The sequence below is a fragment of the Miscanthus floridulus genome, chromosome 18 (genome assembly GCF_019320115.1).
Source record: "Miscanthus floridulus cultivar M001 chromosome 18, ASM1932011v1, whole genome shotgun sequence".
NCBI classification, from domain to species: Eukaryota; Viridiplantae; Streptophyta; class Magnoliopsida; order Poales; family Poaceae; genus Miscanthus; species Miscanthus floridulus.
The window spans coordinates 65,169,294-65,241,382 of record NC_089597.1 but is presented as its reverse complement, the minus strand read 5'-3'; the positions used below and the strand labels follow the sequence as shown (position 1 = coordinate 65,241,382).

Here is a 72,089-nt window from a genome sequence, read left to right as displayed (position 1 = left end):
TACATGTCACATATTACATAAAGTTCATAGATACATTTCCATCATCAGAGTATGAAACAAAGTTATTACAAACCAAGTTTGATAGATAAAAGTGGAAGCAAATTAAGTTTGAAAGTAGCATTTGCCAACATAGTTTAATATAGTGCCAACATACGATCATAGTCCACAAAAGCATGTAGAGGGATTAATAAAGAAGCCTGCCCAAGGCTTACTCCTCATCCACAGCGGGATAGAAGCAACTCTTGCAATAACCATGATACACAGTGCCATCTGCAACAATGAGAAATAAAACCCTGAGTACGAGAAGGTACTCAGCTAGACTTACCCATCATAAGCCAAAAATAAAATGACTCCAAGGATTATGCAGGGCTGTATAAGTGGAGGTAGCTCGACAACATTTTGCATAAAAAGCGATTAACTTAGTTATACAATTATAATTTTGTTATCAAGTTAATTATGACTATCCATCTCAAAATTAGCAACTATCCTGTGCCAAACATGTGGTATATCATTTTAAGAGCATACAATAGTAACCATAGCAGGTATTGTAATTCCATGTTTATCCGAACCGTCATATTCCATAGTACAATTACTACGATGTTGGGACTAGCCTAGTTTCTCATTATCTGGGAGAGACGGCAATTCGAATCGATTTCAACCAGTTGGGAATTTATTCCTAACACAAACCTGGGTCTACTAGCCACGGTAGCCTTAGGTCACCTTTGGTACAACTCAAGTACACATTTCGCGGGTTTGCCCAGAGCCGCACAATCAGGGACAACCAAATGCCAGGACGTTCAGGCCCAGCCGGCCCTTGGGCTTAGTCTGGCTCCCCGCACATCCTTACTACCATCCAGAGTGCGCACTCTTATAGAGTGGGGCTCGGCTTGAGTTGAGCTACCCAGCTTCGCGGTCAGAACAAGTTATCCGACCAGCTAAGTGATAGGCATGCGTTCAATCTTATCAGAAGGGCCAACAACGGTACGGTCCTTAATCGATACAGACAGAATCACATGAGTCAACCTACACATAGACTCCGTCTGGCCTTGATTTACTTTTGCCCCATGGTTCTTTTCCACGATAGCAAATATAGCCAACCGTGCTTCGGTATCCACCTATATCACGCAGGTGACAGGAAATCACCCGACTTCTACCGGTCTAAGTATGGCTAAGCATATATTCGATCCTGGACCTATACAGGGTTAAAGGTATATTTCTAGACAAGGAATTTATATGCATCAAGTGGTTCCAATCAACTCTTATAACCTAATGCATCAACCATAAAGGACTCAAGTAATATTTAGTAAAATACTGGGAGACTTAGGATGCTCCGGGGCTTGCCTTTTAGAAACGAAGTGGGGCGGTGGTCAGGGCACTCTAGAAGCTCTTCTGGGGTTTGCTCCTCGCCTTCGGGAGCTGCAGCTTGAGGAATCTCCTACTGGTCCCCTTCCTCTCCTTTGTTGAATTCCAGCAACGTTATCTCCTCTGTCGATCCTATATGCATGAATATGGCATAACATATTGCGAATGTTTACATGCTGACAAGTATAGTATGATGATACATGATGAATGGATTCTTGTAAACATTCTTAATAGCATGGTGTTAAAGTAATAACAAGTGCATCACATTTTACTGAGTATGTGCATATCTCTTCTTGATTACTCAATCAACTACTTCAACAATTAATTTACTATACCACAAAACAGCAATGACTTATTTTACTCATAACTAAAGTTCTACTTATCCAACTGCTGTGATCTTGGACTTTCTGGAAAGCTTATAAAATTGTCTACAACTCTTATTTAATCACAAAAAGCTAATTCGCAATCTATCTTAGCCAAAATAGACAAACAATCTAGTACTATCCAGAATTTCCAGAGAGCAAGCATTTCGGAATACTAACTTTAAACAGCTATAACTTCTAAACCCTTTAGCCTATTGTCCTGAAATTTTGACACAAGATATATGAAGAAGTTACCTACAACTTTGTTATGAACCATTTTTACAGCAAACATCATTCTCACTATGCAACATACCAAATCACAGAATCTGTCCGAAAACTCTTCTCACCCGAATTATAAAGCAATGATATTTCTATTGCATATAAACATTCCAAATTTGACCTCACCAATCATACCACAGTACAAGGACATCAAATACACTCAAGAAACATAATGGCCACACCCAAACTATTTATTTAAATGCCTTTATCAATTTACTAAGATACTTAGGTTAAATAATAAACATCTACCAAATGTACATCATAAATTCTTAGAAATTTACAGTGGCTTACTAATGCTACCAATAGACTACTGTAAAAGTTTCATACCATTTGCATATGTATAACATCCTATGCAAAAATGACAAGCTAGCAAGGGTTATTTTAGTGGAAATGAAAAACCCTATAAAAAGGTGTCAAGCAACAGGTTATATTTTTTTCCTAACTAGAGTATGTCAATACAAAACCCACAAAATTGGAATCATATTTTTATCATTTTTCTAGCTCAAGATATCTAATTTACCAAATGGTAAACATACAAAAAGCACTCATTTAACTATATTTAAATCACCATAAAAATACCAGAAAAAGCACATTTCATATTTTCATAAAATACTACACTTCCTAAGGAACACTACAAAATTTGGTTCACAAGATTTGGATCTCTACAACTCTACTTATCATTTTTCAAAGTTTGCATCAAATCTGGAAACAAATGAACTAGCTTTCTCCATCGAGTCACTGACAGCTAGAGCCCTCGGTTCAGTCAATCCCATACGTCAGCGATGGCAAAACAGAGTGCGACATGGGACAACCGAAGTTCGCCGACGGTGACCCTCTCCGGTGACAGCGCCGACCCAACCATGATCCCCATGGCCTTCCGCACCTACTGAGCTGACAAGCTGAACCTATTACCGCAGCTAAGCACGGCGGCAGCGTCAATGGCGGCACGATAGAGCAGGATGACGGCGCTACACCTGTAGTGACTGCGATGACTCGATCTAATGAGTCTATGAGCTGCTACACATGACGACGGTTCTAGAGCACCAACCGCTATGACGAAAGGCGGTTGGAGGCGGTGCGGCCACGACGACTTACCGGGCGCGGTTAGTAAGCAATTATGGGCACGGTGAGACTCTAGGATGACGGTGGAGTGGCTGCGGTGCTCGGCGGAGGTGGCGCGGTGCTCGGCGGAGGTGGCGCAGTGCTCGGCGGAGGTGGCGCAGTGCTCGGCGGAGGTGGCGCGGTGCTGCTGCGATGGTGGTGCGGTGGAGGTGGCACTGTGCTGCTGTGGTAGTGGAGAAGCGATGTGATGCGGCGCAAGGCGAGCGGGGTGGCCGGTAATGGTGACGGCGGTGCTGTCCGCTGCTACGGCTGCTGCGGGTGGGCAAAGGAAGAGGCAGAGAGCGAAATGAGAGCGCTGGGGTGGAGTGGGCGAGTGCTGGGGATGATGAAGGTGCACTATGGCTCAACGTGGCCTGGCTGCTTAGACCAGTGGTGACGCGCGGCTTCACTTCCACCATGCAACGGCCATGCTCTGTTGCCGGTCGGCCACTGGAGACCGAACGAGTTGGCCATCAGAGCCCCAAACCGAGCCTGACGACGCGATCTAACAGCGAGAAAACTCCTAATCCGTAGCTCCATAGTGCAAATAATCTAAACAGAACTCATAGCCCTAAGTACCAGCTACAAAACTCCTTTAGAAATCAAGGTATAATTTGCAATGGACAGAGAGTAAAATCAACTCAAAGTAGTGACCATCAAACTGCAAGTACGCAAGACTTAGAGAAAATTTCCTAAGTGCTGAATTCAATGAAATGCTGATTCTTGTGAGCAATTTTTAAGTATGTTAGGAGCTAAACTAGCCTATGACCCAAAAATAAGAGTTGTTCCTCTCATCAAATACTACAACTTTGCTTTAGTGACCACATACATGCAAAGTCTATATGACATAGTTCAAACTTGGTCAAACCTATTACATTCAAATGATGACTTGTACTTGAACTATGACTTAGTGACCAATTTAGCCCTAGCCATGAATACTAAAGTTGTTCATAATGACACTCTAAACATGTTTAAGCTATTTATAAGGTCACACAATCATTTCATACATTGGTTACACATAAAGCTTCCTAGTTCAACACACATAGCATCGCTTAAGTACTTGATTAGACAAAATGATCTTCATGAACATTGTTCCACTAGTCATCATAAGTGTAGCTAATATGTTTTAGTGACTAACATCAACCATTTATATGTATTCACTCATGATCATATGTATATATACAAGGAAACATAAAATAACAATCATGTTTCATGTGTTTCAATCACATGTTTCAATTGTAAAAGCTTAATATGAATGCTTGATGCTCATGCTCATGCAATGCAAGTCAATTTATGCAAGGCTAACACCTAGGGTGTTACAGCCCCTCCCCCTTATAAAAATCTCATCCCGAGATTTGGAAGACCTACCATTCTTGGAAAAAGGCGGGATAAACCTCTCATAAATAATCCTCTCGTTCCCACATAGCATCTTGTTCACTATGATTGTTCCACACCACCTTATAGAACTTAATGATCTTACTCCATGTTACTCTTTCCATCTCTTCTAACACTCGAATTGGCTTTTCTTCATAGGTCAAATCCGATTGAAGCTTTATGTTGGTGGGTGCAATAGCTTCTTCAGGTATACGAAGACATTTCTTCAACTGAGAAACATGGAAGACATCAAATATTGCACTCATCTCTAGTGGAAGTTGTAACTTATAAGCAACATTCCCTTTCCGTCCCATAATCTTATATGGCCCTACATATCTAGGCGCAAGCTTCTTGTTCATTCCAAATCTCTTCACCCCTTTCATGGGTGATACTTTCAAGTATACATAGTCACCCACTTCAAAAGTCAGTGGTCTTCTTCTTCTATCAGCATAACTCTTTTGTCTTGATTGAGCTGCCTTCATATGCTGTTGGATAATATGCACTTGCTCTTCAAATTCAGTTACAAAGTCAATACCAAAGTATCTCCTTTCACCGGGCTCAATCCAATTCAACGGAGTTCTACATTTTCTGCCGTACAAGGCTTCAAACGGAGCCATCTTGATGCTTGCTTGATAACTGTTGTTGTAGGAGAACTCAGCTAAAGGTAACCATTTCTCCCATGAACCCTTGGAAGATATAACATAAGCTCTCAGCAAATCTTCTAAGATCTGGTTCACTCGCTCAGTCTGTCCTGAAGTTTGTGGATGGTACGCCGAACTTCTGATCAATTTAGTTCCCAAAGCCTGGTGTAAGTGTTCCTAGAAATGAGCTATGAACTGTGGTCCTCTGTCTGAGATTATGGTCCTGGGTACTCCATGTAGCCTCATAATCTAAGAAACATATAGCTCAGCGTATTTCCCAACTATATACCTTGTGTTCACGGGTATAAAATGTGCTGACTTTGTGAGACGATCTACAATGGCCCATATGGAATCATGACCTTGCTGTGTCATTGGAAGGCCTATGATAAAGTCCATACTGATTTCTTCCCATTTCCAACCTGGAATAGACAATGGCTGAAGTAACCCAGTAGATTTCATATGAATAGCTTTTACTCTACTACAGTTATCGCACCTAGCGACATAGGCTGCGATCTCCTTCTTCATCTTAGTCCACCAAAAATGGGTTTTCAAATCTTGATACATCTTACTACTACCTAGATGGATAGACAATTTGGACGAATGAGCTTCCTCTAGAATTTGGTTTATAAGTTCACGGTCTTTCGGTACCACAAGTCGGTCCTCAAAGCATAGCACACCCCTTTCGTCCAATCTGAAATGCTTGGTTTCTTGCCCTTGCATCTTTCTCTTGATGTGACTTATACCTACATCTGTCTGCTGCAGCTCTATGATTTTACTCTCAAGTGAACAACTGATAGTGATATTGTGCAGTACAACAGGATGTAACAAATTGAATCCATCTTCCAATAATGCTTCCATAGTGTTACAATGAGCTTTCCAGCTAAGTGCATTGGCTACAACATTGGCTTTCCCCGGATGGTAGTGCACTTCCAAATTGTAGTCCTTAATTAGCTCTAGCCATCTTCGCTGTCTCATATTCAGCTCTAGTTGGGTAAAGATATACTTGAGACTTTTGTGGTCAGTATATATATGACATATATTGCCCAACAAATAATGTCTCCATATCATTAATGCATGAACAACCGCTGCAAGTTCTAAATCATGTGTGGGGTAGTTGACTTTATGTTTTCTCAACTACCGAGAAGCATATGCAATAACTCTTCCTTCTTGCATGAGCACACACCCCAAACCTATACCTGATGCATCACAAAATACATCGAAAGGCTTCTCAATGTCGGATTGTGCTAAAATAGGAGCTATAGTTAACAGAGTCCTGAGAGTGTGAAAAGCTGCTTCACATTCTGGTGTCCAATTGAACTTTTCATCTTTTTGAAGTAGCCTAGTCATGGGCTTAGCTATCTTTGAGAAATCTAGGATGAAACGACGATAATATCCTGCTAACCCTAGAAAACTCTGAACTTCATGAACCGAAGTCGGGGCCTTCCAATCCATGACCTCTTGTACTTTCAATGGGTCTACAGAGATTCCATCTCTTGATAAAATATGACCTAAGAAAGGTACTTTGCTCAACCAAAATTCACACTTGCTAAATTTTGCATATAGCTTATGCTCCCTCAATCTGGATAGAACAATCCTCAGATGCTCTTCATGATCTGCCTCATTTTCTGAATAAATCAATATATCATCGATAAACACGACCACAAACTTGTCAAGCTCGGGCATGAATACTGAATTCATCAGGTACATGAAGTAGGTAGGAGCATTCGTTAGTCCGAAAGACATAACCAAATACTCATATAAGCCGTACCAAGTGGAGAAAGCAGTTTTAGGTATATCCTCTGGCCTAATCTTTATCTGATGATAGCCTGATCTCAAGTCAATCTTGGAGAATACCTTTGCCTTTGCCAACTGATCGAACAAGATGTCGATGCGAGGCAACGGGTACTTGTTCTTGATGGTCACAACATTGAGTGGTCTGTAATCCACACATATTCTCAAGGACTTGTTCTTCTTATTTACAAACAATACTGGACATCCCCACGGAGATGAACTAGGTTGAATGAGACCCTTGTCCAACAGATCTTGTAACTGAATTTTAAGTTCTGCTAACTCATTTGGTGGCATCCTATAAGGTCTTCTTAAGATAGGTGTCGTACCTGGCACTAACTCAATCTTAAATTCTACATCCCTATCAGGTGGTAAACCTGGTAACTCCTCTAGAAATACATCTGGAAACTCACAAACCACGGGGATATCACAAAGGGTAGTGGTTTGGATAGCACAAGCTAAGTGTTGGAGTTCAAAATTTCGGGAGAGTGATACTAGAAAAGCATTTCCTCCCTTGGGTTCTCTCAACATAATAGTATGAGTGCTAGTGTCAATGAGAACACCATGATCCTTCATCCAATTCATGCCTAAGATTACACTTATGGATAACCCAGGCAATATTATCAAATCCGTTGTATACTCCCTCTCTAATATAGAGATGAGCACGTTTCTGACTATCTTATTTGTAGAAATAGTAGCCCCAGCTAAGCTTATATTATAACCACCCTTGCTTACTTCAATGATTTTTTGATCATGTCTAGATGCAAATGCTTGACTCATAAATGAACGAGAAGCTCCCAAATCAAATAAAATAATAGTGGGATGCTTGTTGACAAGAAACATACTAGCCGTGACAACTTCTCCAGCGGGCACTTCCTCAACAGCGGTATAGTGCACGTACCCCGGACGTGCCCTTGAGTTCGCCTACCTCTGATTGTTCTAATTCTGATTGCCATTCTTTTTAGATTGGGGGCATTCCTTGGTCCCAATGACCCACTTGATTGCAGTTGTAGCAAGGTTGATTACTCCTAGGTCCGGTGGAGTTTCCCTGACCGCCATTTTCTTTAGGTAAGGCAATAGTGAATGCCTTACGGAACACTTTCTGAGGCCTGCCGTTCTGAGCTTTAGGGGGTGGAGGCCTAAACTTAGGTGTAGGTGGGTAGAATGGTGGCCTAGCTGTGATAGGAGCTCTGGACTGTGAAGATCCTAGAGGCACCTACCTCAAATGCCCTCTTACGACCCTTAGCTATCGCATGCATGTTGTTATGGTTTTCTTGAGTTAAAGCATCACTAATAAACTCATTATAGGTGGTGCACTTGGAATTGGCCATGGTCTTCATTAGTTCTGTGCCAAGACCCCGCTTGAAGCTCTCTATCTTCTTCTCCTCGGTATCAACAAATCCTCGGTATCAACAAAACCTGGAGCATACCTGGACAGGTTATTGAACGCATGCATATATTTTGTCAGGGTCTTTGTCCCTTGGGTGAGCCTCATAAATTCAGCCACCTTCATGCGCATTAGGCCTAGGGGAATGTGATGTCCCCAAAAGGCCAATTTGAACTGCTCCCATGTTACTTGCGCATTAGCAGGTAGAGAGGACAAGAAATGTGTCCACCAGATCCCTGCTGGTCCCTACAACTAATGGGACACATACTCCGCCTTTAGGTGCTCGGTGACTCTTAGTAGACAAAACTTCTGCTCAATGGTGTTGAGCCACTCGTCTGCCTATAGCGGTTCCTCTGCCACCTTAAAGATAGGACGCTTTGTATCTAGAAATTCCTTGAAGGTACTGTGCTGATTAGGCTCGGGCCCTTGTTGCTGTGGGTGGCCACGAGCTGTGTTCTAGCGCAATGAGGCATAGAGCTTCCTCCATTGTCCTTTGGCTCCCTAAGAATTGGGCAAAGAACTCCTGAGCAGACGGCGGTGGCGGTGGTGGTAAGTCACCATCGTTGCCATCGTGGTTGCTACTAGCTCCTACATGGGTGCGAGTCATCTGTGAGGTTGCAACAATAAGCGATTATTGGTTGATGTCAAGAGATTGCAGATGAATTTATAATCATGCCAAACTAAAATTACTGGAAACAATCTCAAATTCATACAATAAAAACAGAGGCATAATAATTCATTCTCGCAACATGACACCACCAATTTGATCACTTATCGGACTCATAACACGTTAACGTTCAAATCATGATCACTGATAAATGAACTGGAATTGCATTAGTGTTTAACCAAACGTGCGATAACATGCGAATACCAATATTACATGATAGTCCAATCACCAACGCCAATTTCAAACTACATGTCCATTCCGTAACTAGCGATGATACATCAAGCATTTCTACTAAGTACTAGGCAATCTAATCCTCATCATGATCACTATCGAGGTCAGAGATAGGATCATCTCCTTCCTCAGGATCCACTTCTTCCTCGTCCTCATCTTCATCTTCCTCCATATTAGGACCATCTTCTTCCCCATCAAGGATTGGGTTCAGCTGGTTGTTCAAATAATGCACCTCATGCTGAAGGTCCATTACTCAAAGCTGAGCTTGTGCAAGCTACTGACGTAAGCCCCTTTTAGCATGGTCCTATGCGTTACTCATGTCACTGGTGCCTATCTCATTCAATCCTTACTGTAGCAGCATGATTTTCTGCTGCATCTTGCTGGCGTCTAGCGGTGGACACCTCAGCACGGGCGGCCTCCAACTGCTCCCACTAGTCCTGCAAGCAATGCTTGATCATCAGCTCTTGCTTCTTGGGCTACTGCTCTCTGTTGATCCACTTGCTCCTATTTGGGCATGGAGAGTGCCCAAAGCTGCATAGGCTTGGTCAGATTCCCGTTGGGCTTTACTTGCTGCTTTCTTATGTTGCGCACACACTTCTTGAGCTTATGTTGTGCGGCTTCAGCTCTCATGAGCTTATCCATGCAAGTGGTGTATGATTCCTGCCAGAAATCCCTGGTGTCCTAGGCGTGTACAAAACATCTTCATCACCACAAACATGGCACTCATAGCAGGACTAGAGCTATTTGCCCGCTCATCCCGATCTCGGATCAATGCATTTTGGTTGCAGTTGTTCCCATATTGCTGTGGACGGATCCACCCAAGGAAACATACCCATGACACTACTGGTAAGTGCATCCCCATGCTGCAGACAGATCCGACTCAAAACCTCAAAGGCCACTACTTGGGTAGCCTCCCAAGGAGTTTTCCCTTCCGATTCTGCCTTCCACTCCTGCCAGAAGGGTGCCTGTGTGCGGGCTAGTATAGTTAGCCGCACCTCATACCATGGATGTCCCTCCAAGTACTCTTCATTCCAATGATAAAGGGGCGGTTCATGGTACCCCTGCAAAGTGCAAAACTCTCCATAGTAGAGTAGGCGTTCCGAAAACCATCAGGAAATTCTCACATCCAACTGGTGCTGTCATCTGTACCATCAACATGTACAACTTTTTGTGAGATAAGGCCATAATGGATAAGAGTTACATAACCGAGTAAGAAATTTATAAGGGGAGGAACAATGTACTTATTTGAATGATAATTATCATGATGCATGCTCGTTCCGTATGTCCTCACAAACTTAGGAAAAATTATTCTAACAACATATACAGTGGCATACATACATTCTCTCATATATAGCGTAACTAGTCGAGCTACATGTTTCGTTGTTAGTGTATCTGCATAAGAGTTTCATTTCAGCCCATCTCATGATTAAATATGCAAAATGTAAATCTAAATACTTCCATATATGTATACCCATACATATACTTCCGTATCAAAGCTACCCGACATCAGTTTATACCCACAATTAAATACGCACCACATACACATGCAAGCACACATACATAGTCGTACCAAAGCTAACTTTCCCCGACCGCACGCTCACATCTTGTGGTCATGCCACTCATCAACTTACCTTGGCAGTAGAGGCATTTTGATCCATACATTACCATTCAAATGAATGGCATCCATACTATAGCACGCCATATGGACGACGAAAGTAACAACCCCCATGTTAGTACTTAAATAGCCACCTAATAGTCCTTAATTTAGGCATACGGAAAGTGATCACCGGCACACTTTAGATTTCAAATACCTATTTATATAGCTATTAGTTGCTAGAAAGGGTTTTGGAAAACAAAAACTTTTTGTTTTAAATACACATGTGACAATTAACATTGAACCTTGCTCTGATGCTAGCTGTCGTAGAACCGACCAATTTATAAGAGTACAAGTACAATGGCAGCCCGTAAGCGGTCGCACTGTCATACTTGAACCCATATAAACCTGGTAGTCCGTCGAGTACCACAACGGGTCTCGATAAACGATTCACAACAACCAAGATCGTACATGATTCAACATACATGTCACATATTACATAAAGTTCACAGATACATTTCCATCATCAGAGTATGAAACAAAGTTATTACAAACCAAGTTTGATAGAAAAAGCGGAAGCAAATTAAGTTTGAAAGTAGCATTTGCCAACATAGTTTAATACAGTGCCAACATATGATCACAGTCCACAAAAGCATGTAGAGGGATTAATAAAGAAGCCTTGCCCAAGGCTTACTCCTCATCCACAGTGGGATAGAAGCAACTCTTGCAACAACCATGATACACAGTGCCATCTGCAACAATGGGAAATAAAACCCTAAGTACGAGAAGGTACTTAGCTAGACTTACCCATCATAAACCAAAAATAAAATGACTCCAAGGATTATGCAGGGCTGTATAAGTGGAGGTAGCTCGACAAAATTTTGCATAAAAAGCGATTAACTTAGTTATACAATTATAATTCTGTTATCAAGTTAATTATGACTATCCATCTCTAAATTAGCAACTATCCTGTGCCAAACATGTGGTATATCATTTTAAGAGCATACAATAGTAACCATAGCAGGTATTGTAATTCCATGTTTATCCGAACCGTCATATTCCATAGTACAATTACTACGATGTTGGGAATAGCCTAGTTTCTCACTATCCGGAAGAGACGGTGATTCGAATCGATTTCAACCAGTTGGAAATTTATTCCTAACACAAACCTGGGTCTACCAGCCACTGGTAGCCTTAGGTCACATTTGGTACAACTCAAGTACACATTTCGCGGGTTCGCCCAGCGCCGCACAATCAGGGACAACCAAATGCCAGGACGTTCAGGCCCAGCCTGCCCTTGGGCTTAGTCTGGCTCCCCGCACATCCTTACTACCATCCAGAGTGCGCACTCATACAGAGCAGGGCCTGACTTGAGTTGAGCTACTCGGCATCACGGTCGGAACGAGTTATCCGGCCAGCTAAGTGATAGGCATGCGTTTAATCTTGTCAGAAGCGCCAACAACGGTACTGGTCCTTAATCGATACAGACGGAATCACATGAGTCAACCTACACATAGACTCCATTCGGCCTTGATTTACTTTTACCCCATGGTTCTTTTTCCACGATAGCAAATATAGCCAACCATGCTTAGGTATTCACCTATATCTCGCAGGTGACAGGAAATCACCCGACTTCTACCGGTCTAAGCATGGCTAAGCATATATTCGATCCTGGACCTATACAGGGTTAAAGGTATATTTCTGGACAAGGAATTTATATGCATCAAGTGCTTCCAATCAACTCTTATAACCTAATGCATCAATCATAAAGGACTCAAGTAATATTTAGTAAAATACTGGGAGACTTAGGATGCTCCAGGGCTTGCCTTTCAAAAAGGAAGTGGGGCGGTGGTCAGGGCACTCCGGAAGCTCTTCTAGGGTCTGCTCCTCATCTTCGGGAGCTGCGTCTTGAGGAATCTCCTGCTGGTCCCCTTCCTCTCCTTTGTTGAATTCCAGCAATGTTATCTCCTTTGTCGATCCTATATGCATGAATATGGTATAAGATATTGCGAATGTTTACATGCTGACAAGTATAGTATAATGATACATGATGAATGGATTCTTGTAAGCATTCTTAACAGCGTGGTGTTAAAGTAATAACAAGTGCATCACATTTTACTGAGTATGTGCATATCTCTTCTTGATTATTCAATCAACTACTTCAACAATTCATTTACTATACCACAAAACAGCAGCGACTTGTCTTACTCATAACTGAAGTTATACTTATCCAAATGCTGTGATCTTGGACTTTCTGGAAAGCTTATAAAATTTTCTACAACTCTTATTTAATCACCAAAAGCTAATTCACAATCTATCTTAGCCAAAACAGACAAAGAATCCAGTGCTGTCTAGAATTTCCAGAGAGCAAGCATTTCGGAATACTAACTTTAAACAGCTATAACTTCTAAACCCTTTGTCCTATTGTCCTGAAATTTTGACACAAGATATATGAGGAAGTTTCCTACAACTTTGTTATTAACCATTTTTACAGCAAACATCATTCTCACTATGCAACATACCAAATCACAGAATCTGTCCGAAAACTCTTCTCACCCGAATTATAAAGCAACGATATTTCTATTGCATATAAACATTCTAAATTTGACCTCACCAATCATACCGCAGTACAAGGACATCAAATACACTCAATAAACATAATGGCCACACCCAAACTATTTATTTAAATGCCTTTATCAATTTACTAAGATACTTAGGTTAAATAATAAACATCTACCAAATGTACATCATAAATTCTTAGAAATTTATAGTGGCTTACTAATGTTACCAATAGACTACTATAAAAGTTTCATACCATTTGCACATGTATAACATCCTATGCAAAAATGACAAGCTAGCAAGGGTTATTTTAGTGGAAATGGAAAACCCTATAAAAAGGTGTCAAGCAATAGGTTATATATTTTTCCTAACTAGAGTATGTCAATACAAAACCCACAAAATTGGAATCACATTTTTATCATTTTTCTAGCTCAAGATATCTAATTTACCAAATGGTAAACATACAAAAAGCACTCATTTAACTATATTTAAATCACCATAAAAAATACCAGAAAAAGCACATTTCATATTTTCATAACATACTACACTTCCTAAGGATCACTACAAAATTTGGTTCACAAGATTTGGATCTCTACAACTCTACTTATCATTTTTCAAAGTTTGCATCAAATCTGAAAACAAATGAACTAGCTTTCTCCATCGAGTCACTGACAGCTGGAGCCCTCGGTTCAGTCGATCCCATACGGCAGAGATGGCAATACAGAGCGCGGCGTGGGACAACCAAAGTTCGCCGATGGTGACCCTCTCCGGTGACGGCGCTGACCCAACCATGATCCCCATGACCTTCCGCACCTATTGAGCTGACAAGCTGAACCTATTACCGGAGCTAAGCATGGCGGCGGCGTCAATGGCGGCACGGCAGAGCAGGACGACGGCGCTACACCTACGGTGACCGCGACGACTCGATCTAATGATTCTACGAGCTGTTACACACAACGGTGGTTCTAGAGCACCAACAGCTACGGCGAAAGGCGGTCGAAGGCGATGCAGCCACGATGACTTACCGGGCACGGTTAGTAAGCAATTATGGGCGTGGTGAGACTCTGGGATGACGGTGGAGTGGCTGCGGTGCTCGGCAGAGGTGGCATGGTACTCGGCGGAGGTGGTGCAGTGCTCGACAGAGGTGGCGCGGTGCTCGGCAAAGGTGGCGCGGTGCTCGGCGGAGGTGGCGTGGTGCTGCTGTAGTGGTGGTGCGGTGATGCGGTGGAGGTGGCACTGTGATGCTGTGGTAGTGGAGAAGCGACGTGACGCGGCGCAAGGCGAGCGGGGTGGCCGGCAATGGTGATGGCGGCACTGTCCGCTGCTGCGGCTGCTGCGGGTGGGCGAAGGAAGAGGCAGAGAGCGAAATGAGAGTGCGGGGGTGGAGTGGGTGAGTGCTGGGGATGATGAAGGCGCGCTGTGGCTCAACGTGGCTTGGCTGCTCAGACCAGCGGTGCGCGTGGCTTCACTTCCACCACACGGCGGCCATGCTCTATTGCCGGTCGGCCACTGAAGACCGAACAAGTTGGCCATTAGAGCCCTGAACCAAGCCTAATGACGCGACCTGACAGCGATAAAACTCCTAATACGTAGCTCCATAGTGCAAATAATCTAAATAGAACTCGTAGCCCTAAGTACCAGCTACAAAACTCCTTTAGAAATCAAGGTCTAATTTGCAATGGATAGAGAGTAAAATCAACTCAAAGTAGTGACCATCAAACTGCAAGTACGCAAGACTTAGAGAAAATTTCCTAAGTGCCGAATTCAATGAAATGCCAATTCTTGTGAGCAATTTTTAAGTATGTTAGGAGCTAAACTAGACTATGACCCAAAAATAAGAGTTGTTCCTCTCATCAAATACTACAACTATGTTAGGAGCTAAACTAGCCTATGACCCAAAAATAAGAGTTGTTCCTCTCATCAAATACTACAACTTTGCTTTAGTGACCACATACATGCAAAGTCTCTATGACATAGTTCAAACTTGGTCAAACCTATTACATTCAAATGATGACTTGTACTTGAACTATGACTTAGTGACCAATTTAGCCCTAGCCATGAATACTAAAATTGTTCATAATGACACTCTAAACATGTTTAAGCTATTTATAAGGTCACACAATCATTTCATACATTGGTTACACATAAAGCTTCCTAGTTCAACACACATAGCATCGCTTAAGTGCTTGATTAGACAAAATGATCTTCATGAACATTGTCCACTAGTCATCATAAGTGTAGCTAATATGTTTTAGTGACTAACATCAACCATTTATATGTATTCACTCATGATCATATGCATATATACAAGGAAACATAAAATAACAAGCATGTTTCATGTGTTTCAATCACATGTTTCAATTGTAAAAGCTTAATATGAATGCTTGATGCTCATGCTCATGCATGCAAGTCAATTTATGCAAGGCTAACACCTAGGGTGTTACAGCCGCATCCAAGGTGTCCTTGGAGGATGTGGCATGGCTGGGCGCAGCCATGATGTCATTAGTGGAGATGGTGTAGCCGGGGTCGTCGTCCATGCAGACGGCCGCACCCATGGTGGGGTGGACAGAGAAGGCCACGCTTGGGGCATCCTTGTCGGGCGCGATGGCGGGACAGGCTTCTTCGTCTGTGTCACCTGTCCCCTCTATTGTTGGGGGCCCATCTCGAAGGAGTTGTCACCACGAGAGGGATCGAGGCTTCCTGGGGTCAGCGCTAAGGCGTCCTAGCCTCTGGTCTGGGTCAGTGGTGACCCACATGCCTAGGGAGGACCCCAGATCCGATGGGCTGACCGTTGGAACCCTGAGCGCGATGCTCTTTGCCCTCGACAACACCGCATAGGAGAGGGAGTGGGGGTGCATTGACTCAGGGGTTGGGATCATGGTCAATGCCCTGTCCTCCATGCTAAACTCACTATAGAACGTTGTCACTTTGGTCAGCCAGGTATGTCATGTCCGTGTCTTCGACCTTTGTGTCTCTCCTTTGTGCCTCTTAACTCATGTCCTCTTCGCAATCTCTCATGGACCACATCCAGGACAAGTGGTGGCATGAGGAACTAGAAGCATAGCTCACTACTGCCCTTCAGGAGGTGGCTGAGCTTGCCCCCATCCGCTAGGAGTTGGCTGATCTTCAGATCAAGGAAGCGGAGGCTCGCGTTGATGCCCAAGAGGCTAGGGAGAAGCTTGTGTCCCTGCTTGAGAGGACACATGTGGACAAGGCAGAGGTCGAGCGGCTATGGAAGGGGTGGGATGACCTACTCCAAACCGTAGAGGGGTTCCTCATGGAGCACGACCTAGGCTCGTCAGGAGTGTGTCAACGCCCAGTAATGAATCTACCTCCTGGAGGGCGAGCCCTGATAAGAAAAGGACCTAAATGCTGTGGCAGAAGCAGTGACCTCCAGACTCGCCACGAAGGTCAATCAGTGTCGGGAGCAGATCCAAAACCTAGAGGCCGAGGTGACCCAATGGCATGACAAGGCGCGCAAGCTCTAGGCAAACATGGACGATAATCCTCTGGTTTGCCTTGTTGTCCTTTTCCCTAGAACCTATGGTGAGTCCTTTGACATGGTTGTCATGTGACTTGGACAGGACTTGATGGTAGGCTCACGGTGAAGGTGACGAACAGCCATAGCCTAGAGAAGGAGCTCAGGCAAGGTGAAGGCCACCCTCCTAAAGGAGAGCAGGAGAGCATGATGCCCTGCAAGTCACCGTCTAGCTGGTCTACAGCGACCTTGAGCTGGCCCTGATGCAGGAGACGAACTCACTCACAGTTCACGCCATCCAGATCACCGATCGGGTGCATGACATTGTGAGGGGCGCGCTCTGCTTTGGTGTCAATCGGTCGTTCGCTATCACTCGCTCTCAATATGAGAACATCGATCTAGCGACTGATGAGCTAAGGCTTCACGCTTAGCTACTTCGATGTCAAGCTAGAGGACATCGAGAAGGAGGTGCCCCTCTGGCACATGACTTATCTACCAAGATAGAGGATGAGATCATCGCCCTAAAAAATTAGTTAGTTAGATAAACAAAGTGGTGGTCTTGTAATAAATGAACAAGTTTTAGTTCTTTTGTTTTGGTCAAACAAACTTTTGGGTACCTTTTTCTTTTTGTGTTATAAAAAAGTTATGACATTCTAACCCTTTTCTGTTGTTAAGGATACAAAGCATAAGACACGGGCGAAAGAACCCTGATCATGCTGGTGAGCAAGAACATTGTAGCCGCTGGGGCATAGGTTCCTTGTAGTCCGACCAACTTTACTCAGTGTTCATTTCCATAGCTCTCGCTTTTAGATCTTAATGTGAGAAGGGGTCAGGCACAGTGATTATTTCTGAATAGGTATGCTCTTATTAGCCCCCAAGTGAGGCCAGGCCCTGTGCCATTACTAGGGTCGGGTGTCACTAAGGATCGAGGACGAGATAGCGAAAAAGAAAGCATTTTTGTATTTCAGAAACATTGTTCTTAATTTTCATGGGTACATGCATATGCTAAGCGTAAGAAGGACATAGCTGCTCGATGTTCCATGCGTTGATGAAGACCTTGCTATCGATGGTCTTGAGCTTATCGGTGCTAGGTCGGAGCACTTCTACGATGACGTATGGTCCCTCCCATGGCAGAGATAGCTTGTGATGGTTTTTGTTGCTCTAGATGAGGCAAAGTACCAAGTCCTTGATGTTGAAGGCCTGACCCCGCACCTAATGGCTATGGTACTAGCACAACACCTGCTGGTACTTAGCTAAGCGGAGGAGGGCAATGTCATGCGCCTCATCGAGCTAATCCATGGCATCCTCGAGGGACGCCTCGGCTCCCTGCTCATTGTACACCTTGACACTCGGCGCTCCATAGTCGAGGATGGTCGGGAGGATAGCCTTGGAACCATAGACCATGAAGAAGGGTGTGTAGCTAGTGGCCTAGCTGGGGGTCATCCTAAGGCTCTAGAGCACCGTGGGGGGCTCTGAGACCCATCATCCGCCAAACTTGTTCAACTAGTTGAAGATCCTAGGCTTGAGGCCTTGTAGGACCATGCTGTTCGCATGATCAACTAGGCCTATTTGTGCGGGGGTGCGCCACGACGGCCCAATCGATGTGGATGTGGTATTCATCATAGAATGCGGATGTGGATGCCATTGTCTATGATAATGGATTTTAGGACTCCAAAGCGATGGATGATGTCAAGGAAGAACAACATGGCTTGCTCGGACTTGATCACAGAGATCGACCGAGCCTCTATCCACTTTGTAAACTTGTCTACGACGACAAGCAAGTGCGTATAGCCCTCGAGCTCTCTCTTGAGAGGTCCAACCATATCGAGCCCCCAGACTATGAATGTCCATGTGATGGGGATCATTTGGAGTGCTTGGTCCAGTAGGTGGGTCTACCAAGCATAGTATTGACACCCTTTGTAGGTGCGCACAATCTGTTTAGCGTCAGCTACTATGGTCGGCCAGTAGAAGCCCTGTCGAAACACATTTCTGACCAGGGTCCTAGGTGCGGCATGGTGCCCATAGACCCCACCGTGGATATCTCTCAGCAACTGCTTCCCTTGTTCGATGGGGTTACAGCGCTGTAGGATTCCTAGTGTGGCTTCACTTGTAGAGCTCCTCCTCAATAACAATCAAGGACTTGGTGACGATGCGTGAGCCGTTGAGCCTCCATTTTGTCCATCGATAGCACCACATGGAGGAGGTAATCGAGGTAAGGCATCCTCCAGTTAGCAAGAGGATCAGGCTCTACCACTAGGTCTGCATCAAGCTCCATGACCTTGAGGTCAGGGGAAGCTGAGTGTTGGTCAGCCCCTTAGCTCGGGATCAACAACCTATCACTAGTTTGTTCTAGCTCCTCATAGTGGACCAAGCTCTTGTACTGGTCGCTGGCGAAAATGCCCATTGGCACCAGCTATCGGCCGGATGCCATCTTTGCCAGCGCATCGGCAGCTTTGTTGATCTACCTCAGGATGTGACTGAGCTCGAGACCATCGAACTTGTCCTCCAGCTGGTGGACCTCTTGGCAATACGCAACCATCTTGGCGTTGTGGCAGCTTGACTCCTTCATTACTTGGTCGATGTCTAGCTAGGAGTCACCCCGAATGTTGAGCCATTGGATGCCCAGCTCAACAGCGATGCTAGGACATTAATGAGTTCCTCATATTTGGCCACATTGTTGGAAGCAGAGAAGTGGATGCAGACCATGTACTTCATGCGCACTTCGAGGGGTGAAACAAAGACCAGCCCCATGCCGGCCCCCCTTCTTCATCAACGACCCATCGAAGTACATCGTCTAGTACTCCTGGTTGACGGCCGCTGGTGGTATTTGGATCTCGGTCCATTCTACCATGAAGTCAGACAGGACTTGGGACTTGATGGTCATCCGAGGGGTGTATGAAATACCCTAACCATCAACTCGAGTGCCCACTTCGCAATCCTTCCTGTGGCATCCCTGATTTTGGACAACCTCGTTGAGGGGGAAGGACATCATGACCATCATCGGATGTGACTCGAAGTAATAACGTAACTTCCTCTTAGCGATAAGGACGATGTATAGGAGTTTCTAGATTTGGGGGTAGCGAGTCTTGGAATCGGGCAAGATCTCGCCAATGAAGTACATGGGACACTGTACTTTGAGGGCATGTCCCTCCTCTTACCACTCTACCACCAGGGCAGCACTGACCACTTGTGTGGTGGCCACAATGTAGAGCAGGAGTTGTTCCCTTCAGTTAGGGGGTCTAGGATCAGGAGTTGTTTGACCTTGTCAAGTGCCTCCTGGGTCTCGGGCATCCATTCGAAATGGTCGGCTTTCTTTAGAAGCCAATAGAGGGGGAGACCTCATTCATCGAGGCACGAGATAAAATGGCTGAGTGCAGCGAGGCATCCTATAACTCATTGTACCCTCTTTATGTTCTGAATCAGGCCCATCCTCATGATGATCGAGATCTTCTTCGGGTTGTCTTTGATGCCACACTCGGAGATGATAAAACCTAGCAGCATACCCCTCAAACCACAAAAATGCATTTCTCAGGGTTGAGTTTGATGCCATTTGCTTAGAGTTTCGTGAAGGTCTGCTTTAGGTTGGCTATGAGCTGGTCAGCCCAGTTTGGACTTGACCATGATGTTGTCTATGTAGGCCTCAATGGTTCGCCTGATGAGGTCCCTGAAACACTTGAGCATACAATGCTGATACATAGCCCCTACATTTTTCAGACCGAATGGCATTGTGAAGTAGCAAAATGATCCGAATGGGGTGATGAAAGACGTCATGAGCTGGTCAGACTCTTTCATCGCGATTTGATGGTATCTGGAGTATGCATCAAGGAAGAAAAGGGTTTTGCACCTTGAGGTCAAGTCAACCACTTGATCTATGCATGACAAAGGAAATGGATCCTTTGGACACGCTTTGTTGAGACCCGTGTAATCAACACACATTCTCTATTTCCCACTCTTTTTTCTTGCAAGAATGGGATTGGCTAATTACTCAGGGTAATACACTTCCTTGAATGAATCTAGCCACCAAAAGCTTCGCAATGTCCTCACCAATGGCCCTGCACTTCTCCTCATCAAAGCGACATAGGCGCTGCTTCACTGGCTTGGAGCCTAGCTTGATCTTCAAGGCGTGCTTGGCAACTTCTCTCAGAATGCCTGGCATGTCCGAAGGTCTCCACACAAAGATGTCTCTATTGGCAGTGGAGGAAGTCAACGAGCACGCTTTCCTATTTGGAGGAAAGCATGGTGCCGTTGTGCACCACTTTGCCCTCTAAGCTACTAGGGGCTACTGAGGACCTCCTTGGCACCCTCCATGGGCTCGAAAGGCCTAGCCAACCACTTAGGGTTGGGTGCTTCTTCGATGATCTCTTCCCTAATGGCCACGAGCTCTTTAGAGGCGACAATCGCCATGGCGTGTTCGCAACACTCGACCTCGCACTCATAGGCATGCTAGAAGGAGGTGCCGACGGTGATGACCCCACACGAACCTGGCATCTTCAACTTCAGATAGGTGTAGTTGGGGATGACCATGAACTTCGTGTAGCATAGACGTCCTAGGATATCATGATAGGTCCCATGGAACCCGACCACCTCAAAGGTAAGGGTCTCCATCCTGTAATTGGTTAGATTCCCAAAGGTAATAGGCAGATCAATCTACCCAAGCGGCACAACCTGCTTCTAGGCATGATGCCGTGGAAAGGTGCCTCGATTGGCTAGATGCGCGATCGGTCGATGCCTAAGGCATCGAGCATCTCAACATACATGATGTTGATGCCACTACCTCCATCCATCAGCACCATGGTGAGCCGCTTCATGCCGACGATCGAGTCAACCACGAGCGGGTATCTTCTCGGCTATATGATGCTTTCCGGGTGGTCGATCCAATCAAAGGTGATGGTGGACTTCGACCATCGGAGGAAGGAAGGCATGGCTGGTTCACGACACGCAAGCTTCTAGCGGTGCTTGAAGCCATAGGCCGCCAACCCCCCAAAGATCATGAGGCAGCCATCCAGCATCAAAAAGACATCATCCTTTCCCTCAGCATCATCTACCACTGGCTTGGGCTCCTTCCTATGCTCCCCTTATTGGAGCCACCGGACATGAACTGCTTCATGAGGGCGTAGTCTTTGTATAGGTGCTTGAGGAGGAAGGCATGGTTTGGGCATGGCCCTTTGAGCAGCTTTTCAAAGTGGTCTGGGTACCCTTGGTGGGCTTTTGACCTAGCAGCAGCAATGAGCGAGCCCTCGCGCTGCTGCTTGTTCTTCTTGTTGTGGCGGTTGGAGGCGCCTTCACCAGTGTCCTCGTCCCGCTTTGCCTAGCCTTTGGGACGGTCAAAAATCGCTCTGACTGCCTCCTTGCCCGAGGCATGGCTGGTGGTGATGTCGAGGAGCCCCTTGGTGGTTCTTGGGCCCTTGCGTTCTAGCTTGTGAACCAAAGACTCATAGGTAGTCTTGGACAGGAAGGCTCCTATGACGTCGACATCGGCGATGTCGGGCTACTCATTGTACTACTAGGAGAAGCAGTTGGATGTACTCATGAAGAGTTTCCCTAGACTTCTGTCAGTAGTTTTTGAGATCTCATGGGTTCCTAGGATGCATGAAGGTGCCCTAGAAGTTTCCCATGAAAATCTCCTTTAGGTCCGCCCATCTTTGAATCCAATTGGGCGGAAGGTGCTCCAATCATGTTCACGTCGAATTAGCTAGAAACAATGGGAGGTAGCAGATAATGAAACTATCACTATCTGCTCCACTGGCTTGGCAAGCAAGATGGTAATCCTTGAGCCACAGTCCGGGGTTCATTTCCCAGAAGTATTTTGGGATATTGGTCGATAGTAGGTACCGCGGTGGGAAGGCGGCGTTGAGGATGTGTCGGCCAAAGGCCTAAGGTCTCAGTAGGTTGGGGCTCAGGCTTCGGTCCTCCCTACTATCATAGCATCCACCATGATGAGGGTGGTAGCCACGGCTAGCTTCCACTCTCTCGTCGCTTCGTCCATGCCTACGGGCATCTAGGGTGTTACATGCATCACAGTGGAGGCCGAGATGCTCATGCACTGGGGTCGTGGAGGGGCCCCCACCATCGAACGATGCCTAGTGGATAGACACATCCCTCACATGTCATCCCAAGGGCATGCACTAACTGGCATCGAGCTTGCATCGTTGAGACAGCGAGCTCTCCGCCTAATGCACCACCGTGTTCTCGAGCAACGTGTGGATCTCATGATGAGCCCGATGATCCTTGGGTGTTGTAGGCTCTAGGAGCCCTTGGAGCAAGGCCACCATGGCAGCGATGTTTTGGCTTGCCGGGGCAAAGTGTGGGAGGGATCCATCATCTTTGATGATCCTCTGGTTTACATCGTGGGCCATGGTGTGGACATGCCCACCATTTCCGCGGCTTCGATCTCTCGCTTGAGCTCTACGTGCTCCTACTCGAGTTGGAGTCATGCATCCTCGAGCTCCTAGTGTCGCGTCCTTAGCTGTTCCACCCGCATGCAAGGAAGGGCCCCTGCATCTTCCTCGACCTCATTATCGTGGTCGTTTGGTGGGGTAGTCCCTCCCTCATGGACGCTATCAACATATCCCTTGGGGGTACCTACCATAAAACATTCTCGCGAGGGGTGATGGCTCCCCTTGCTAGAGTCAGAGTCATAGAGCAACTCTAAATCTCTCACGAGAAGGTCGTGGAATGATTCCATGACATATTCAATCATCCACATGAACTCGTCGTTCATAAGGGATGGGTGGATGCGCTGCGCCATGAGTTGGCCAACGGTCCCCATAGCATTGCACAGACCGAACAGGAATGCTGCCGGGGTGCCCTGGGTGAGGTGTTCCAAAGAGAGCAGTTCCCCTCCAGTGAGTTGCATCATGGCTTTGGCGAAGGAGAAAGTAAGGCAGCGCAACTCCTCTTAGGACGGTCGGGGTCCTAGGAAGGCATCGAGTTGGCGCTCTAGCCTCCCATAGTCGAAGTCGTGGAGCCGATCACTCTCGGGGACATGGGCCTCTAGCATGTGTAGCTATAGCTCCTCAAGCGCCTCAACAATTGCATTGAGGAAGCAGAGTGGAGAGGCTGGACGACGGTGGGAGCCTATGCCAACTCTCCCTCCATCATGACGATGAAGTCTAGGCTCCTGAAGTGCACTTATGCTCCCAGGACCCAGTTGACGCCGTGACTAGCCATCCGAGGCCTGATGTGGACGTTGAGACGTGCAAAAACCCCCTACTTGGCGCGCCAATTGTCGGTGTTTTGGATCACCGGCTAGTAAATTTCTAGTTTGCGTGTCTGGCCCAGATGGTGTGCTTAGAGGACACAAGGATTATACTGGTTCGAGCAGAACATCCCTACGTCCAACATGCTACTGCTCATGTTACTTGGCACTATCTATAGTAGGGGTTACAGATGGGTGAGAGAGGGAGCGGATCCCAAGTCTCTAGTGGAAGGATTGAAAAGTGCTGAGAGTTTGTTCAGCTGCTCAGTTGTGTGCTCGTGCCTCATGTTGTGTTGTGTTCCCCCTTTTATAGAAGAAGGAGAAGATGCAGGTTACATCAGAAAAAGAGAAGAGAGAGAGAAAGAGGGAGAAAATCAAGGAGAAGAAGCCCTCTGGGACCACCGTGTCCTTCTCCTTCATACGGGTCCCATCAACACTGTAGATGGTGACAGGTATGGCTCCACGTTGGCTCTTGTTCACCCCTGGTGCTATGCCTCAACGTCATCAGCTGGTCCTAGCATTCTATCCTATCCTAGCGGACGATGTGGTGAATCGATGTGCTTGTTAGCAGTTGTATGGGGATTAGGCAGTAGAGCGCCCATGCACCCATCACTGTTGGTGATGCAAACCCCTGAGCATGGCTTGTCATAGCCATGGGTCATGTCAAGGCATGCCCATGCCCCTTCTGGTGTTAGAGGCTTGACCCAGGCCCATACGCTTGTACCCATAGTGGTTGGGGTTGGTATGGACCTCGTCGGGCGAGGCGGTGCCCATGCCTGAGGGGTCGGGTGAGACAGAGCCTGTGCCCTTAGGGTCGAGCGATACAGCTCCCATACGCTCATGGTCGGGTGACACTGGGGCCTATTCCAAGGGGTCTGGTGAGGCAGGAAACCATCCCTTCAGGGTCGATCAAGACTAAAATATGTTCTTGATTATCTAGGCGAGTTGTCATCCTGTGGTCCTCAGATCCCTTCTTTGGGTATCCCTAATACTGAATATTCAACAATTAGTATCATGGTCACAAGATCCTACACATGGTGTCTAAAGAGCTATACAAGTGGTGTCCCATCAAAAATGAAGATTCAAGCCTCAACCATCTACCCCAATGCAACCCTTTGTATCAAGTGATGCACACCTTTTATGGAAATTGATGACAAAAGGGGAGAGATTGGTACAAAGATATGAAATATGCAAGAGGCATTAGGGACAAGTTGGATATGGACATGGATATGGACAAAGGGGGAGCAACATTGAGGAATGGAGAAGGATCAAAATTCTTGGACAAGAGAAGCACACAAGTAGGGGGAGCAAGCTCATGAACTTTTGATTGATTGCATTTGATTTGTGCATATTTATGTGCTTGCTTGCATTGCATAAGGTTTTAAAATTTTGATATATATGCATGCTTGTGTGGTGTATGCTAGTTATAGAACTTGAATGATGATTTGATAAATAGCATGCATAGGATGGTAGCTAGACTTGTTTTTCTACACGTGGTACTAGAACCTTGCTTATAATGTTGATCTCACGGGGTTTCTAGTATTTTTGTTGTCTAGCTACTCGTGGTGCTAAGGATGGTGTCAACAGTGCAACTCTGATTGGTATCAAGCATCAAAAGTTAATTCTTTACACCTTAGCATCATTGGTAGTAATTACTCTCCCACAGTTCCAATCTATGCATAAGTGTGAGCTTCAAACCAAACACTCTAGCACATATGTAGGGGGAGATAATACTACCAATTTGGGTTTGTGGTACTTGTCCAAAATCATTTACATATGGTAAAATTGCTTGGACAAGCAACATGAATCTATTTGAGCTTAATTTCCATATCTTTGTAGAGTTGTCATCAATTACCAAAAAGGGGGAGATTAAAACGTCCTTGTTTGGTTTTGGTAATTGAGTGACAACTTAGGTGGACTAATACGTGTTTAATGTAAGATACACAGGTGATTAGTCTATAGGTACATGTGTGTGAGCAACATATGCCATGATGGTGAAGATGGCTCAGAGATGTTGCAAAGCTCACACATGTGATGATGAAGGAGCTCATTGCAAATGAGATATGACATTGAGTCATGTGACTAAGGTGGAGAAGATCAAGATGAGGCTTGGCTTGATGGACCGGTTGCAAGAGTGAAGGGCAAGTCTAAGGCTTTGATGTGTTGGACCATGTGGCAGGATGCTTGAGCAAAGACTTGGCATCGATGGACCGATGCAATGGTGAAGAGCAAGTGAGATCAAGATCGATGAACCAATAAGGTCACATGATGGTATGAACCAATAAGTGACTGGACACGCAGGGCCTACGTCCTGCTCAGTGGTGACATACACTAATGTAGCGTGCTGAGTTGATCCTAGAGGGGATCGGACAGTAGAGGCGAGTTTGGTCACTAGGGACCTGGACGTGTCCGATTTCAGAATAGAGGCTTGGGGAGCTCTCTGGAAATGGCCAAACATTGGTTTGTGGTGAGTCAGGTCATTTCTTCAACAGTTTAGGTTGCTAGTTTGGTGGCTGGGCGGCAGCGCTTGAGCGGATACGGGAGGCGCAGCGTCAGGTCGTTCTTCGGCGTGTCTGGTCATCACTTGACCGTTGGCTCACGAAGTAGCCATTGGGATCGCATGGTGGATGTTGGATGCAAGCACCACGTGGATGGCTAGGAGTGACTGGACACAGGGCTTGGCGCGTTCGGTCCTCACAACCGGCGTGTCCGGTCGCTGTGAATTCTACCTAGTGAAGGGGTAACGGCTAGTTTAGCCCGTGGGGCTATAAATAGAAGTGTTGGCCAGCCATTGGTCGGTAGCTGAGCACACTAGAGCCTTGGTGGCTTATGTGGTGGTGCTTGGGAGCCCTTATATCTCACTCTTGCTTGATAGTGCTCATCTGATTGAGTGAGTGAGCAATTGTAGTGCGATTGCATCATGAGGTTGGATCAGTGTGGCACTAGGCGGTCGTCTTGCAAGACAGTGGTGCTTGTTACTCTTGGAGGTTGCCACCTCCTAGATGGTTTGGTGGTGGTCTCCATCAAAGCATGCAAGAAGCTTGTGCGTTGCTCTAGAGAAGAGATTGTGAGGGGTATTGTGCTCACCACGTGGGAGCCGCGAAGACCAACTCTAGTAGAGCGAGACGCGAAGGGCTGACAAGTGGTCCGTCCGGGTCAAGTGCTAGACCTTGTGGTAAGCACTCCACATGGGAGAGTGTGACTTGCGGGTCACCACTAGCAAGAGGACCAGCGACAACCTTGGATCTTGTATCAACGGGGACTAGCTTGGTGGCAACCAAGTGAACCTCGGGATAAAATCATCATGTCATCCTTGTCTACCCATTGGTTTGCATCCCCCTTACACAAGCTTGTATTTACATTCATATACATGTGCTTGTGTAGTTGCTCTTGTAATTAGTTGACTTGTGTAGTTGGCTAGTTACCTTCTTGCTTGTATAGCAGAAAAGTAGCTCCCTTGCGTGACTAATTTGGGTTTAGTAACCTTATTAGTCACAATGCTCAGTTTGTGTAGCTAAGTATTTTGCGCTATATAATTTGGCTCGTGTAGCCTTGTTATTGAGATTTGCTAGTGAGCTTAGGTGGCCTTGTACTTTTGCATCACTAGTTGTGTAGGAGCTTCCCCGGTTGTGTGAAGTACTAGTGCATAGGTTTGTGTGACCTTGCTCTAGAATTGATTAGGTGAGCTCTAGCTAGCCCGGCACCTTAGTTGCTTAATTAGAATCTTTGTAAGGTGCTTGTGAACTTAGATAGAGGGGTATAGTCTTGGCTAGACCGATAGTTTTAATTCTATATTTGTTTTGGTAAGCCGGCGTGATTAATTTTAGAAAGGACTATTCACCTCCCTCTAGTCTGCCATCTCGACCCTACACATACTACTTTGCCTTCTTCCCATTCTCGCTTTTAGGAAAGGCAAAGCAGTGGTTCTACACCAATAAAGATAGAAACACTACATGGGATAACTGCACCACCAGGCTTCCTAGCCAAGTTCTTTCCCATAGGGAAGACCAATGCTCTGTGTGGGAGAATCTCAAGTTTTTAGTAACAACATGATGAATCTATCCCTGAGGCATGGGAACGCTTTTAAGACTATATATCAGAATGTCCTCATCATGGGATGGAGAATTGGCTACTCATGTAGACTTTCTACCATGGGTTGACCAACAATACCCAGTGAGGCTATGGATGCTATTGCTAGAGGTGCATTCCTATCACTCACACTCCTAGCTACAACAGCTCTCGTAGAGAAGATGGCCTCCAACCAAGGTTGGAATGAAGACCATGTTTAGACCCATAAGAGGGGTGGAGGTATGCATCAACTCAAGGAGGTAGACAGTGTTGTCTGCTAAAATAGTCCTGCTAATGAAGAAGCTCAAAGACCGAGCAAATGAGAAGAAAGAAGTCATGCACATTCATGATTCCCGCATGACATGTGAAGTATGCGGCAACACTTGGCATTTAGGGAGCAATTGCCCTAAAACCCAAGAGGATGTGAACTTTGTTAACAACAGCTACTTTCATCCTCAACATAATCAAGGATGGAATTAGCAATAGAGGTCAAACTACCAAGATAATTACCAAGGTAACCCTCAAGGTAATAATTATAATAACTTCAATCAACCACCCTTGAGAAAGTTAATTGCTGGCCAATCTAGACTTATGGAAGGATTATCTAGAAAGGTAGCTACCAATGATAAAATTCTAGAGAATATGAATAACAGAATGGATAGCTTTGCTTATGCCATTAAGAACCAACATAGCTTTAATAAAATGATAGAATCACAAATAGCTCAGCTGGTGGCTATTGTTCCTCTATCAGATAAAGGTAAGATTCTAGGGCAACCAGAAGAGCTAGAAACTACAAATCTTGTCGATATTCACAATGCAGTTTACTACTACACAGAGCCATCGACGGGAAGGTGGATAGACTATACCTTGCTAGAAAAGAAGAGCGGTCTAGGGAGACCTGTCATCCACATCACCATTGGACCACACATATTCAAAGAAGCTGTCTGTGACTTCGGAGCAAGTGTCAACATCAAGCCAAAGGTAATTTATGATAAAATTAATGGAGATACTTTGTTGTACACAAATATGCATTTGTAGCTTGCAAATCAGTCACTCTGCTACCCCAAGGGAGTTCTTGAAGATGCCAGCATTCGAGTGGGACAATCATATGTTCCCATAGACTTTGTGATTTTGGAAACAGGTGGAGATGTAAGGGCACCCATTATCTTGGGCCAACCTTTCCTAAGCATTGCAAAAGCCATCATCTACGTGGATAGTGCCAAGATCTGTTTCACAATCAAGGATAAAAAGGAGAAGTTTTCTTTCAAGAATCGTATCCTGCAATCTCCTAGACATCCGTAGACGCCGTACCTGTCTAAAGAAACAACAGTGACCAAGAAGAAGAACAATAGGAGAAGGAGGAAGAACAAAGCTAGACAACCACAGGAAGAATCAGTCAACATGATCAACACACTTTGATCAGAGTACGACCACCTCCTCCTTCAGCATTCCTTGCTAAGAAGGATGATCCAGGCATAGCAACGATCGAGTGTACCATTGGACAAAGAACCTTCCACAAGACCTTCTGCGACATTGGATCGGGTTTCAATATAATGTCCAAGGTAACATATGAATATTTATTCAGTAACAAACCTTTGTTCCCTATGTACATGCAATTGCAGATGGTGGACCAATCAATCCAATTTCTAGAGGGGATAGCTAAAGATTTCATGGTAAGAATACATGATCAGTTTGCCCCTACCGATTTCATGGTCCTAGACATGGGAGAAGAAAAAGATGATACACCTATCATTCTGGGAAGACCATTCCTCAACACCACCAACGCGATCATCTATGTTGGATCTGGACAAGTCCACTTCCAATTCCCTGGAGAAAAGGTACGTTGTTATTTTAATTGTTATACTACTTATGAACAGCCAAAGAAGAGCTGCTCCAGGAGGAGACATCGATCATCCCAACATCAAAGGCACCAATCCCGATGGAATGAATTGGAAGATGAAGAACCTGAGGCGCCTGTAAAAGATGAACCTACTCCGCCTAAGACAAGTCCACAGTCCAGGCAGGTGTGGAAAGAAAAGGTGACATCATCATCAGAGTAACCATCACAAGATGTGCAGCCATCTGGGTCTCCACCACTGAGACCAGATGATGCACCCAAGGAATGAAGGACTTCTCTCTAGTCAAGTCCTATCTAGAGGACTTAAAAATCCGAACCCTCACTGTGAGGTAACAACGGTAGTTATCCCTATTTACTTTCTAGCATTGCATAATTTTTTTTTCACTTTAGCATATTTACTTTTCTATATTTGCCTTGCACTAATAAAAAATAAAAAAAGTTTCATTACTACATAGAAAATCATAAAGCCCCATGTGAATAAATCTATGGTGTGTAAACACCTACAGAAGTATTCGCTGTGGTGGCATAAAAATAAAAATACTGAGCATGCATATTTTTTATTCTGCATTGTAAAAAAATATTAAATGTATGCCATACAAGTAAAAGAGTTTCACAAACAATTCACATAATTGCTAATCGATACAGGTTGTCTTTAATGGAAATTCAATGAACTCATAATATATCATGGATACAAGGTAATATAATCATCTCTATGATTATCTCTAGGGCATACTCCCAACAATCTCCCACTTGCACTAGAGTTAATCTCGAAGATATCTAATACCCATAGCTCTCATGTATGCCTCATGCTTATGCTGTGGAAGAGCCTTTGTCAAAGGATCTACAACATTCAAATCCATGTGTATCTTGCACATCTTGATCTCATCTCGTCTAACAAACCAGTACATGTTTGTTCTTTTGGTGATTGCTTGGCTCCTTAGCCTGCAGAATTACCCCATTGTTGTCACAATGTAGATTCAATGGGCTGGACGCATTCGGAAACACACCAAGTTCAATGAGGAACCTCCTCATCCAAACACCTTCCTTTGTAGCTCCAGAAGCTACAATGTACTGGGCCTCTGCTGTAGAATCGGTCACCGTCTCCTGCTTGGAACTTTTCCAACTTACAGCACTACCATTTATTGTGAACACAAAACCTAATTGAGAATGTGAATCATCCATGTCAGTTTGGAAGCTAGCATCGGTGTAACCATTTACAATGAGCTCCTCCTCACCTCCATAGATTAGGAACACATCTCTAGTCCTTCTCAAGTACTTAAGAATGTTTTTAACAAGTGTCCAGTGACTCTCTCCTGGATTAGCTTGGTACCTGCTCGCAACACTTAAAGCATATGAGACATCTGGGTGAGTACATATCATGGCATACATGATGGAACCAACTGCCAAGGCGTATGGAACCTTACTCATGTGCTTTCGCTCATCAGCTGTCGAAGGACACTGTTTATCGCTAAAGCGCATACCATGTGACATAGGCAAGAACCCTTTCTTGGACTGTTCCATGTTGAATCGTTTCAACACCTTGTCAATGTACGTATCTTGGCTTAATCCTATAAGCCTCTTCGATCTATCTCTATAGATCTTGATGCCCAAAATGTATGCTGCTTCTCCTAAATCCTTCATAGAAAAATTATTATTCAGTGAAGTCTTTACGGATTGCAACATAGGAATATCATTCCCAATAAATAATATGTCATCCACATACAAGATCAGAAATACAACAGCGCTCCCACTTTCCTTCTTGTAAACACAAGGTTCTTCTTCATTCTGACGGAAGCCAAACCCTTTGACCACTTCATCAAAACGAATGTTCCAACTCCAAGATGCTTGCTTTAACCCATAAATGAATTTTTGAAGCTTGCAAATTTTTCTAGCATTGTTTGGATCAACAAAACCTTTGGGCTGTATCATATACACATCCTCATCCAAATTTCCATTTAGAAAGGCTGTTTTAACATCCATCTGCCATATCTCATAATCGAAATAAGCAACTATTGCTAGAATGATCCAGATAGATTTAAGCATCGCTACCGGCGAGAAAGTCTCGTCGTAGTCAATTCCTTGAACTTGCCGAAAACCCTTTGCAACAAGTCAAGCTTTATAGATGTGAATGTTTCCATCCATATCCTTTTTCTTTTTATAGATCCATTTGCACTCTATGGGTCTAACCCCATCAGGCGGGTCAACCAAGTTCGAAACTTGATTGTTTCCCATGGAATCTATCTCAGATCTCATGGCACTTTGCCATTTCTCAGAATCTGGGTCCATCATTGCTTCCGCATAAGTCACAGGTTTGTCATCGTCTAACAATAACAAATCCCCACGCAACTCATGGATTCTTGCTGACCTTCGTGGTTGTGGCAGTGTTTCTATTGCCTCAGGTATCTCAACTTGTTCTGCTACATTAGCATCACTCGTAGAGTCCTTCCCAACTGGCTCATCTTGAACTTCTTCAAGATACACCTTCTGTCCACTTTTCTCTCTTTTGAGAAACTCTTTCTCTAAGAAAACACCATTCTGAGCAACAAACACTTTGCCCTCTGATCGGTTGTAGAAGTAATACCCTAAAGTTTCCTTCGGATATCCCACGAAAAAGCGTTTGTCTGATTTGGGTGTCAGTTTATCTATCATAAGTCATTTGACATAAACTTCACAACCCCAAATTTTTAGAAAAGACAAACTAGGACTCTTACCAGTCCACATCTCATGTGGTGTCTTAACTACGGACTTAGACGGTACCCTATTCAATGTGAAAGCGGCTATTTCTAGAGCGTATCCCCAAAATGATAATGGTAGGTCTGACTAGCTCCTCATAGATCGAACCATGTCCAACAAAGTCTGATTATGTCGCTCGAACACGCCATTTCTTTGAGGCGTTCTAGGAGGCATAAGCTGTGGAACAATTCCGCAACTCTTTAGATTATTGCTAAACTCATGGCTCAAATATTCGCCTCCACGATCAGATCACAAAGCCTTAATTTTCTTGCCATGTTGACTCTCTACTTCACTCTGAAACTCCTTGAACTTTTCAAATGTCTCAGACTTATGTCTCATTAAGTAGACATAGCCATATCTACTAAAGTCATCAGTGAAGGTTATGAAGTATTGGAATCCGCCTCTTGCTGTCGTACTCATTGGTCCGCAAACATCAGTATGTATGAGTTCCAGCAAGTCTGCCGCCCTCTCAGGAAAACCTATGAAGGGCGTCTTGTCATCTTGCCCAGTAGGCAAGCCTCACATGTCTCGTATGATTCAAAATCAAACGAAGTTAAAAGCCCATCAGAATGGAGCCTCTCCATGTGATTCTCACTTATATGACCTAAATGACAATGCCACATATAGGTAGGACTTAACTCATTAAGTCAAGGCTTTTTAGCACTTAGATTATAGACAGGAGCATCTTCAAGATTTAAAATAAATAACCCATTCACAATGGATGCAGAAGCCACAAACATGCCATTTTTAGAGATCACACAACTATTGTCTTTACTCACAAATGAATAACCATCCTTCATCAAACATGAAGGTGACACAATGTTTTGACTTAAACTAGGAACAAAATAATAATTATTCAACTCCATAATAAATCCTAACAGGAGGTGGAGTTGCATCGTCCCGACGTTCAATGCAGCAACTCTTGCTTTATTGCCCACGTGGAAATCAACTTCTCCCTTTTCCATGCTTCTACTTCTTATCATTCCCTACATCGTATTGCAAATATGAGCAACCGATCCGGTATCAAATACCCAAGAATTAATATAAGAATTAGCAAGGAAAATATCCGTAACATAAACAACAAGTGTACAAGCTAGCGGGAGTACCTTTACCTGTCGTGATCCTTTATGGATTCCAGGTACAACTTGCAGTTCCTCTTCTAGTGACCTTTCCCATGACAATGAAAGCACTCAGCATCAGCAGTTGGTCCAGCCTTGGGCGCAGGTGGGTTTGGCTGAGAGATCTCATCTTTAGCCTTGCCCTTTTTCTTCTTCCAAGAATTGCCCTTCTTCTTAAACTTAGGCTTGTTTTGGACCGCCATCACATGGCTACTGCCAGCACCTTTCTTGATATCAGCCTCTGCTATTTTAAGCATGCCACATAATTCATTCAAGCCCTTCTCCGCCCCATGCATATGGTAGTTCGCGATGAAATTTCCATAGCTGGGTGGAAGAGACACGAGAATAAAATCAGTAGCTAATTCAGGGCCAATTGGGAAGCCTAGCTTCTCCAACCTCTGAGTGTAACCAACCATTTTGATCACATGTGGCCCAACTGTTGTGCCCTTTGCTAGCTTGGTTTTAGCAAAAGCCTTTAAGACATTGAACCTTTCAGTCCTGGCTTGAGTCTAGAACATATCATTGAGCGCCACGATCATATCGTGCGCTGCATGGTTATTGTCAAACTACACTGCAAATCTGGTTCCATACAAGCAAGCATAAGGCAACTCACTTCAAGATCAGCATCACATGCTCTCTTGTAAGCATTTTTCTCTGTAGTAGGTGCATTATCAGCAGGCTCTTCTGGTAATGGGGTGTCTAGAATTTCTTCCTTTTTCTCAGCCCTGAGAACAATTCTCAGGTTGCGGATCCAATCCGCATAGTTTGTTCCATTCAACTTATCTTTCTTAAGAATTGAACACAAAGTAAATGGTTGATTGCTAGGCGCCATTTATCTACAACAAAAGTAATGCAAAATACTAAGACAATGTATCCAAGACAGAGTAAACAATATTAAACCTTTAATAGAATCTACTCCCACTAAGATCAATATCCCTCTCTTGAAACTTAGTGATTCAAGACCCACAACTAACAAGTCTACTAGTGAGCTTTAGCATCACCGCTAGAAGACATGGTAGATTAGTAAGCAACTCTTTGCTAATCATATCACATATGACTCTTGTTGTTGGGTAGCATCTCTATGCTTTGGTGCCCAACTACTCATGCTCCAAGGTCCCTAACTGTTAGGATGACCTTGTCCAAGTAACCAACCCTTCTGCTGTAAGTATCCTATACGAACATGTCTAGTCAAGGAAAACCAGTGGCACCCTAATTTCATAGACTCACCACCAATTGTACAAGACACATGACATTGCAAGATTTGGGGAAGCATTTTAACTTAAACATTGCCGAGGGATCGTTCTACTTCACCATTGCAGTTAGACAAAAACATTATCGTACGTGAAAGTAGAACATAGTAGGAACGGCATTAACACAGATATGACATGGTATAGCCCATTGTTCCTTTGGGGATCTCCATCTCCATCGAACTGTTCCTCATGATGATCTCCATCTCCATGATCCATGTATGCCATCCTTCAGTGATGAGTCCACCGAGACTAGTTATCACTAATGCAAGGCAGTGAAGAAAATTACATAGTCGCGGATAGGATCATCACAGTTTGGCACGCAGGCCATTACATCAAATTGACAATATCTTTGTGGCTCCAGCCATATTGTCATACTCACGACATGCAAGCCATGAATTAATTACATACATGCATCACATACACATAAGGGCTATACTAGTCATAAATTCCTACAAAATAGAGTTAACCGATTCCGACATCTAATCTTAAAACGCCGAAAACACCATCTTCCCGGCCGTTTTTCGCCAATCTAATTTCAGCGAAACCACCAAAGGGGGTGAGAATCGGATGTAATTTTTTTCTCTACAATTTTCGTTTGGAGTTCATCTCAATCCGAGGTCGTATGCAAAAGTTATGGCTGTTTTATCAAACAACACTTTTTCTTGCACCCCGGCGCCCGGCAGTAGATCCAATCTATCACTGTTGCGCATCACATGAGCTCGGCACTTGACCTAGGTTCGATTCGATCAATCTGATTTATCTCCATCTTGCCATGACTGGATTTACATGTATCACTTAACTCGGATGGCGGAATTCCGACCGGTACGAGTAGATCGTTACAAGACCAACACGGTAAAATCATGAACCATGATTAGAGACTCATCTACAACCGCGCATATCTCCATACGCACTCATCCGAACCTATAACAATACAGTAACCGCTCTGATACCACTGTAGGGGTATGAGGATGCTACGCTAGCCAGAAAACAAAAATTTGACCTCATAAACTAGGATCTACTGCTAGTTATAGATCATGGGATTACCACTAGACGTGCAGGTGCATCAGAAGCGACTCGATGTAGTTGTACGCGTCATAGTAGTGCCAGTGCAGTTGCAAGGTCGTCCGTACGTTCGTCCCCTTCATGCAGTTCATCCTTGTGCTCTAGATGCAGCACCTCTGAGGTATCCACACGTACAGGGAGGAAGCATCGCTGCCTCCGGACTGCTAGGTCCACAAGGAGTAGCAAGCACGGGCGTAGGATGGGCGGCGGCGGCTGCTAAAATGGCATGGATCCCTAGCCCCATTGCCCACCCCACTTATTTATAGGCATCCCTAATGAGCTCCCGAGTTGGAGGCCCATTAGTAACCCTAAGCCTTGTCTAACTCAGATCCAATCTAAATTAGGCTTCTAGCCCCTTAAGTGTGCGACCCTATGGGTTCACGCACACATAGACATGGCCCGAGTACTCCTACTCAGCCATTAGTTGATAGCATCCTCTAGCAAGGCATGTTAACTCCTATGCGTATGCAAAGATCATATCAGATGAACCACCACAAAACCACATACTTCTTATTCCCTTGCCTCACGATATTTGGTCCAACTCATAGGTTAACACTTAACCCAAGCACGGCCATGCATTTCTTGATCTAATCATTAGAGTGATCTAGTGATATCTCTCTCATATAGAGAGGGGCAAATTCCTTCTTGATTGTCTATGTCTCATAGCATGTTTCCCGACAAACCCAAAAAACCACCTTTATAACTACCCTGTTACGGAGTAGCGTTTGATAGTCCCTGAGTAGGTCGTTTCACATCTTGAATACATACAACAATCTCAGGTCTAAGGACATAACATACATGATGTGAATAGAGATAATAACACCATTTCATGTTGGGTCAGTCCAGCCCCATGTCATACATGTGCCCACATTATTAGTTTAACATCTCCATGTCTATGACTTGTGAAACATAGTCATCAACTAATAATGTGCTGATCCATTATTCATGTGTGTTCTCACACAAACTCTGACCAGGGACAACATTAGAATATCCATACAAGTAAAAGAGTTTCACAAACAATTCACATAATTGCTAATCGATACAGGTTGTCTTTAATGGAAATTCAATGAACTCATAATATATCATGGATATAAGGCAATATAATCATCTCTATGATTATCTCTAGGGCATACTCCCAACAATAACATCATCATTGCCTTGGTGAGGATCCACAAATACCACCTATAATAAAAGATTTGAGAGTGTCATACAAAGGAAGGTCTGGGTTTTATTTTGAAAACCTATAAAAACTCTAGAATAATAGTTCATCAAAGAACTTGAGACATAGTGCTTGACTTAATTGTTCTATCTTTCAATTACTCAAGACCCAAGTGAAGGCTAAGGAGCCCCATAGTTGAAGGTATTATGGGTAAGTTTGAAAGTCAGATCAACTCATTCTAATTTGAAGGAGAATTCTTATTTGAATGAATGTGTACTTTTGAGGAGTGAAAGCATTGATGCAACTCCTGATCCATTTTTGCTGAGTTTAGTTTTGCTAAGGGACTAGCAAAGGTTAAGCTTAGGAAAGTTTGTTGATGGTAGTTAACAAACATTATAAACCGTCAATATAACATGCATAAGGGCATAAATATGATCACCAACAAATGTCTAGGGGTTTAAACTAATAAATTCCATGAGTTTTGTTGAATCTATGATTTCTGAAGGGTTTATTCAGAAAACTATCAAGGTGGACCTAGATGTTAGAGTTAATTGTGCTTATCTATAGCGAAATGGACACCAGAAGACTCAAGAGGACTCCATACCAAGGCAGAGCCTGAGGGGCTACCAGGTGGGGCTAGTGGGCCCCACCTATAGGCCACCCTGCCCCAGGGCCCACCTGTCAGCCTCCATGTCGTCAAGTTAGATTCCTACCACCTCCTAGGTTGCATCAACGCCATTCCTTAAGTTGGTTTGATCCAAGGACTCACGTTGGACGCTCCGAGCTATATAATTAGCCCCTACCCCCTGAAGCATCAAGTCATTTGAGAAGACAAAAACCCTAATCATCCTCAGAGCTCCAACATATTCTAGGGCATATCTAGTTTGGCTAGGTCTAGAGGGAGGCAAGTAGGCTTCGCTTGGAATCCCGATCGTGTCAAGAGCATGGTTCGGTATAATCTTTGTACCCCCTCTCTTTTGTATCTCCATTATTTTTATATGCTTGCTACAATTGTTATGACAATATTAGTATTCATCTTATTCATGTTCTTCGTTATAATGTTCATCATCTACTTTGATTATATACCTCGTATAGTTGGATTATCATCATATTCATGCATATGTTCATAAAGCACTCACCCTAAGGATCCATGGGTGGGTGGTCGACATTATGTAAGCATGGTGCTTATACGTTGTTTATGTACGAATACACCCTATATTTTGGGTCATGTGGTAGATCACGGATGTGACACTCCCATTGAGTCCTTTGTAGTCCACTCCATGATGTAGGTAGCACGTAGGATCTGATTACGAAGGGAGACAAGCTCTGTTCTTAATCTCCCTTAGTAATATCCCTTATGTGTAGATATGAAGATGATCTTAGCAATGACTATTAGGTGTAATTGCACTAATCAATGTATGCTTTGACTTATAATTAAGAATAACTTAGGAATTATTCCTCTAATATTCTACCTGACCGTGCTAATGCCATAGAAAGGAGTACTCTGAGTGATTTATCATTATCATTGATCAATACTTATCATATACATATCTTATCCTATGACTTATCCCTGTTATGAGTAGAATATTGGTTATGGTTTACTTCTCCATTAATAGTATAAGTTATCAATACATGTCCATGATAGACCTTCCCTATGGTAAAATATAAATAACGATACCTGGAATACTCTCGAGTGAAGTGCTACAATGGTATAATTACCTATGCGCTTGCAGATTCCTTTTCATTCATATCTATACATTCTTTATAGTCACATGAAATAAGAAAGAATTACTTAGAGTTATTCTAATAGCAATGCTAGGTAGTACCAACAAGTATCTCTGGCATCATCACTAGGGATGACAACCTAGTAAAGTAATGTTAGAAGATATAGGTTTATAATAGGTGGCTACTAAAACAAGTGACAAGTTAATAAATACTAACACTATGTAGTGTGGCTTTGGTGGGTTTTTCTAAAGTTTCAACCTCCTTGCTCTTGATTCTTCTAAACTTTTCTGCCAGTTATCTAAATCTTTTTGTGCTGTCGCTTTTGATTACCACAACTAATGTTCATCATGGTCTCATTCTGGTCATAGTCGTCTTGTGGCTCGGCCATCTTAATTACCACAACTATATATAAATGAAAATCATACACTAGTCATGCATATGCAAATGGACCGAGTCAGTGGCTTAAACCGAAATAACTATATATAGACTTCAGGGGTTATTATTTACGCCAAGGTCGATCTAGTTAGAGTTTGCGCCTTGGTTAGGGTTTGGAGCGGATTCATGTCACACTAATTATGAAGATCCAAATTCAAATATATATAACTATAGAATTCAGGGTTATTATTTAGACCTTCGTTAGGGTTTGGAGCGGAGCTTGGTCGGGTTAGAGTTTGGAGCAGAGCTCAGGATATTAGGATATATATCAACATTGGTGTATATAAATATATGAAAATTCATGTCACACTTGTCAATATATCAAAATTCAGATATGTATGCATATATACCAAAAAATTGATAGCTCATAAAATCAACCCTTTTAACTATGAAGATTTAAATATATTTCTTTAATATTATTTTCTACAACTATATTGTTTAATTTTCTACAAATTTTCTATATATATATTATAGTACACTACAATATTTCTATCTATTTTTTCTATGCCGAAAAATTAATATGCACATCACACACACACTAACTCACTCTCACTCACTTACTCTCATCACACACACAGTTTACTAATCATCACACACACATGTACAACATGATTATCATTATATCACACACATATATACACTATATACTCACCCACTCCGGTGAGGATGAGGAAGGAGAGGATGCCGACATACGGTGCGCGTGGACGATGGTGGCGAGGCCGGCGGAGGATGGCACAAAGATGAGGTGGTGCTGGATCGTTGGAGATGATGCAGATGCGGACAATGCGCTCTGGCGAGGGGGGCGATGAGCACGTGGCAAGGCGTGTGTGTGCGTGGAGCTAGAGATGAAGAGTGCACGTGTGACGAGGTGGTGATGGAGGTGATGATGACGACGAGGTGCTTTGGCAAGGACGAGGGACGAGCAGTGAGTGACGTGCCCACGAGCCATCAGCTGGCCGGAGAGACGAGGCACGCCCGTGCGCGTGGAGCCGGGGATGAAGTGCGCACGTGATGATGAGGTGCTGGAGGTAGGTGCATGGAGCTGGTGATGATGAGGATGAGGATCGACGATGGTGGCGAGGATGACACGATGATAATGGCAGCAGATCCAGATCAAATCTAGGAGAGGGCGAGGACGACGTTGGTGGATCTGGATGTGGGCATCGTGCACAGATAGGAGAGGGGCGAGCCAAGCCACCAGCGGAGATGGCGAGAGAGGTACGCGCGTGTGGAGGCAATGCTGGAGGCGATGAGGAGCGGCGACGACACGGTGGCTCTCGGCAAAGAATGAGATGATAGAGGGAGAGATGAGAGGAGGCGGTACATAGGGGAGACCTTTAGTCTCAGGTGAAGCCACGGCTAGAGACTAAAGGTCCTTTAGTCCTGAGTGATGGTTAGAACAGAGACTAAAGGTCTGACCTTTAGTCTTGGGTGCAGCCATGGCCCGGGAGTAAAGGTGATTTTTGGCGGGCCATGAGAACGCAGCCCATCTTTAGTCTCGGTGGTTGATCCACCCAAGAGTAAAGGTGGGCTGCAGGTTTGCTTTCCGCCAGTTTCTAGAAGTTTTTTTCTTTTTTATATATTTCTTTTATATAAATATGCAGAGAGTTGTAAATTTCCTAGTAAATAAAATATTAGCCAAAAAATTACAAAAAAAATTCTGGACCTAGTTTTGCATTATTGTACACAAGAAAAATCTGTAACCTAAACTCTTTTGTTTTACTATATAAATATTTAACATAGTGTAAATAATAATCACAATTTCCATCATGCAAAAATGTACTACTTAATTAAAATCATTAAAACTATTGCTTTTTGACAAGAAATTAGTTTTCACATCTTATTAACGTTGATCGTTTGGTTTTTCATCACACATTCTCCATAGGAAGTACACCGTCAAGTAGAAAATTCATTTAAACCGTAGAAAATATGAAAACATGATAGAAAAATCTAAAGTTACAATTACTACATAATAGGTCTAATACATCACCATATCAAGCAGGAACATCAATGAACTTCTTGACGATGTCCCTTGGTTATGATCGTGCCATAACCATGGAGTGTCCTCATTATTTAGCAGGATGCTTGGGTCACTGTTTACTATGAAGGGCGAAATTCCATTATTCTTTTCATAATCTTCTGACATGTCAGACCTGTCCATAATTCCCACGATGTTTCTTTTCCCTAAAAGAACTATGTGGCGCTTTGGCTCATTGTTTGAGTCGTTGTCATTTTTTCCCTTTCTTTGGTTTGGTAGACATTCCTTCATATAGAACACCTAATTCACATCCTTGGCTAAGACAAATGTTTTGTCTCTATACCCAAGATTGTTGAGGTCCACTGTTGTCATTTCGTACTGATGGTCCACTGTTACCCCACCTTCGGTCACCTTCACCCATTGGCACTGAAACAAAGGGACCTTAAAATAAGGTCCATAGTCTAGTTCCCATATCTCCTCTATGCGGCCATAATATATTTACTTATTCCCATTTGGGTCTATGGCTCCTTTTATCTTGGGCTATCGTGTAAAATGTATTGCCATTTATCACGTACCCTTTGAATGTCAAGATATGCCAAGATGGTTCCCTAGACAACAAGTACAATTGCTCATCCAGACTCTCATCACCCTGACATCATTTTCGCAACCAACCACCAAAAGTTTCCATATGCCGACGCGTAATCCTGTCTTCAGTCCTCCCCGGGAATTTAGATCATACAATATCTTTGTGTACCTCGATATACGGATCCACCAAGGAGGAGATTTGCAGAACTATGTAGTGTACTTTACGGAAATAATCGTCCTCCTTGCCAATATATGCTTTCTTCCCTAGTGTTCCCTTTCCACTTAGTCTCCCCTGATGCTGTGATTTAGGAACACCAATCGAGTCGAGGTCAGGAATAAAATCAACGTAGAACTCAATGACCTCCTCTGTTCTGTAGCCCTTGGCGATGCTTCCTTCTGGCCAAGCACTATTGTTAACATATTTCTTTAGGACTCCCATGAACCTCTCAAAGGGGAACATGTTGTGTAGGAACACAGGACCGAGAATACTAATCTCTTTAACAAGTGAACTAGGAGGTGTGTCATAATATTAAAGAAGGATGGCGGGAACACCAACTCAAAGCTGACAAGACATTGGACCATGTCATTTTATAGCTTTGCTAGATGCGCTGGATTGATTGCCTTTTGAGAAATTGCGTTAAGGAATGCACATAGTTTCATGGTGGCTAATCGTACATTTGGAGGTAGAATTCCTCTCAATGCAACCGAAAGCAATTGCATCATAAGCACATGGCAGTCATGAGACTTTAAGTTTAGGAATTTCTTCTCTGCCACATTTATTATCCCCTTTACATTCGAGGAGAAGCCAGATGGGACCTTGATGCTGTTTAGGCATTCAAACATGCTTTCCTTCTCTTCTTTGCTAAAAGTGTAGCTGGCAGGACTTAAGTACTGGCGTCCATCATCTACCTTCTCTGGATGTAGGTTCTCTCGTTCTTTTATACACTACAGGTTTTGTCTTGCTTATAGTGTGTCCTTAGCCTTTCCATACACACCCATGAAGCCCAGTAGGCTCACACAAATATTCTTCGTCTGGTGCATCACGTCGATCATGTTGCGAGCCTCAAGGACTTGCCAGTAGGGTAGCTCCCAAAATATGGTCTTCTTCTTCCACATGGGTGCATATACATTAGCATCATTTGGAACTGGTTGGCTCCTAGGTCCCTTCCCAAAGACTACTTGTACATCCTTGACCATATTGAATACAACATCACCACTACGGTTGTTAGGCTTTGTTCGGTGCTCTGCCTTACCTTTAAAATGCTTGCCTCTCTTTCTTAGGGCGTGTTTCAATGGAAGAAATCGACGATGGCCCATGTACATGACCTTTCGACATTTTTTCAAAAATATACCTTCCATGTCATGAAAACAGTGCATGCATGCATTATATCCCTTGTTTGACTATCCTGAATGATTACTAAGAGTAGGCCAGTTATTGATTGTTATGAACAACAATGCTCATAGGTCAAAGTGTTCCTGTTTGTACTCATCCCACACAAGAATGCCTGTGCCGCTCCACAAAAGTAGAAGCTCCTCAATTAATGGCCTCAGGTACACATCAATGTCGTTTCCAGGTTGTTTCGGGCCTTGGATGAGCACTGGCATCATAATGGACTTCCACTTCATACACAACAATGGAGGAAGGCTATAGATACATAGAGTAATAGGCCAAGTGCTATGACTGCTGCTCTGCTCGTCGAAAGGGTTCATGCCATCCGTACTTAAAGCAAACCTTAAGTTTCTTGCGTCATCTAGCAAACTTCGAGAATTCTCTATCGATTGCTCTCCACTAGGGACCCAGCAGCGGGGTGTCTCAACATACCATCTACCTTACGGTCTTCTTTGTGCCATCACAACAACTTTGCATGCTCTTTGTTTCTGAACAAATGTTTCAAGCGTGGTATTATAGGAGCATACCACTCACCTTGGCAGGGATTCTCTTCCTAGGATGTTCACTATTGCCCCCCAACATCCCTAGGGTCATCTTGCCTGATCTTATACCGTGATGCACGGCATACCGGGCATGCATCCAAATTCTCGTACTCGCCGCGGTAGAGGATGCATTCATTAGAACATTCATGTATTTTCTAGATTTTTAATCCCAGAGGGCAGATGACCTGTTTTGCTGCGTATGTAGTGGTGAGCAATTCGTTTGCCTTCGAAAGCATCTTCTTTGTGATAGTCAGTAACTCCCCAAATCCCTTGTTGGATATACCATTCTTTGTCCTTCCATTGCAGCAATTCAAGTGTGGTACCCAACTTTTTTTGCCCCTCTTCGCAAGTCGGGTATAACAATTTCTTGTGATCCTCTATCATGCGCTTGAACTTGGTCTTCTCCTTTTTCACTTTCGCATTCTCTCTATGCATCACGGATGGCCTGACCAAGATCATCAGTGGGCTCATCTTCTGCCGCTACCTCTTCTTCAGCCGCTACCTCTTCTTTAGCTTCCCCATTGCAGTATCATCAAACGCACCGTATTCAGCAAAACCATGATTAATAATGTTGTCATCATCCCCTTCTTCTTCATCATCTTCTTCCATTATAACACTTATTTCTCTATGCTTAGTCCAACAAATATAGTTTGGCATGAAACCCGATGTAAACAAGTGTTCGTGAAGGCTCAAGAGCAGCAAAAGCTGAAATGGCTGCAGCTGTTGCAAAAGAGAAAGCATCCCAAATTGAACAGATTGCTGAAGCAAACCTCAATGTAAGGACTAAGGACTCATTGCATTTTGTTTAGGGCTGCTCTCTAAATGGCTATTAGGTTTACATGATGTGAACCGGCTTAAAATGCATGTTGGGCCTACTGGTTGTGAACTAATGGACTTAAATGATTTAGTTGGCGCACATGTGGTTGTGAACTTTCTGATTGGAGTATTATGTATTGTTTTGGATTGTACTGAATACTGATTTGGAGTATTATGTGGTTGTGGTTACAAAGCCGAGGTTTATCTATTTTTCTTTTTTGTTGTTTTGTAAATCGTTATCACAAACGCATGTTGGCTACGCGCGTCTGAGATAAGGGGTCCTCACAGACGCGTGATGTTTATGCGCGTCTGTGATAACTCTTTACATAGACGTGTGTACTCTTATCACAGACGTGTGTTTGTGTATCACAGACATGACGTGTCTGTAGTATAAGCTTATTATACAGACACGTTATCACAAAAGCACGTCTGTGATTTGCCTTAACCCGCGTCTGTGATGTGTTTTTTTACATAGTGACTGTCACAATTAAAAGGAATTGACATGCTATTAGGACATATGAGTGACAGGGTTTGACTTACCTGTGGGGGGCAAAATGCCATGGCAAAATATCATAAAAGAATCCGAGTGAAGAAAAGTATTCCCTCCGTTCTAAATTATAAGATGTTTTAGCTTTTCTAGATACGCAATTTTTGCTATGTATCTAGATATATACTATGTGTAGATATATTACAAAAGTAATGTATTTAGAAAAATCGAAAACGTCTTATAGTTTGGAACGGGACGGATTATATGGCAATGGAAAGATTGAGCTTCTGTACTACTCCTTTTATTGGAACAAAAAAATCACACATAGATCTATATATGGTATCATTAAAATAATGAAAAATAAAAGCTTTGCATTTGCTCTCACTGCACGGTTAATTGTTGGGAAAAACTAGCCGTGTGTTACTGACATGTGAGCTGAACGGTAGGGAGACCTACAGCCAGCACGGAGTAGTACGAAGCAAGTATGTAGTCTGATTTTTTTTCAGATGATTATAATGAACAAAGACAAGACTAATATAATTAACGTTATTGATATGTAGTATTCACAGTTGATGTATTGACTCGTGTGGATGCTAGTAGGGCAAGGTGTGTTTCAATAAAAGTTTTCAAACCAAAATAAAATTGAGAAATGAAATCTTAATACCTGGAAGAACCCCCAGTCCTCACACGCAGACTTGAGCACGGCAGCCTCCTGCTGCGAGGTCTGGGAATCAATAAACCTGCCAAGGTCAACCACTGGAATGCTCTCACCATGGTGAGCAACCATATCTAAGGGTGGCAATGGGTAAATCCCCATCGGGTATGGCCACCCTAGACCCATCCCCACCATAAAAATTTGGTACCATCAGAATACCCATACCCGTTATGGGTGGGGAATTTTCCCCAGACCCATACTCGGCTGGATAAATCATACCCGTCGGGTCACCCATACCCGCCAACAATTTATTCACGCACATGAAAATCAACAATTCAACAGCAACCACCACTAACCAGAGCACATAAAATTAGACAAATAATAGCATATAATAATATCTTCTGCAAATTAAGATTTCTTTCCATTTAGTTTCTCATCTACATTAGTCATGATTAATGTAGAAGTTATTGATTATAGACATGGTTTCGGGAACTTCCAAGTGGAGTATTGGACTCGTTGACTCCAGAACAAGTGATGCACTGCAACACTGAAGAAGAGTGTAGCCATCTTGCAAGTACCCTACCTCCTGTTGAAGCAGCATTGCTTGAATGAGCCATCAATCTTATGGTAGATGTGGTGGAAAATGAAAGCTATAACAAGATGAATGCTCGCAACATTGCTATGGTTTTTGCACCAAATATGACCAAGGTTACTGGCAAGCATATTTGTTTCTCTCTACCTGCATTACTTTTCAGAATCTGTAGTCTAACCACGGAGCATTGATCTCTTTCAAATGGCTGGGTATTTTTCACCTATGGGTAAACGGTTACGGGGACTGCTGGAACATACCCATACCCGCATACCCGATGGGTGAAGGGTTTGGTTCCATTTACGTACCCGTGGGTAGTGTATTTAGTCCATATTTAGACCCTAATAGAGTAAATACCCGTCGGGTATCGGGTCACGGGTCCCCATTGCCATCTCTAACCCTATCGTCGGGGCACTCTGGCCTGATGTACCGCTGGATGGCCTCCGGCGTCAGCTCCGTCACGTTCTCAGCGCTCATTTCCTAGTATTCATTTTTCAGAATTTAAAATAAATATTTAGAACCCTAAACAGACTCAGATGAAAAAGTCATAAACTACAAATTTATTGTTCTGATTGAGATCTACCAGTTTGATTTTGGTTGTTTCGTCATTTGACGTCGTTTAACAAATTTGAATTTAAAAACGTCAAAACTTCAGCTAGACTTTTGGGACCTCAAATGATTTCAAATGAAAAACTCATCAACTACAAAGTTGTTGTTCTCATCGAGATCTACAACTTTAGTTTTGGTTGATTTTTCATCCAAGGTTGTTTGAAAATTTTGGTTTTTAAAATTTTAAAACTTCATATACAAATTTGAGACTATAAATGGTTTTGGTCGTTTTTCCATCTAAGGTCGTTTGTACAATTCGAAAATTTTGAATTTCAAAATTTGAGTACTTCAAACAGAATTCTGGGACCGTAAATGGTTTCAAATCGAAAAATCATCAGCTATAAAGTTGTCGATCTCATCGAGATCTATAACTTTTATATAAAGTTTGTTTTCATCTGACTTTATTTGAAAAAGTTATGAATTTATTTATACTGCAGCATGGTTATTACCGCCGTATCATACAAGAAGCTGGCGGTGAAAATATCTTCACCGCTGGTTCATATGGCGAGGCGGCAGTGATGAGGAGCACATTATCACCGTCGGTTGGTGGTTCAAAGCAGCTGTTATGATGGACTATCACTGCCGGTTGGTAAGACGAAGCGGCGGTGATAGTTATCAACCCGCACGTTCTTACGAACCGGCGGTGATACTCTCATCACCAACCGTTCGCATTACGAACCATTGGTGGTAGCTATCACCAACAGTTTTAATGATATCGGTAGTGATAAAGGTGTTGGTGATAGGTCAATCTGTAGTAGTGCCTTCACATCCTAAACCTCTCTTCTTCCATCATTCACTCGTCCCACTCTTTTCGCTTTCACAGCCGTCCTTCACTTCCACCCCTTTGTGCATCTTTTGGAGCTGCAAAACTTTCACAAGCGCTACAACACTCATATCCTAGTTTGGCCAGCCGAATTCGAACACTTGACATTTTTTAACTGTCAACGGGGGACTGAATCCCCACCTGAATATATATTGATATATCATCAACACCCTCATTTTTAGAGAAAATGAGGCAAAACCCTTTCGTCTGGTCAATTTTTGGAAACCTAGACTAAAACTAGTACAGCGGCCCAACATAGGGTGAGGTCGTGGCATATCCACAAGTGAAACAACTACAATGACAATGTGCCCCCACATAAGGGCGAAAGGTGGTTGTAGACGGCAAAAGGTGACTCACCACCGGCACACGAAACAAGCTGAGAGAAACCACGTGGAGCAGATCCTGAGCTCTCTCCGGACTTAGGAGGACACTGGACCGGATGGTCATGACGTAGGGCGTGCCAGTCAATTTTACCCTGTAATTGACAAGGATGAAAGATTGATCAGTAATTTAAGGTAGAACATGTCGGTAGTTTGTCCAGACAGTTCCAAATGTATGGCTAAGTAGCCGATAAGATAAGGCTATCAACTAGAGAGTCGATATACAACATGTTCATGATGCATGATAAGTAAAACGAACATATCGGCAATTATCATTTACTCAATTGTATAGATCTAAATAGCCGATGATCATAAAAACATGCAGAGGTGTAATAAATAGGCGTGAAAGCATTCATATTAATTGAGGAACATACTAGCTTTTAACCAAGGTAAAAACAAGCAAGAGCATGTAAATAGCCAATATATTCTCAATAGGCAAGGTATCGGATAAAATAGCCGATTCCAGTGAAAGTAAACTCAACATGCAAGCACTCAACCATTAAACGTGGATAAGTCCATACACTTATCAGATCCAATCTACTATCTCTAACAGGTGGGTTCGAGCCGGGCCGATGCATCCATGATAAAAATAATAGGTTAGACCTTCAAAGAATATGAATCTATACACGCTTAACGGAATCGTGAAAACATGCTACGATCGTGAAAGCACAGGCGATCGGCTAAATAGCCAATGCAGACATAGCATGCAGCCAGAGACTATGTTTGACCATAAGCGAGACTTACTACCTAGTGATTTTCAATCTATAGTGCTAACAGTGGGGGTCGACCGGATCGATGGCAGCCATAATAGCAGTTCTAGACTAGATCTTGTCAACTAGCAAGCTTACTTGGGGTTAAACACGCCTTGACCATATGCTATCTTTGATCAAGATTGGAGCAAAATGACTAATCTAACCGAAACCATCGTCAAAGCGAGATGTAAACAGAGTAAATCAACAAGGCGATGATTCAAAGGAATATAAAGCCGATTCGTTTCAATCTTAATCGGGTAAGGGGTGATATTGTTACAAATAGTAAGAATACTAGTTATAACAAGATTGATAACTAACAAATCTATTAAAAACAGCAAGGAAACCCTACCAATCTTAATAGATTTAACCGATAACTAATTCGTATCAAAATTTGTATAAGATCGAGCTGGACCGATGCAACCGTACAATTAACTGATGATAACTAACTTATACAAGCTTGCAAGAGGTCAGACCTAACTGATGCAGCCTTACAAGCAAAGTATAAGTCATGATGGATACTCACAAACAAACCAAAGGTCGGACCTAACGGATGCAGCCCTACTTGGCGAAGAACTCGTCGAAATCTACTCTACTCCTACTCCTAAGGGGTGGCGTAAGCCGAAAAGTAAAGGTACTTGTTTGATTGATCAATAAGAGATATCTATTACAATAGCCGGGGTTTAATATTTATACCTGAGGCTTGACTACGAGTCCTGGATGAACAAGATTGGTTACAAAACTTGGAAAAGAGAACAAAACTTCCTAGATTACGCTAACATGGACCTCAATCTTTCCCTTCTATGAAGTCCGATGTGTTTTCTTGCTTCATGTCGCACCATCTCTGCCGACAGGGCCCACCCCTTTGAGATGACATCACCTTATCCAGACGACTATGATGGCAATTTAGTTAGCTGATTTTGTGAATATTTCAGCTCTCTTTGATAAAACCCGAAACCTAGGGTCTTCTCGTTCCAAACCAAAATTTGGTGTCAATAGTGGCAGAACCACAAATACAACACTACAAGGAGAAAGCAAGAACACCATGGCACACGGGCTCTTCGACGATGCCTCCAAGGAGGTGAATGATGCTAGAACATAATCATCGTCAGCCAAGCAGGAGCTTAGCAAGCCTTTCATCCGAGTCCCGTGCCGAGGAGAACTGCATTGACCCGGCCGACCGAAGACAAGAGGCAATGAGAGGTTCTTCGGCAATGCCTTCAGGAAGAAAATTATCGTCGCTAGCCTAGCCAAGGGCTAGGCTAAGCTTTTGCCCAGAACCCTCGCAAGTGCTCTTGCTACAGACGCCTCGATGCAGCCACCACGCTGTCACCGCCACCTGCGAGCACAAGCATGGGCGACGTCGACATTATGAAGAAACAGCGCTCTGCCCTCCCCGACAACAGGCATAGGGGGATGGCACTCGTGGACACGTAGCACCACCGCCAACACGCTCGTGGCCAAACTACATGCACCGCGCACGTATGTGTAGAACATGCACCGCTACCACCCTGCGCCTGAGCGAACAACAGCGGCTCCACTAGATCTAGTCGTGCGGCCGTCGGATCTAGTGAAGGGGAAGCCCATTGGCACATAGCCCCGCCGCCAGCATGCGACCAAACTACGTGCCCCATTCCCCTGCACACGTACATGAAGAAGAAGAACATCCTACCACGGAGCAGCTCCACTAGATCAGAGGTGGTGCGGACGCCGGTCTCCATGATCTGAGCGGGCCGATGACGTCGATGGAGCTCGGCGTCTGGCAGGCAGGCAGCCACCCAGCCTACCTCTGGCCAGCTGCTAGCCCTAGCCAGGTAGATCTGGCCTCTGTGTGCAGGCCGAGGATGGGCGTGGCCTGCCACAGCACTAGCAGACGCAGCAACACGAGCAACCCAGTATGGCCGCCGCCACCCCGGTCGGCCACGGCCTGGCCAGCCATGCGCCTGACCAACCGCACGCCCAACCCAGCCAGCCATGGCCGTAAGTCTAGGACCGTGTGCCCGGCCAGCAAAGGCCGTCGGCCCCTAGTCTAGGCGGGATGCGAGGGGGGCAGATCTAGAGGTGGGATGCGAGGGGGGCAGATCCAGGCCTAGGACAGCCGGATCCGACCGCCGACTGCCCAGAGACGAAGGGGAAGGAAGAGAGGAGGTAGAGAGGGCTCGTGGGGGAGGAGGGAGAGGTTTGCTGTGGATGAGGCCCATTTTTGGGGTCCCCCACGGGCCTGCCGCCGCACGCTAGAGGTTGGCGGCGTTGGTGGTTGAGGGGGTGGTGCTGGGGAGGTGGGGCGGACGTACTGGCGAGCGCCCTGAGTCGCCCTAGGGGAGCTGGGGGTGGACGACCGAGCCCGTGGTTCAAGACGTTAATTAGGATTTAGGGACACGCCTGAACCAAACCCGTGCACATTGTGATGGCTTCGCCCACATGAGTATTGTGCGACTTGTCTTCCAAGTTTGGTAACCTCATGATAGATTCACAAAATAAGCACAGTATTTAATAAGCTAACTCAATCTCTATTCTTTCTATAAGAGGTTAAAGTTTTATTGCACATACTAGTATTTAAGGATTATACGGTATGGTATGAATAGGGCTGGATATCAGGCCAGCTTGGTTCAGCTCGAGCTGGCTCGTTAGGCTAACGAGCTAGCTCGGCTTGGCTCGTTAATATTATGAGCTAGAGGGGCAGCTCTGCTCGGCTCGTTAGCGAGCTCGAGCTGGCTCGTTTAGCTCGTGAGCTACTAAAAAAATAGGACACATATGTTTATAATATTCATGCATACTGAACAAGTACCATATTTTTCCTCTTCAGAAGCTCACGAGCGCTCACATTGTTGCAGTAGACAACGGTGGTGCTATGAAGAGGATGATGGAGATCCTGCAGCAACTGACGAACCAACATCACTATGCAACAGCGTGGGCTACTGCATGGTATTCGGCCTCAGCATTGAAACAAGATACAGTAGTCTGCCACTTAAAAGACAAGGAGACAAGGTTATCACCGAGGTAAATGCAGTAACTAGATGTGGAGCGCCAGGAATCCGGGCAGCTAGCCTAGTTCGCATCTGAATATGTTGCGAGAGACGTCAGTGGCGAGTGAGCTAAAATGTGAAGACTCATGTCCAGAGTACCTTTAACATAACGCATGCTGCATTTGATGAAATGGAGGTGTGGTTCCCTGGGATCATGCATACTGAACAACATATGAAAGGTCTGGTCTAGTGAGAGTGAGATACCCAAGGGCCCAGCAAGATTGCGATACTTTGTAGGATCAGCAACTAGCAAACCTTCAGCAGCGGAGAGTTTGGCCTTGGTGTCAATAGGTGTAGTAGTAGGGTGGAATTTAAACATACCAGCATGATGTAGGAGATCAACTGCATACTGGCGCTAGGAGAGAGTAAACCCATCCACAGAGCGACAGACATCAATGCCAAGAAAAAATGAAGATCACCGAGATCAGTCATGGAGAACTACGGACGAAGACGACCAATAATATCCTGAAGGAGTTTTGTGGTGGAAGCTGTCAAAATGATGTCATCAACATAGTGCAATATGTAGGCAAGTGTAGAGCCATGCCGAAGGACAAAAAGTGAAGAATCTGACGGTGAGGCAACAAAACCCAAGGTACAGATATAAGTGGCGAACCACTAGTACTAGGCATGAGGGGCTTGTTTCATACCATAGAGGGACATCTATAGGCGATGGCACACATGGTCGGGATGAACGGCGTCGATGAATCCAGACAATTGCTGACAATATACTATCTCGGAGATATTCCCATGAAGAAAGGTATTTTTGACATCCAGCTGATGAATGGGCCAAGACTGAGAAAACGCGATGCTCCTAACAGTGAGGATGGTGGCAGGCTTGACAACTGGACTAAAGGTCTCATCAAAATCAACATCGGGACGCTGTGAATAACCACGGACAATCCTAACGAGCCTTGTAGCGAGCCAATGAACCATGAATGAAAATTGTGTTTAAAAATCCATTTACCCACTGGTTTAGCCAATGAACGTTAATACTATTTTATTTAAACCTAGTCAAAGTTGTAGATTTCATCGAGCACTATTGCTGGCGTACGCTTTCCAAGTTGCGCCTTTCACCTTGTTTTCCACTTGTATTCAAATATATGTCCTGCAAAACATGATTCTTCCGCTACAAGTGGAACTATGTCAATAATAATTGCATATGTGTCATAAGTTTGTTTATTTCACCTATTTTGGATCTTAATTAGCGGTCGGATGTTATCGTTAGGGACCGCCAACAAATCCCCCAAGCTTAACATTTGCTCGTCTCGAGCAAATAACTAAGTCTTTGGTTGTTGATCAGGAGTTGCTACTATGCTGAATATATTTCATAAGTGCCATGCCTATAACAAAGTATTCTTTCGCAATTTAAATAAGTCGCCATTTTTATCGACGCCGCCAAGGAACACCAAGACGATAGTTCTTAACAATTATAGAAACAATATCCGCAAGCGCACAGATCTATCGTTGTAGCATTTCACCCGAAAATATTCAGTGTATCGTTATTTATATTTTTCCAAAGGAAGGCATGTTGTAAAGAGTCTAGCATCGATATGAACAATATTACATACTTGCATAGTGAACCAAAGTTTATAATAGGGGGTAAAAATGGTATTTTCAGGATAGTGGACACACACTTGGGCCAACCTTAAGGATAAAAGAGAAATAAAGAATAAAAGAATATTCCTAAGTGGAGCAGGCTTGTTCTAATATAGCCATGCAAAGAACAGTTGATAATCATACAAATTACATGGTTAGAACTAGACCTAAGTGTAAGTTGGACGGGGAGATCTCCGAGCACTACTCTGCCAGTAAGCGCGAGAGACTTTAAGACTCCTACACAATACCCAAACGTGGGGGATTACAAAGGACAGACAGGGTTGTCACCACCTGCTGCCTACCCCTCAACCGTGGAGTACCAGTCATATACGAAGGTTTCCGTGCACCCGGGCAACACGCCCGTGTACAAAGAAACTACCCATACCCCCTGGGACTCCAACCCTACGGATCGACAAGAATAGGACATGGGCAAACCCGAAGGAACGACGAACTGCCACCTCAACTTAGCTCTACTTCTAATCATACAAGTTATATGAATGATTAAGCATAAGGTTCTACATGTTAAGCTCATAACATAGAAACTATATGCTAGTTTATATGTCAAGATTATAACATTAAAACTATACTCTAGTTCAACAGCACAACTATATTGATAAAATGAGAGCAAGACTTTGGAAGAACTCTTCATATTATTCATACCAAAGATCCTTTCTTCCAAGGAGCCTGCTCTCCTTGATGGCTTTTGCCTTGCTCACAAATACTACTAAAATGTAAAAGAGAGTACAAGGTGTGGTGTGAGGTGTAGAGCCCAAATGAGGTGTGCATGTTGAGAATGAACTCCACCCTCCTATTTATACAAGCTACAGGTCGGTTTGGGCGTAGGTAAATTAGGAAAGCGCTATGAACCGCCTGTGCATGCCGCCATGCAACCGCCAGAGAAGAGTGGGGCCGAGCGGAGCTGGGGGCGGTGCGGCCGCAACCCCCTGGGATGGCCCGCTTGCCACCGCCTTGCTCTGGTGGGTTCCTGGGTGGGCCTAGATGGCTCCCCCATCGGTGCTCGGCCCATATTTGGTGGTTGGATGGGCCTTTGCTTGATTCCTTTGCGCAAGATTTGCTTTATGCTTTCCAAGTTGCGCCTTTCGCCTTGTTTTCCACTTGTATTCAAATATATGTCCTGCAAAACATTGATTTTTCCAATATAAGTGGAACTATGTCAATAATAATTATATATGTGTCATAAGTTTGTTTATTTCTCCTATTTTGGATCTTAATTGGTGGTCGGATGTTATCGTTAAGGACCGCCAACAACTACAACTTTCATATACAAAGTATCTTTATCCTACACCTTTCAATGAAGACTTGATTTTTCTAAGGTGACAAGTCCTTGTACACAATTAATATGCTGCTGAAACTTTATATTATTTTCTAAGCATCTTAACGATCACAAATGACAAAACTCAAAACTAAACATTCATAGATCTCATCGAGAGCTATAATTTTAATATACAAAATATCTTTATCCGACACCCTACAAGAAAGATATTTTTTTAAAGAGACAAGCCTAGTACCCGATTAATATGTTGCTGAAAATTTGTATTATGATTTTAGCACCTTAACTATCTGAAATGAAAAAATCAAAAAAGTTGTAGATCTCATCAAAAGCTATAATTTTCATATAAAAATCATCTTCACTCGAGGTCATATGAAAAAGATACGATTTTTTTAAGGTGGAGCCTTGTCGCTGACATGTGGGTCCCATCTGTCAGATTCATGCCACGTAGGATACTGGATTGGGTAAACGCCTATTTGGAGCTAGCTAGTTGAGACCTGTTACAACTTAAGGGAGCCAAAAATGCATTTTGTGAGTTTAGGGATCTAGATAACACCTACAGACAACTTTGAAGACCACAGTTGAATTGTACTAAGAACTAATGTACTGTGTCGTGCTGCATAGCTTCTCCCTAGCAACACAAAGCAATGTTGAACAGAAGAGTTGTTAATGCAATTCTGATGTTTTTAGCTCTGTCAGTCAAGTGATGCTTGATTAGTTCTTGCTAAGTTCACTAGCATCTATCTGCGTGGTTACCAGATCATGTTACATTTGTTTATTACCTTGCTTTTGTAGGTTTTGTGATAGGACTTGAAGGTGAAATATATACAAGTTCTGAGGACACTCAATCCTGTTTGATTATAGAGATGTCTTCTCTCCGAGTTGATATAATGGATGAGTCTGGGTATTGGATCAACGGCCAGTTTCTGGCAGGCGAGGCAAGAAGCTGAGAAATTCCTACATAAATCACTGTAGTGCCATGAGACATCAATTCTTTGAATTTGGTGCTTCTCGCATGTTACATGTACTCCAAATCTTTGTAACAATGATTGATTGTCTGAACACGTGATATCTCCATGTGATTGATTTATACTATATTAGAAGCCCTGAAAGAACAAGAAACCAACTAGCTATCATTCAAACTCTAAAAACAAATTATGAACTAACTCAAACGGATTCATCAACTGGTGCAGTGCCATCATCCTGAAACCATGGTTTTTATATGCCAACTTTTGCTATCAGGCGAAAAGTATTTTTTGAGAGGCCTATAATACCGATTTGTGTCACACTGACACTCTTTTGAGCAGTACACAATACACAGGAAGCTCAGTCACCGACCGACAAAACAGATCAAGCTTAACTTGTGAGTTGTGTGACACACTGACCAACTGTTTTTCAGAGGTAGGCTACTGACAATCTGTACGTACTGAATTGTAATGCTTCTACTGGTTGAATGGTCTCTGAATTCGATAAGCACATTCAAAATAAAACGCCAATAAGACTGAATTGTTTTGAGTAGTATTTACTATTTAGAAATGCTATATACGAGCCAATTATATACAGATTAGATACATTATATACAAACAACTCTGGTGCAAACAGCTATCATAAGCACTCCCAAGATTCGAGTCGAATCGATTCCGCCTCATCTTTAACCACTGCTACACATGATGAGTGATGCCACAAAGGCGGCAGCGGCAACAACTGCTATAATGTATCTCCTAAAAACAACATAGAATTCAAGTTACACCTAGTTATTTAGAGACTCCGACGCATTACATGCTGAATACTTTGAGATTACACAACACACTCAGTCCATGCACAGCTGTAGTTCCCATGTACATGGTACTGCAAGCCCATTGAGCCACGTATATATACTACCATTCCAAGCTGAGGCTTTTGCAGCCTGATAAAACTATTAAGTGGTTCAAATAATAGTGATGGAATATGCATGCCTATGCCCTATAGTACAATGGTAGGCATCTGATGCCCATAGTGACATTCAAACCATCAGCTTTCCCATAAAAGGGGAACAATCTACTATATATAAAGAAAATGAATCTGCATCATAGGATTCAGGCTGTGTTAGCAAACAATCTAGCCTCTGTATTTCATCAATGCTATGTGCACAACGTATATGATTGAGCATCTGTCTTCCCCCTGTAGTCACTGAAGACTTGCCTGAACCGGGCCATTCATCCTTGATGAACATTACCTGCACTTGAACATTATGACGTTAGATATCATATATATGTTGACAGGTCCAAGTAAATGCATCCTTCTCAAGTGAAATAATTTCTAGAAAAGGATTGCACTTCTAACAATGTTCAGATGCTTAGTGCTGATTCAACATGAACTCATGATCTTTTGTAATCAAGTCAAGTTGTTAAATATATGAGATACATTTCCCAATATATCAAGACAATCGTATTTAATGTCACAGCTAAAAGATGTTATGTGACAAGAGAATTTACATGCTGTAAAATCAAGAAATGGTCAAACACAGTGAAACTATCACGCAATGCACCCAATCAACGACTGTACTAACAAAAGAAACTAAGAAAATAACACACACTAGTAGAATTGTAAACAGAACAATCCATGCTATAATATAACACTGACAGAAATACAACGCAGGGAGCAGCAACATCAAAATGCTCCCAGATTCTAGCAACAAAGGAGAGGACAACCTACACCAGGAATATCTTTAACGAGCAAGTCAATCATCCACAACATTGAATTATCGATTCATTGTTTTATAAAAGATAGATTGAACATAGACTTGAAAAACATACCATTTAATAGCTAAACAGAAACACCTGAAGCATCTTCCAGTTTCCAGTGGTGCCTAAACAAATTGGAAACAGAATTCTTGCACAGGCAAAGAAATCTGTGTCAAACCATATGGGCCACAGACAACTATATATGTAACCTAACATCCAGATATTTTTTCTTTCAAAACTTAATAATTCAGATTTCAGATATTTTAGCTGCACAATTAAGCAGTTACGACATTAAAGATGCTGAATCAAAGATATAGGGGTCCAAAAGGGAAGGGCATGTACCTTGAGCAAGGAGAGCACCAACACCTTTAAGCAAGTAAACACTAAACAGAGACTAGAAGAATGGGTTAGAAAATGCACCTGGTGCCAGCAAGCAAACACATACCACACACATGTACCAAACCAAAACATACCACACATGCAGAGGCCACCATTCTTGTCCTATCGTCAATGCTAAAAACCAGTATCCAGCAGCTTGTTAGTCTCAGCAAACACACCTTCCACTGGCAATGAATTTCATTTTTTTTTTTTTTGATAAGGAATGAATTTCATGTTAAATTTGTCCTACATGACAGAAGCAGTAAAGCTAAAAAATACAGCCGAGGAATTAAAAATGGTTAGTTTTACTCCACCTAAGTACCACAACTGTTTAGGAGCCAATGTACATTTGTCTTATGGAGCTCAATTGTCATACTCTTGTACTAGAACAGTTCTCCAATCAAGATAAATCTCCCAGGTCATCATTTGGGCATATATAGTATCCACAGGTTTCAATTCAACATATTCCACCATATGGTTTTTCCATATTTGACACTGCAAAAATTGAAACACACATTGGCTCCTCAATTCCCAGTATCATACATCGCACTCAGCTTACCATGATACATACATCCCTTTAAATATTCATCGAGTTCTTCTTTCAAATCCATCAGAAACAAATTTTCTTAACCAAACAGTATTGTGAAAACCGATTGTTTTAGCAGCCTGCAATCAGAATAAAGCCATCTTGATCAACCACAGGAGCACCCTACACCGTCATTCTCCTAGGCAACCAAAAAGAAAAATCCTTGGCAACCACCATTCACAAAATAAGGAAACGCTTCCATGACCAAAATCATCGACACCTTAAATCCCAAAAATGAAGAAACATCTATATTACGAGGCACGTGGTCACAAAATGTGAGTCCCTGGCACATAAGATCGAGTACCATCCAACAAAACCAGACAATGATGTGAATCTATGATCAATTTCCTACTCTGTTCAGCCAATACAGCATGCCCTAATTCCTTCTAAAAGAGCAAGAAGAAACACTCAGCAGATTAGCTAACAATTTCTCCAACTGGTCACAAGCCATCATTAACCAGGTGCCCTGCAATGCCTCAGCAAAAGCAGTACAGGTATGGACTGAGTGCACTGAATGGATCCTCAGCAAATCATGCTTGCCAATGCCATTTGATTGCTCATGTTATTACTTGATATGATGCATGTCTCAAGCTTCTATCTTCTTCTCCCATAGAAAAGAAGGAAAACCTCGCACATGAGAACTTCGTCTAGAGACACTTCTGCGATGCTCAATGACACCAACTAGACGATATCTAGCATTATCTTTATCCCCAGACCTTAAGGTTTGCGAAATAATAATTCAAAAGGTCAAACAAACGAAATGTTAGATTAGCTATCAACATCACTAACAAGAAAATACTACCAGATTAACAGTTTTGACATATATCAAGTGACTAGCTGATTCCAAAACATAAAACAAAATTAGTGTCACAGTACAATTGTATTAATAGTCAGTTCATTCCATTTTTTATCCACACAAAAAGGGAAAATAAAATCCTTAGCTGTTTCATTTTGCAGAAAGGGATCACATAGCCATTGGCATATGTCGCAAATGGCCTATATGTGAGACCCAAGACTAGGCAGTCATCACAATTCAATTAGACTTCCCAATCAGCATGCAATGGAAGTACTAGATGCTAGTTGCCTATTGTCCCATTTTCATAGTACAGTCAGATATACTAAAAAGCATAACTAAACTATTATAGAAATCTTTGTTCTGTACCATTTTTTTACAAAATTTTCAGACCTTTTTCAACACTGCTGCTATTTTTGTGCATATACTACAGAGGTCACACTTGGGTCGCCAGGGGTGACAAAAACCCAGCAGAAACAACATAGGCAACAAAAGAAACCCAAGTAGCACAAGACAAAGTGATAATTTATTAAGAACTCAAACAAATTTATTTCTAGCACTACTCCAGGTCAGACAAATGGCAACTAGAAATTCTTTTATAGAGACATAAAAGCACCTTCTGAATGAACAAAATTGAAACATGCAGTCTAAACAACTATTTTGAACTATACACCATATCTTCTTCAATCTTTCCTAAAGATACTGAACAAACTATAAAATAAAAAGTAGCTACTGCAAATGAGAAACTTCAAACTGCATAAAAGTAATAACTATTGCAGTTAAAAACTTCGAACTCGGGTCTTCTCCCACTTGGTTTGCAGTATTTTCCAGCTCTACTTATTGTGTTCTATCCTGATTTAGTGCGATGGCATTTTTGTTATCATGGGACTCGACAGGTTGCTCTTTTCCTCCACTTTTCCGTGATGGTCACATTCAGCTCAGGCCATCAAGTGATGAGCTTTCACTGATGTTTGCCACCATCTGTCCTCTGTCTTTGCTTCGACTGGTGGGGCAAGAGAAAGCAAAATCTTTTCAGCACGCTGGTCCTTCCCATTGATCCCTTCTTCACAATGCCTGTTTATCACAAATGAAATGAACACAAAATACAGAAAGTAAGAAACAAGGAAAAAACATACTAGAACAACTAATAAATTTCCATCCACTGAAGTGCTCCCACAATGCAACTACTGAAGTATGAACACATTGTGGATTCATTGTTCTATAAAAGATAGATTGAGCATAGACTTGAAAAACATACCATTTAATAACTAAACCAGAAGCACCTGAAGCATCTTCCAATTTCTAGTGGTGCCTAAACAAATTGAAAACAGATTATCTAGCACAACCAAAGAAATCTGCACCAAATCATATGGGCCACAGACAACTATACAATATATGGAACCTAAAATCCAGATATTTTCTGTTTCAAAATATTTCAGATTTCAGATACTTGTAGCTGCATAATTAAGCAATAGGTCATTAAAAGTGCTGAATCAAAGATAGGGCCCGGAAGGGGAGGGTATGTACCTTGAGCAAGGAGAGCAGCAACACCTGTAAGTAAGCAACTAAAACAGAGACTTGAAGAACGTGTTAGAAAACGCACCTGGCGCCAGCAATCAAACACAAACCAAACTGCACCGACCAAACCTAGCACATGTCGATCTCCGGAGGTGGAGGCGGGAGCTGCACCGCTGCCGGCTGCTGCTGTGGCGGATCGAACTTCAAGGCATACAACCCATACAAGTAGTAACCGATGTCCACGCACGTCATGAGCACGATCGCGGCCAAGCCGAGGTACACCCAGACGCGGAAGATCGGTATCCAGAAGCGGGCCTCCTCTGGATCTGTCGTGAAGGAGACGACCCTGACGACACTGATCAAAAAGTGGAGCCCGACGAGCGCCATGCCCCAGGTGCGGCCCATGCCGCCGAACACGCAGTTCACGGCGTACGGAAATAGCAGCTTCATCTTCAACGGCGGCGAGGGACGCTTCTCATCCGAAGCCGCCGCGGGTGGGGCCGGAGGTGGGCTCGGCATCGCAACAGGGGCCAAAGGGGCAACGACTCGAGAGGAGCGGGGATCGAGCGAGGAGGGAGGAGCACCTGCGGACATCGGGCGAGGGGGGAGGAGCACCTGCGGCCTCGCAGGAATCGATCGAGGGAGCCGCCGGGTCAAGATCGCGAAGCGCGCTCGGAGCTGTGGCCGGGAGATCGAGATCAGGATTGCGGGAATCGGAAACTCTGGGGATCGATTGCTCTGGGGGGGGGGGAGGCGACGCCGACGCGCTAGGGTTTTATTGCCCGAGAAGATGAATCGCAGTCGGTTTTGTGGAATTCTGGTGTCGCGTATCCCTCACGCGCCAACCTGGAGGAAGAAGAAGAGTCGGAATTGGCTGCTAGGCCTCCCGCCTCCGCTCCGGCACGGGGAGGTTTAACCGCGTGTTTTTTGTTCGTTATACCGATTTTACCATTGAGCTCTTTTTTACAAAAATAAATAAAAATAGTAGGATTTTTCATTATTACCGTCTTTACTCTTGCACCTTAACAAAAAAAATGAAAATTAAAATAAATGGATGCACTGGTGTAAGCTTCACGCAAAAACTAAAAATACTTGTGTATCAATTCAAACCCATAAATAAATCTTCGTTCCGCATATTGATGTTGAGAATAGCTCGATATATTGATTCCAAGCTTGTAAGAGTTATTATGCAAGCATCATACAATGGTCTAGTATTTTTTTAGGATTTTTTAAAAAATGCATAGTGTAAAGGAAAATGATACTCCATCCATTTCAAATTATAAGTCGCTTTGATTTTTTTGTACATCCATTTTGTTACGTATCTGGATGTAATATTATGTCTAGATACATAGCAAAATGAATGAACCAAAAAAGTCAAAGTGACTTATAATTTGGAACGGATGGAGTATATAAAATAGATTTGTACTGATTAGTTTAGACGAATTATTTTTCAACCTCTGTCTCTTTAGGTAGTGTTTGGTTTTTGGATGGGGTGGGATGAGGATGGGATAGATCCACTTTTTGGGTGTTTGGTTAGGAGTCATCACGAACTGGGATATGAACATATTAGTGGAATATTCGATCAAATCGGGGCGAGTCCGTCCCAGAAAATAGCGCGGACAGGGATGTCCCCCTGCGACGGCATGAGCATCTCTGGGTGATGGCGGACAGGGATCGCGGCCTCCTTCAGTGTGGGCGAGCTCTGGTCGGGCGCCCGCAGGACCACCTTCAGGCTCCGACGCAGCGCAGCCTTAGCTCCAGCGTGGCACGGCCCAAGCTCGCGGAGCTCCAGCATATGGGTGAAAGCTCTAGTTTGGTTTTGGTGAATTGATGAAACTCAAGTGCTAACCTAGTTTATCAAAGTGATTATGAGATAAGTAGCACTATTCCAAGTGGTGTAGCAATGGTGAAGATCATGATGATGGGGTGACCATGGTGATGATCAAGTGCTTGGACTTAGAAAAGAAGAAAGAGAAAAAAAAGCTCAAGGCAAAGGTAAAACTTGATAGGAGCTTTTTGGTTTGGTGATCGAGACACTTAGCGAGTGTGATCATATTTGGGATCGATAGTCGTACTATTAAGAGGGGTGAAACTCGTATCAAAGTGCCACTAGATGCTCTAACTCATTGCATATGTATTTAGATCTAGTGGAGTGCCAACACCCTTAAAAATATTTGTAAAAATATGCTAACACACATGCACATGGTGAAATACTTGATGGTTGGCACATTTGAGCAAGGGTGGAAAAGTTGGTAAAGTCGAGGAAGTCACTGAGCTGATCGGACGTAGGACCAAACGCTAGACTTGCACGTTCTATCAGTAGTGGAGCAGTGGCTCGACTTCGGTTAAGTGACCGGACTCTGGTGCGTAATGATCGGACGCGTGTTGACGATCGTTAACATCAATCATAAACCGCCAACATAACTTGCATATATATTTAATTCCATCACCAACACATAGGAATAAGGGTTTAAACTAATGAATTTCATGAGCTTTGGTGAATATGTGACTGCAGGAGGATTTATCTAAAAAACTGCTCTTGGGACCACTGTCATACACTCCAAACAAGCAAACCGATGACAACAAGTGATTTAACCCATGAAAATTACGAAAGACAACTCTAGAAGGTTTCAGAGGACACCACGCCAAAGCTTGGGCCAAATGGACACAATAGTGGGCTAGCCGGCCCACTAGGGAGGCCGCCCGGCCTGCTCTGGAGCCCGCTCGCCCTCCGCCACCTCGTGTGCATTTTCAAGATCTACACCGTTGATTTTAAGACGGTTATAGGTCGGTTCATCCAACGATGATCGAGGGAGTTGACGTGGATCGATGACATGGCGATTCCTTGCCCCCTACTCCACCTTGATTCCTTGACCCTACTCCACCTCGATTCCTTGCCCCCTCCTCCACCTTAGGCCTATATATAGCAGCCCTACCCCCTCCCTAGAGTCATCCTAAAAACCCTAATTTATATCCTCCTCGTCAGGATCAGAGCCATCTCTCAAGATGTAGAAGTAGAATAGCTCTAGTTGAGAATTAGGGAGAGTTAAGCTATGCTCGGGTTCTGGAGAAATCTTCGGAGGTCGAGTATATTTTTATATCTTACCTTTGCAAGACTTATGCTTTAATATAGTTATCTTCTCTTCACTTTTATACCTTTTGTGTGTATGGTTAGTATAGTTATCATATCTTAGCATGGGATCTTCGCTCACATCGAGTGCTCTAGTTATTATATGTGATTAGAGTAGTAATTAATAGTATAGACATGGTGTCTAGACTATGAGTTACCTAAGATTGCACCCAACCCCGCGGATAGTTGTGATAGCCCTAGGTGGTGACAGCCTTGATGGCCTATGTAGTCCACCACGTTTGGGTTGGTGTTTGTAGGACCATAGTCAGAGCTTCCTTATCCCTTTCTATGGCTAGTGTTCCGATGTCCCAAAGTGCTATTGTGTGTGATCGCTATATCTACCCATGCTTTAGTTATACCCTCTAATCTAAACTAGAATAGAACCGAAGTAATAGAGAAGTATTTAGGAACCTTGAACTCAACCGTTGTCCTCTCAATTTAGCTAGACTACTCATTTATATACCATTGAATTCTCTTATGTGTGTTATTATTCATAACTCTTATCATAAACAACACTTAACCCCACTTTAGTTTAGTTAGTATACTAGTTAGTAGATATATGATAGTGAACTATCAACTTCTTTAACCATTGTTTCCCTGTGGATAACTACGATACTTTGGAATACTCCCGAGTGAAAGCTATAAAGGTATCCGTGCGCTTGTGGATTTATCTGTGTGCGTTTAAAAATACCAACAATGAGCAGGACTTGGGTCTGTTGTTGGCGTGCTGCGACTATGAGGGTCGAACTCGGCCCTAAATCCGGCCATGCACCCTCAGACATGTTAGGTCATGGAAAGGAGGCTCGGAGAGCTCTTTGGAAGTGACCGGATACCACGTTGATGGCACATCCGGTCATCCCCTCGGTGCATCAGGTCACAGTGTTGGGCACGTGGGCATGCAGGCGAGCGGACATGGCGTCGGGTGCGTTAGGTCATTGATCAGCGCGTCCGATCACAACTTAACCACGCGCGCGATGGCTCTCGACCATTGGAGATTAGGCAGTCAAGGTTTAAAGGCAGGACACAAGGCTGACATCCATTGACCAGACGCTAAAGACCGAGCATCAGGTCATTTCGACCTGCATGTCCGGTCGTCCCGAGCTGGGCTGCTTTGTGGGCCCAACGACTCTATTTCAATGAAGCCATTATATAAGGTGTTTGTCGGCTCAAGCTCACTCTCTTGGCAATTTGCATTGACATAGCAATAGCTTAGCCAAAGCCCTCCCACTCATCTCCATCATTGATTCCTCATCTTTGTGAGATTGGGAGTGAATCCAAGTGAATTGCTTGAGTGATTGCATCTAGAGGCACTTGGTGTTCGTGTTTCGCTGTGGGATTCGCTTGTTACTCTTGGTGGTTGCCGCCACCTAGACGGCTTGGTGCAGCGACGATCATCGAGCGGAGAAAGGTGCTTGTCTCCAGCTCCGATCGTGGTGATTGTGAGGGGTTCTTGACCTTTCCCCGTCGGAGAGCCAAAAGGTACTCTAGTTCATTGCTCGTGGCTTGTGTGATCCTTATCTTGTGTTGGTTGTGCGGCATCCGGTTGTGGGTTTGGCGTGTGATGCCAATTAGCGCATGAACCTCCAATTGAGTGAATCGCCACACCGAGGACTAGCTTGCCAGCAAGCAAGCGAACCTTGGTAAAAAATCTTGTGTCATCATTGTCCGAGGATTTCTTGGTATTCATTATGATTGATTTGTGATCATCTCATGATTGGCTCAATTCCTTGACATAGCAGTATAATCATCACATCCCCTCTCTTATATTTACATTTCTAGTGTTGCTTTGCTCTTTAGTGTAATTATTTTTTAGAGCAAGCTTGAGTCGGGTCTAGTGGTTAGTGTGACTCTTTAGTTAGTATTTGAGAGCACACTAACTTAGTGTAGTAACATAGCCTCTGTGTGCTTAGAGATCATAGTCACTAGAATTGTGGTAGGTGGCTTGTATTTTTAGTAGGCTAGCGCAACACTCGTTTCACTGTTTCATTGTCTAACATCTTTGCTAAGTGTTGTTGTAGAAATTTTTAATAGGCTCTTCACCCCCCCTCTAGCCATTAGGACCTTTCAAGTGGTATCAGAGCGGTGGTTACCGTGATTTGAGGCTTAACAACCATCGGTGTCAAAATGGCACAAATCAACAATACCAAGAAGCCACCCCAATTTGATGGCTCCAATTATCCTTATTGGAAGGCTAAGATGACAACATATATCAAGTCAATCAATAGAAATGTGTGGAAGGTGGTGGAGACCAAGATTGATGATTGCCAATAAGGAGGCTCCCACCGCCGCCGAAGAAGTGCTACTTCAAAACAATGACATTGCTCTCAGTGCCATTTATGATGCTTTGGATGAGAGAACATTTGAGCAAATTAAGAACATTGAGAGGGCTCATGAGGCATGGAAGAAGTTGGAGGAGTCATTTGAGGGCACTCAAGCTGTGAAGGGTGCAAAGGCATACATTCTCAAGGAAAAGTTTGCAAGCTTCAAGATGAAGGAGGATGAGAGTGTGCTAGAGACGTTCCATAGGCTTCAAGTGCTTGTCAATGATCTCAAAGCACTTGGAGAAGAGGTGAAGGACAAGGACTTCTCCCACAAGTTCTTGAGATGCTTACCTTCAAGATTTGGCACATTGTTCCCTATTCTAGTGAGGAGTGGTTTGGACACCATGACACCAAACCAAGTGTTAGGAGATGTGATGACCGATGACACTTATAGAGATGATGATGAGAATGAAGAAAAGAAGGAGAAGAAAGATGAGAAGAAGGATAAGAAGAAGAAGAGTGTGGCATTCACGGCCACATCATCCAAGGGCAAGGCAAATCAAGAATCATCGAGCGAAGATGAAGGCTCATTCTCTTGGGATGATGATGATGATGATGATGAGAAGATGGCTCTCTTTGTGAAGAGATTTGGCAAGTTCATGGTGAAGAAGGGCTACCATGCTAGAAGAAAGAAGTCTTCATCCAAGAATAAGGAAGAGTCAAGAAGGTGTTTCAAGTGTGGAAGCAAGGATCATCTTGTTGCTCAATGTCCATACAATAGCGACAATGATGATGATGGCAAGAAGAGCAAGAAGAAGGACAAGAACAAAAAGAAGGAGAAGGACAAGATGACCTTCAAGAAGAAGAAAAAGAAGGGTGGTTCATATGTGGTCACTTGGGATAGTGATGCTTCCTCAAGTGATGATGATGATAGTGATGATGACAAGACCACCAAGAAGAAGGCTCTTGCAAACATTGCTGTCAATGAGAAGCCTTCTCTCTTCAACACTCCATCATGCTTCATGGCTAAGGCCACTAAGGTACAAACTTGTGATAATGGATGTGATGAGGAACATGATAATGAAAATGAAAGTGAAAGTGATGATGATGAACCAACTAAAGATGAACTACTTGACATGTTAGATGATGCTAAGGAGCCCCAGGAAACTAGGAGATGATGACGAAGACCACAGCGGAAACTAGGAGTTATTCAGCTCATTCTGACATTTCTCTTCTATACGGTGCCCCAGGAAACTAGGAGATGATGATGAAGACCACAGCAGAAACCGCGTCACATAGGACGGCTAGTGGACCACCATCGTACCTACAGTGCAACCATGGCAGGCATAGTAGCACCACGCCATATCATGCCACAGCGTGGCTTTAAGACCATGATGACAGCAATGCCCGGATGTGCTCCACAAGATGGCGTAACTTGCAAGTCAAGTTAGTTAGGCCCTCCCTTAGGCTCACGACCCTTCGGTCAGGAGAACCTCCTGCTTTGTATGTGTCCTAGCCCCAAACTCTATATAAGGGTAGCCGGGGCACCCTTTCTAGACATTTTGAGTCCTCTTCTCATTCACTCACTCTCCATCATAGCTGGGCTCCTAAAGCTTCCCTTCGGGCTGCCCCTCTCCTAGCTCTTCTTCCTCTTCCCCCATTCTTGCCCCCATTGTAAGAACTTCAGACCATTCAAGCGAGGAACACGTACTCGATCATCTCTGAGACTGAACGTAGGGCTCTAGCCTAAACTAGTATAAATCCTCATGTCTTTTGGATGCTACCATCATCTTCCTAGAGCAGCGCAACAATCGTATAAGTTTACTAGTCTAGTTTACGAAACACTGATAGTTCGCGCGCCAGGTAGGGGATAGTCACGCACTCTCATTTGTTGGGAAGGAAGCGAAGGCTCCTCGCACCGCTGATGTACACGCTGGCGGAATGGCCCACGGTAACCACTTCCACCGTGAAAACTATGAGTTCATCTTCATGAAAGGGCCAACGCCCGTGTCCGCCTTTAGTTATAGCCCGGACCTCCACTCTAGAGGTCTGGACCACGTGATCCACAATGGACGAACTCCCGAAACTACCCTCGGGGGTTGCATCCCAGAGTTCACCTACGTAGGGGGCCTAATACCCTCTCCCATCACTGGCCAGGGCCAAGACTTCCACCTAGGAAGCCAGAGGCCTATGGCTCATGGTGAGCTCACCTAAGAAATGGCCCGCGGTGGCCACATTCTTTCGAGGAATCATGAGATCACCTGAACCAACGGGTCAATGCCCACCACCGGCTCCTACCCAGTCTAGACCTACCGCGTAGGAAAACTAGATTCCATGGTAGAGCCACGCCCTAGACAACGTCACCGCCGTCGGTAGAACACAATGAGCCAGGGCACACACAAGCGGCAAAACGCCCGATGCCACGTGGCGTCGTCACTGGTGATCAGGTGGCTAACCGGCGTCGCGTCACACAGGGCCAAGCCTAGAACCAAGATCCAATCCTGGTTCATAGACAAGCCAGGTGATACCTCTCCGTGAACTGTCAACTATCCCTCGGAGTCACATGCATCTGAGGAAGCAGGCTCCCTAAGTGCACCACATGCTGCGATGAGTGGATTTAACCGCATTGCACTCAAAGCCAGCTCCCACAGCGATAGGTCATGACAGCTCTCTGTCAAAAGTAGAAATTACACCTGGAGGCAGAGACGCGGTGGCAACGACATTGTCGTGCCAGGAGAACTCAAGCACAGGAACACACGAGCTCTTCTGGCCAGAAACTACAATAGGACGGACATAAAGAAGTCATCCCCAAGGGGTCGCGAGCCCTTTGAGGAAATCAGGCCAGCAAGGACTGGCCCAAGGTTGCCTGAGAGGCCGATCCATGGTAGCTACGACTGCTCAGAGTAGTCCAAAAGCTACCCCATCAGCTCACCGCCTAGGGACTATAATGACTCCATCGCGAGCAAGCGCTCAGGGGCACACAACGCCTCAGACAACAACTCCGCCACAAGCAGACGCTTGGGGGCTCGGCACACCCCAAGTAATGGCAACCAGTCCCCCGACAACTTTCGGTACATTGGTCAGTCACATCAACTTTGACCCTAACCTCTCTACCCAAACATGTCCACATACACATGTCGGCTCGCCCTTAGCTCTAGAAAACCACAGCTAACCCATGGAGCAAGCCATGGAATAGTGTGCTCGAGCACCTCATCCTAGAGCCGCTTCGATTCCTGAGTGACCCGACCCGACTCGTGCTAGTAGCTAGACATGATTCACTCGCAGAGGCCACACATGAGGGCGCATATACATGTCCCAAGACATAGCATTACTTATCACTGTCCCAGCGACCCTTTCCCAAGTGCCTTCTGATCGCTCCCCCAGTCACGACGAGCCGATGACCCATGTCCTGACCTCTCGCTCAGGTCACCCCGGTCGACCCGACAGACCAGCTCCTAGGCGAGGCCAAGCACTTGCGCACGAGCCTAAGATGAAAGGGGAAGCTTGTTTGCTCAGGGCTAGGGGAGCGAAAGGAAAGAAGACTCATGTCATTCCCTCGCTTTCTTCCCGCATCGTGCCGGATCTGTGATCATCCCTCGTCGTTCTATCGCTTGTTGGTATTTCTTAGCATCACTTGTTACAAGGTTATCATCCCTAGCATAATGCCAGAAATGCATGATTGGTAATTATTAATGACACTTGTAAACTTCAAAGAAAATTGTATATATATTAAAGTATCCGCAAGCGCACAGATAATATACCATTGTAGCATTTCACCCGGGAGTATACCAGGTATCGTTATTTATATTTTTACCACAGGGAGGAGCTTATGGAGTGGTGTTGGCATAGAGATATTGACAAATATGTATACTTATGATAATAATCACTCTCATGCTATTGCAGGGGTAAGTCAAAGGGTAAATAAATGATAAGTGTAAGGTAATAGTGGTATTCCAAAGATAGAATTAGAGACTCATAAATGTAGTATAGCTAAGCAGAAGATTCATTAAGAGCAAAAGATTCCTAAGTCATTACTTATCTACTAAGTCTTTTGTACACCCTAATATATACACTCTCATCTATAGTATAACTAACTTTGGATCTACGCATAAGGAACATTACTAAGGAAGATCAATAATAGAGCTTGTCTACCTTTGTAATCACATTCTACGTGCTCTACAAACGGGGAGTGGACTACAAAGGACTCAACGGGAGTGTCACATCCACGATCTACCACATGACCCAGAGTGCAGAGGGCATCTATAGGCAAACAATATCTAAGCACCATGCTTACATAGTGTCGACCACTTAACTCACATACGTATTGAGCTAAGCGCTTTGTGAACATATGCATAAACTCATCATTAATCATAACTATATCAAGCATACAACTAGAGCAAACTAGGAACATAATAAATATCAACATAATAATATTAAAGTAGCACAAAGTCATAAATATAGAGATACAATGGCTATACCAGTCTCCAGATGGCAAATCCAGAATCCTAAGCAATAGCCCACACTCTTCTTGAACATTGCTAACTAATCTATACTAGAAACTTGAAGAACTAGAGCTCTAATCTCTGGAAACCCTAGTTTTCTGTCTAGCCCTGACTTATGACCTGATGATCTAGAGGGGGGTGGGGCTAATATATATAGCCTAGAGGATACAACATAAGCCCTTGGATCAAACTGACTTAAGCAACGACTTAGATGCATCCTAGGAGGGTGTGGGAAACTAACATAGCGACGAGGCTGATAGGTGGGCCCTGTAGGGCTGGGCGGCCCCACCTGTCACTATCTCATCCTCCGCTTCGGTGACATGGCTTCTGGAGTCCTCTGGAACCTTCTAGAGTTGGTTTCACAGCTGAATTCTGAATTTTCCTTTGACATTTAGATCCTCCTTGATGATTTTCTAGATAAACCCTACTAAAAACATAGATTCACCAAAACTCATGGAAATTGTCAGATTAAACCCTAAGTCTATGTTGGTGATCATTTTCATGCATTATTTTGGGTTATATTGATGTTTATAATGGTCGGCAACTACTGTCAATAATTTCCCCAAGCGTAACCTTTGCTTGTCCCTTAGCAAAGCCAAACTTAGTAATGGATCAGAATTTTTGGTTTGTAACAACTCCTCAAAAGTACACATGCATTCAAACAAAAATTCTCCTCCAGATTAGAACAAACTGATCTATCTTTCAAACTTACTCATATTACCTTTAACTATGGGGCTTGTAGCCTTCACTTGGGTCTTCAGCAATTGAAAGACAGAATGATCAAGTCAAGTACTATGTCTCATGTTCTTTGTTCAACCATTATTCTAGAGTTTTTATAAGTTTTCAAAATAAAGCTAAGAGATTCCATTGTATGACACTCTCAAGTCTTTCAAAATATGTGGTATTTGTGGATCCTCACCAAGGCAATAATGATGTTATGCCTTTCTCTTCCTACAACTAAGACTTATGTGGAGCTCATAGGATGGGTGATAACATGAAAGAACATACTTGTAATACATATATTGTAAAGTCAAACAATGGATCCAAAGAGAGTTGAGTCATGCAATCAAATCAAGATGTGCATGTGTGTGAAATATATGGTGGATATATATCGTAGCTAGCCTAATTCTACTATGCTCCTTGAAAACATATCTCTCTTTTGAAACTTGGAAACATTTGCAAGAAAACATGGGCTATCTTATTCATCGCACTTTCTTTTTTTTAGGCGGGCATATGAGTACCCATTGTTTTGA

The 72,089-nt window shown here is 43.7% G+C and overlaps 1 protein-coding gene and 1 non-coding gene across 2 annotated transcripts; both read right to left on the bottom strand.

Annotated features, from left to right (window-relative positions):
* Nucleotides 1-28,031: 28,031 nt before the first annotated feature.
* LOC136524895 (small nucleolar RNA R71) lies at nucleotides 28,032-28,140 on the bottom strand. Its single transcript, XR_010776244.1, has one exon. It is a non-coding gene; the product is annotated as a small nucleolar RNA R71 (small nucleolar RNA).
* A 30,718-nt stretch (nucleotides 28,141-58,858) lies between these two features.
* Nucleotides 58,859-61,826, bottom strand: LOC136521855 (uncharacterized). Its single transcript, XM_066515616.1, has 2 exons — nucleotides 60,684-61,826; nucleotides 58,859-60,499 (listed from the first exon to the last, which is right to left on the bottom strand). Exon 1 carries the CDS (start codon nucleotides 61,535-61,537, stop codon nucleotides 61,073-61,075), a length of 465 nt encoding a protein of 154 aa, XP_066371713.1. The 5' UTR covers nucleotides 61,538-61,826; the 3' UTR covers nucleotides 58,859-60,499; nucleotides 60,684-61,072.
* Between the last annotated feature and the right edge of the window lie 10,263 nt (nucleotides 61,827-72,089).

Excerpts from the sequence above, each read along its gene's own strand:
- LOC136521855 (XM_066515616.1), bottom strand. The coding sequence starts at position 61,537 with ATGTCCGCAGGTGCTCCTCCCTCCTCGCTCGATCCCCGCTCCTCTCGA.